Source organism: Tenrec ecaudatus, chromosome 3 (assembly GCF_050624435.1).
Source record: "Tenrec ecaudatus isolate mTenEca1 chromosome 3, mTenEca1.hap1, whole genome shotgun sequence".
NCBI lineage: Eukaryota > Metazoa > Chordata > Mammalia > Afrosoricida > Tenrecidae > Tenrec > Tenrec ecaudatus.
In genome coordinates this window covers 86,157,991-86,230,079 of record NC_134532.1, presented here as the reverse complement: position 1 = coordinate 86,230,079, position 72,089 = coordinate 86,157,991, and positions in this window count along the sequence as shown.

Here is a 72,089-nt window from a genome sequence, read left to right as displayed (position 1 = left end):
GCCTCTTGACTTGATCTACAGAAACCCGATGAGGGAGGAAAGGAAGGAGTCTGAAGTTTACGGAATTGTGTGGATACTGAGTGTATGAGCAAAACAGAGATATTAGGGCTAGGGCTGATGAGAATTTGTGAAGGCGCTGGACTGTATGAAGTGCAGGTAGGTATGTGAACTTCTGAGCTTGAAGCTGGTACCTCTTTAATAAAGCTTGGGTGTTAGCTAAGACTAATGAGCAGAATTTGACCGGATGACTAGAAACATGTTTATTCTGTGAGTTGCTGTTAATTTTTTCATTCTAGTGGATTTCCTTGAATTTACTTTGCAAATGGCTGGGGGTGCTCAAACTTTCAACTGGAATAAATTTTTTTCAGATAAAAAAACTTGCATAGCTTCTCAAAATATGGGATTTAGACATTGATATCCAAAATAGAGGGTGCGAAGGTATGGTAAAGGCGTGAAGTGACTGGTTTGCAAGCTTTCAGGGGTATTTTTCATCTTAAATGAGTGAGACAGAGGAAAGAAGGATACTTCATCAGTACCTAGAGCCAAAGGAGCCTTGACTGAGTCCCTATTTTATCTGAAGCTTTGAAACAGACCTAATGTCATCTTGAGCATGCCACATTCACTTTGATCACCCAAGTGCCAGGGGGAAGTCACAGGAGGCAGGAAAAGGCAGTAGCCTGAGCAATCTCACTGGGAAGTCAGGGAGGAGCAGGATAACTTCTGGGAAAAATAAACAGATGAAGTAGAGACAAACCCAGGGAATAAAAATAGACTTAAGGGAATCCCTCTGAAGACCAAGATATGCCAATCGATGAAAGCTATACCATTTTTTTCCTCCTGAATAATAAATTAACAAACAAACAAAACCTCTTGACTCTCTTTATCACAAACCAAATGGGAGAAAGCATGAAGTCAAGAAGCTGAATAGAAAATGTCAAAGGGCAGCTCAAGAAGACACAGCCAATGCACCAAAATGTGCAAGGACGTAGGATTAGAAAGCGACGAAGGAATAACACAGTATGTCTGAAACTGAAGGAGCTCAACTAAACCTCAAGCAGAATTGCATGTGTGAAATATTCGATGGGCAGACTACTGAATGATGCAAGAAATAAGAGAAGATGGAGACAATACTCAGTCATTCTACCAAAAAGACCTTGTTGATTGACAGTCCTCCATTTCAGGGGAAAGCAAGGGAGCAAGAACCACTGGTGCTGAAAGAATACATTGAAAATGCATTAGCCCAAAACTGGGCTTCAGGAATTGATGGAATTCCAATTGAAAGCACTGGAAACAGTCACTAGCCTATGCCAGGAAATTTGGAAGACAGCTAGTTGACCCACTAATGGGGAGAGATCCATGTAACGCAACAGAATGCTCAAACTATAGAGCAGTTTCACTGATATCTCGTACAAATGAAATTTTGCTTAAAATCATCCAGAAGTACATTCCAGCAATACACTGACAGTGAACTGGCAGAAGCTCAAATTGAATTTGGAAGAGGATGTGGAACAAGCAATGTCATTGCTGATGTCAGACAGGTCTTGGCTGAAAGCAAAGAATACCAGAAGATGTCCACTTGTGTTTCACTAACTATGCAGAAGACTGCAACTCTGTGGACCACAATAAAGTGTGGATAAATTTGAGAAGAATAAGGATCCCAGAACTTTGCATTGTGCTCATGCAGAACTTTTACATGTCAAGAAAAACTGGTGCAAAGAGAATTAGAGAATACTGCATGGTTTAAAAGCAGGAAAAGTGTGTATGAGGGATGTGTCCTCTCACCATGTGTTCAATCTGTGTGCTGAACAATCAATAGAGAAGCTGGATTATATGAAGAAGAATGTGGTGTCAGGATTGGAGGAAGGCTTATTAACCTATGATATACAAACGACACAACCTTGATTACTGAGATAGTTTATTGTGCCAGCCTGGCCGATAAACACATGTGGGATTAATTGAAGGGCGGAGAGAGAAATGGCTCAGAGAGCCTCGCCTTTCTTGTCTCTTGCTCTTTGATCATTGGACCAGTGTGCTGCCTGGCTTGTTCTGTGCCTCAATTTGCAACTGTACTACCTGTGGGACACCTAACCTATGGACTGTGCCACTGTAATTTGAGGCCCCTTACAGACCTACCTCACCAGAGAATTGGAATGTACATCTCTGGAGTTGCGGACTAACGGTTGGTGACCTGTCTTGCTGTTTCCTGCCTGTGCTGGGATAGCCTGAATCTCTCTGTAGAGGACTACCTACCGGCCCTCGAGACTTGAAGGACTGCCAATGTCTCACAGCTCTCTCACAGGAGTGAGTTGCACTGAGCCTTTGTACTGCTTTATAATTTAACTGTTCATTTTTTGTATTATATATCTATCTGTATATAATTTACAAGTTCATTTCTTGTGTTATATATCTATCTTTGTAAATATATATAATTATCTGCAATCTGGTTTTATCTCTCTAGAGAACCCTAACACAATTTCTGCGAGTGAAAGGACTTGAAGCCCTTGATGATTATGATAAAGAAGTGAGGCCTTCAGTAAGGATTACAGCTCCATGTAAGGAAGACCAAATTAATCACAAATGGACCAATAGGTAATATCATGATCAACCGAGAAAAGGTTGAAATTGTCAAGGATTTGTCTTCCTTGAATCCACAACCAATGCTCGTGGCAGCAGCAGTCTAGGAATCCGGACACATGGCATTAGGTCAATGTGTTACTCAAGACTTCTTTAGACTATTAAAGAGCGAGGGTTTTGCTTTGAGGACAAAGGTGTCCCTTACCCAAGTATGGTATTCTCCATTGCATCTTAAGAAATAAGGACAATAAATAAGGAAGAATCTAGAAGAATCAATTCAATTGAATTAATTGCAGTGCTAGAGAAGAATATTGTAAGTACCATGGACTGCTAGAAGGACAAACTGATCAGTATTTGAAGAAAAAAGGCTAGAGTTGTTAGAGGTAAAGATGGCAAGATTGTGTCTTATATTCATTGATATGCATTGGACATATTGTCAGAAGTGACCAGTCCCTTTTGTAAAGTGGAAAGACGGTGAAAAAGAGGGAGGCCCTCATTGAGATGGATTGACAGCGTGGCTGCATCAATCTCAGGCATAGGAACAGTTGTGAAGATGGTGCAGGACCGTGCAGTGTTCCATTGTGATGTACATCAGACTACCAAAGGTCAGAGGTGACTAGGTGACAACTAATAACAATTCTGTATTTCTCTTTGAATTCAATCCAAAGATGTGTCTGTCCATTTCTCACCTCTATTTTCTCTTTATGACATATGCTGAATGCAATTTTGATTTTTTTCTCACTATTATAACACTTAATAGATTTTTCTCCTAGGAAAGTTCTCACTCAATTGCTTTCTCTTTTACTCACTGATCTGACGAAGAGAGCGTAGTGGTGAGGTATTAATCAGATTATATGATTCAGGTGTGACCATCAACAGGGTTCATTTTAATTGTGAAAAAAAATATTACAGAAGGTGTGACTGAAGGATGGGAGAGTGAATTTCTCAGATATGGATGGGTTAATAGCTAGAAGAAGCAGAGGGTGTCCTGAGATGTTATCACTGAATGTAATATTTCTAGCCATAATTCCTCTTGTGCTATACTAATGGTCAAGATTAACATGGAATTACATCCTGACCTTAGTTGTGGGTTGAGACTATGTCATATATTTTGTTTCACTTTGCTTATGGTCCGCTGTGCGACAAGACCACACCCAACAAATGCATTCCTTTGTGTATCAAAGCGATTTCAGACACACAGAGAGAAACTCCGGGACCATAGGAAGAGCACATTGCACATCTCTGTTTGCATCAGACTAAGACTCAGACGTTTAAGACCCCAAGACTATGGTCTACCCTCTAAGCCTGAGACATGAAACTGTGAGATGAAGTAATAGGCAGGCTGATTGCCTGGCCCAAAGTGGCAGAAACTATGATATCATAGTATCTACAAGAATCTCTAAGACAATGTTACTTGGCATTGCACAGATAAGGAGTACACTGCATGCCCAGTGTGCCTATTAAGTACATGTGTGATTTTTAGAAAACATTTTGCATCTATTATTAGTTAGCTTTTGTGATTTTCTCCTTCATTAGAGACACTTTCTAGCAAATTAGAGATAACTTATTATTTTATTTTTACAATCAGTATATATGACACTCATGATATGACAACATGAAATAAATATACCATTAATTGAATTTGCCCCACCAAGTGAAATAAATTTATGTAACTCTTTGATGGAATGTTATAAATGCATCCCTAAGGGGATTTTTTCATCAAAAGAGAAGTAATTACCAGCTATAGTAAAAAAGATCAGAATATGGGGGCACATTTGATAACTGCATACAAACTGCCTCATTGCATGTATCATATGAAAAGAATTCCTAGGGAATCATCAGCATAATTCTTGCTCATTGAAAATGTGCTATATTTTGTATCTGTACAAAAATGCAATATGCTATTTTTATTCATAACTAATACCTAAGATTTCTAGTAATCTACAACAGGAATAAAACTATAATTATACATATGCAAGTGTAGTATCAAAGTACCTGGGTTTATTGAGTTCAGAACCCTTGGATATTAAAGGCATCATGAATTCTAATTATTTCTCATTGTTCATTCTTCCTAATTCACTTCCCTCTCTTCCCTCATCACTTTTTCTCTCTCCTTTTATTTTTCCTTTCAGTGAGATTCAATATATTTGTGAAAAATTGTAAAGAGAAAATACTGTCTATGGTAATGTACTATTTGGTGATATTAACAAGAAGGAGTAATAGAGCAAAGTCTGAAAGCTCAGCCTTACCTGTGCACTAAAAGAAAGTTATAATCAGAGGAAGAACTGGGAATGGTGTGATTTGGATATATGAAAAATGAATTGTGTATGAACCAATGAAATAAATAAATTGGTAAAAGAAGTCAGTGTAGTAAGTACACACTTTGTTCTAAATCAGATGGTTATCTGAAAAATAATCATTTTTATTATGGGATTTATGTAGTGAAACTTTGCTTGCATTTTAATGCATGTATGATGATTATTTCTACCCTATTTTATTCTTTAAAAACTACTCTACCACATTCGATCACTTCATCTGTACATTTCATTGTATTTCACTCCAATTTATCCTCAGTTATTAAGCTGCTATTCTACAGGTTATATTTCAGTTTTTTGAACAGGATCCGACTTTGTAAGTCATCAATTATAACCCTTTACCCTAAGCCTTTACACGTTCTGAGGTATATTGTGGATGCAGACAATATATTTACATACATTTGTGACTACTGCTTTGGGGACAGAAGCTCTTATATGTAAGTCTAACTCTAAGTAATTAAATAGATCAATTTATCAGGAGATCCTATAGTTCATGACTTATTTAAGATATATTCTCCAAAATTTTCCATAGATAAAACGTGGCTACTTTTATGGTATGTCTATAGCTTCAAACAGATGTTTTGAAAGATTTTGAATTTCTACTTGACTTCTTACTGGAAAAAATGTATATTGAAAAGATAATGAAAATTCCCATGAGAAAGTTGGGAAAGTAGGTTCTTGTTAATTAATGTAAAGTAAAAGTGAATGCATTTGGTGCATAATCTCTCAAATCTACCAAGAATCAATTTTCAAGCATTATCCAGCACTTTGGAATTATAGAAGAAAAAAAAACAACCTCGTGAAAGTACATTTTATAAACCTGTGGGTCATTACGTACTGGGATAAATCAATACGTATTGCTAAACACCATATCAAAAAAGGAAGTTTTGACATCCTCAGGGGACTGAAATTGTGATCCTTTAAATGTTCCTTTATTTTTGGAACACAAAGAAATCTGAAAGGTCGAAATCAGAGTGGTGGAAAACATGAGGTAAGGATTCCCAACAACATTCTCCTAGGACCATCCTTGTTGCTCTTGAAGAAGTAAGTTCATTGCATTGAAGGCAGGTGCATGGGGTGGAGTCTTCAGCACAACTTCTTTAGACTTTTTCTTCATCAATTCAGTTTTCTATTTTCTTGAAACCTCCTCTTCATAGTTCTTTTGATCCACCTGTGCCTATTAAGCCAATCTATCAAGATGGTACTTAGGGATTCCACCAAAACAGTCCCCCCAAATTTCTTTTTTTTTCCCCCAAATTTCTGAGCTGATCTCTCTGCCTTGAATATAACTGGTTCTGTAGCTCCCCTTAGAAGTTACTACTTTGATTGGACCTTTATTCTGAGGCACCAGAGCAAGTTTAAGACAAGTGTATTACTGAGAGAATTAATGTAGGCATCCCCACACTGCAAAGATGTGTGCAACAATGCGATTTGGAGTATATTCACGTGTGCCTGGTCTGGGACCCCAGCAGCAGTACGTTGTAACTTACTGTCATTTATACACTATACAATGTCGGTATTTTATATATGAAGAAAGAGAAAGGGAACGAAACATCAAGAAGGTTCTCAAAAACCTCACTGCCATCAAAGAGATGCCACTCGTGGTCACCCTATAGGACTCACTTCTGTTGAGTTTTCAAGAGTGATGTAAGAGTTTACCGCAGTAGTAGGTTACTTTATGATATTAATTTTTCACATATGAGCATATGATCATTAAGGATCTATGTTTAAAGTAGCATTAGTAATAGACTATGTATGAGGAAAATATTAAACAATGAAAGAGCAGTGGAGGGAAAAACAAGGTCTTAGTTTTGATCTTAGAATGCATAGGGCAGAAAGAAACATTGCCGACCCTCGCTCCTTGCTAGCATCCCTATGTTTGAGGAGGTCCTTGCAGCAATTGAATTGCTCTATCTCATGTGTCTCCCTCTTTATCATTTACCCTCCAGCTTCGCACACATGCCCAAAGTACTTGAGAGAGTCTTGTCATCCTTACTTCCAAGGAGCCTCCAATATAGAAGATTGACAAAAGATTGTTCATTCTTACATCAATCTATGTTATATTAAATATACTTCATAAAACATCATGATTTAATTCTCTTCATTTTTCCTAATTCATTGTCCAGCTTTTTCGGTCATATGAGGAAATTGAAAACACTATTGCTGAAGGGAAGTTCACCTTCATTTTCAGAGTGACATCTTTGTTTTCTAATTTCATAGATACTTTGCAGCAAAATTGCCCGATTTAATATGCATTTTGATTTATTGACTAGTGTCTCCATGTATATTGATGGTGGGTCTATGTAATATCAAATTATTGATAACTTCAATATTTCTTCGTTTGTCCTAATATTGCTCATTAGTGACCATGGAGGGCTTTTGTGTTCTTTATATTGAGATCTAATCCATACAGATGGTTGTAGTTTTTCCTCTTCATCAATAAGTGCTTCAAGTGCCCTATGCTTTCTTCAAGCAAGAGTCTGTTATATGAAGGCTGATTCAGTATATGTTGTTTTATATGGTATCAGATAAAGTTGACAGAATACAAATTTCAGTATTTGAAAGTATATAATGTTGACATATGCCTTCCTTGAATTTAAACCATGCATTAAATCATGAATTTAAACCATTTTCTGTCCAAAGGGTTGCTTTTGGGTCTATTTACATGTACACAATAAACAATTAAGAATGTCCAAAAGATATTCTCCATAAGATGTTACGATCCTATCATTCAGTGACTACTGCATAGTAAGTAAGCATCAGCAAATCTTTTTCTGATTTCGTTAACAAGATCCATCCTGATATCACTTGTGATATCTCTAATTCCATTTCCTGTTGTGGATTCAATCTGATTTAACTACCAAATGTATTAGCTTGGAAATAAAACAGTAAAATAAAAACATATTTCTGTAATTTCCCTGTTTTATTTACTTTTTAACCAAGTTTGCTAAGCTTGATTTCTTCACTTCATCTTCAAATTTACATTCATCACAATAAAGTAATAAAACCATGGCTCACTGTGTCCAAAGTCCTAATATGCTATTAGCACATGATTAACACTAAGCAAATAATAATGGAAGGAATATAAAGCTGTGACTAACTAAAGAAAGCTGTATTCTAAAAAGTGTGGTTATAATGTGTTACAATTTGAAAATCAATGAATAATTTATTGAAGACTTATACTTATTATTAATGTTCTTTAAGTAATCTTTCCATAAAAATTGTTCTCCAGGTGTTACTTAAGTTTAACAAGTTGCAAATTATTCTGTGTCTAGAATATTTAATATTCCAATAAAAACAAAGTTAAATATTTAGAAATTATTTATGCTGTTACTTAAGCAATTTTACTGAGGTCAAAATGTTTGAGAAATAAAAAAACATATTTAGTACAGTACAACAAAAACATATTCTCCAAATATCCGTGATCTAATCACTCTGAATCTGCCGTCACATGGCACCATGTTTTATTATCATTATATATTGTCTCTCTGTACTTGTAAGAAAATTAAGTGGGTGAAACATGACTTAAATTTCTGTAAATTAGTTTTCATCTCTAGGACAACTCCAGCATTGCCTCCTTTGAGATCACACTCCATGCTATTTTGAGAAATAACCTAATTTACGGAGGGTTTTCCCTTATATTTGAGATGTGTTACATTTACTTTTAACACAATAAATCAGCATATTTCCAGAAAAAATGGCTTTTTTACAGGTAGCCACAAAGTTTCTGCCAAACTTCACCACGTTATCAGAATCTAGTATAAACAGCAATCAATACTATTCTTATAAAACGAGAATATAAATGCTGTTTGAAAATGTTGGAAGTGCTAAATGAACAATTGTGAGACAATCAAAGTAAAGCCAGACACTAGTAGAGCAAACCAACATCCAGGGGTTTGTAAAAGCTTCCGCTTCCCTTTTCTGCATTCCCAAATTTTTATGGAATACCTTCACATTTCTGAACCTTTAGGAATACCTCATTCTGGCCCAAACATATGACTTGCTTTACCAAATTTCTTGTTCAAATGATTTATCAGTGTTTAAAACATTTTGACCCATTTCTCAAAAAGGATCTGAGAACATTGGAATCAAGAATTTTCCTGTTTCCTGTGAAATTACAACCCAGTGATTTTTCTGCATATTGTCCATTTCTTTACTTCCATCCCACACTCAGCCAACACCTCTTATTCAGATACTTTTGGACCAATTTATTTCTTCCAATGTTCTGAGATGTCTTGATTTTTACTAGGAATTTAAACCATCCTTAAAAAACAAAACAAAGTTTCCATTAGGTTAATTCCAACTCATAGTGATCTTATAGAACAGAGCAGTACTTCTCCAAAGAGTTTCATAGACCTTATATCATTATGTAAACAGGCAACCTTCTCTTTGTCCAACAGAGCATCTGGTGGCCCTAAACTGCTTACCTTGAGTATAGTAGTACAGAGCATAACCCACTGCATCACCATGGCTCCTTTAAATATTTTTGGGGATTTAAAGGCTAAGTTTAACAGTCTCAATTATGTTTAGGGTATATTTATTCATTTGAATCAATTCTCAAGATGGTATAGCATATAAAATTTCAAATAATCAAGATAATTTTGTCCTGAATAGCTTATGCTTGTGAAACTATATTTTGTTATCCTCCATTATTTTAAAATGTTTCTATGGAATTTTTATATGTGATATTACCAAAATTAAATTTGTTTTCATATTTCAGGTTGAGTTTTAATGTCAAAAAGTACCTCATAGAAATGTTATAATTTTTCCAGAGTATAAAACAGAATGAATGTTGGAAGATGGAGACCAATTGGACTAGAATTCAAATGTATTTTAGAAAAAGTTTACTTTAAAAGGCACCCATCCACATGTAAATTAAAAAATAATAGCAATTACTGTTTTTACTTTATTGTTTTAAAACTATATTTGTACACTTGATTCCTAATTTTTACTTCCAAGCTCAAATATTGTGTGTGTAGTTTGGTAGCAAAATTTTGCAGATATTAACATCCATATCTTCATGTCTACACATATGGCATGGAAAGGTTTATTTAATATTTAGTTACTCTTTCTTGTAAGAAAACACATAACCAGTACTCCTAAGTCTTGTCAATGGGCCTATAAAGTAAAAATAATACTGTTAAGACATATTGGAGTGGTGGGTAAATATTATCATATCATTTTTATCCATCTTTAAAGCAAGCTCATAACTAATTGAAACAATTTAATATAATAAAATATAGTTATATTTGAAACTAGAATTTACTAGCATTCTAGAGAGCAGGGTCTAATAAAAGAGTGACTTCCTAGTTAATCTGTTCAGCCCGTTCATATCCTAAAGTTAGAGTAGTAACAGAGAGTGGATTCCTAAGGAATAATCAGGATAGATTCTGTGATAGGCTTATTGTGTCAACCTGGCCAATGAAAACATGCGGGTTTCAATGAAGGGCAGAGAGGGAAAGGGCTCTGCGAGCTTTTCCTTTCTTGTCTCTTGCTCTCTGATCATTGGACCAGTTGAGGCTGCCTCAGCTAACAAGGTTCACTTCCTGCAAGACATCACCCTGGGTGCCAGAGAAGCCGCCTGGGACCCCTCCCAGCTATGAGATGTTTACAAGCTCACTGATTTGGCTTTCCGACAGCAATCAGCTTCATTGTGTATGTTTTGTGAGATGGAGGAGGACTTTGTAGATTGGGGTCAGCCATATGGACTAATGTCAGATTTATGGGCTTGGACTGGAATTGGTTGGGATGCTTAATGTACAATTACCCTTTATATAGAACTCCCTCTTATACACATATGAGTTTCTGTGGATTTGTTTCTCTAATGTACCCAGACGACCACAGGTTTTGTCAAAGGACAAAGGATGGCCATGTGAGTTTACTAGGAAGAAGTTTTAAGAAAATGTCAAATCACATGGGTTATTTTTTTAAAAACAGGAAAATTGAGCCAAGGATCATGACCATTCAGCTACTTAGTCTTCCTGAGGTCTGAGACTATGAGAATATGGTACAGAACAGCAGGTAGGCTGGCTTCTTGGCATGTGGAGGCAAAGGCCAAGGGACTGAAAGACCAAGGATCAGAAAGAAGGTGCTGGTGGAAGAGGGAAGTTGCTGAAATAGATGACTGCATTCTTATTGTCTACTGACTCTGATGTTTGGTAATCTATGAAGTCCTTTAACAAACACTCATGAGTATGAGCATTGTGTGTGAGTGCTCTGTGGCCATAGCAACAAATCATGGAACCTACCATCAAAGTAGAGTTCCACGAGAAGGCTCATCAGTGTCAGAATAGGATTAGAATCATGGTCCCTGATGCACGTCAATAAGGAAGCCAGAGGACATCTGATATACCCACACCCATGCCATGACCACATCCTCCCTTACTTAATTTTTCACTATGAGTTTCTCACATTTTTTTCTTAGATATGTATCTTCAGATAACTCTCCAATAAATCTTGTGTTCTCCATTCCTTTTCTCAGGGTGTGTTTTCAGCACTCTTAATCTTTACAAGATCAGAAAGCTCAGTGATGGTGAAGAACAGAGAATCAAGGGCTGCCTAAAGAACAATGGATTAACACATTGGCTCAAGCATAGCAATTGTGAAGATGGCCCAGTACTGGGGTTATTGTTTTTCCCGATGTACATAGTGTCTATAAATTGGAACCCACTCCACAGAACCTAACAACCCCAGAAAGTAAAAAGAAACAAATAGTAAAAGTTTAACAGTCTAAGATATTTCTCCCAAGTAAATCTATCAATTATTAGTGTGACAGTCATATGGTTAAACTGTATTATGATGCAATATTGTTATAAGGGCCCTCTAGTGCTTCCAACTCACAGGGATTCTACCTGCTGAACACAAATCACTGCCTGCTCCTGCTCAACTTTCACAATTGTCATTATATTTGAGTTCATTGTTGCAGCCAGTGTCACTCCATCTTGTTAAGGGTGTTCCTCCTTGTATCTCTTGGTGATGTTTCAGAAACACACAAGACAGTTTTCTATTTTAGCTTCTAAAGAGCTTTCTGGCTGCACTTCTTCCAAGACAGAGTCATTTGTCCTGTTGGCAGCCCATGACTTGCAGTAGTCTTTGCAAGCACTGCAATTCAAAAGGATTGGGTCTTCTTCATCGTTCCTTGTTCAGTGTTAAACTTACACATGGATGTGAGGTCATTGAAAATATCATGGCTTGGTTCAGATGCAGCTTAGTCCTCAGAGTAACATTCTTGAATTCAACGTTTCAAAGGAGTCTTGTACTGCAGATTTACCTAATGAAAAGAGTCTTTTGATGGCTTAATTGCTGCTTCTATGAAGGTTGATTGTGAATCCAACAAGATGACATCCTTGAAAACTTCCAACTTTTCTCCCCTGAGCATACTGTTACCTACAGGTACAGCTTTGAGAATTTTGGTTTTCTTTACATTGAGTTGCAATCCATACTTTGGACTGAATTCCTTTGATCTTCAGCAGCAAGTGCCTCAAGTCTGTCTCACGTTCAGCAAGGAAGTCTTTGTCATCTGCATATTTAAGTTGCTACTTAGCCTTTTTTTACAATCCTCATCCTGTGTTCTTCTTCACACGATCCGGGTCTCCGATTATTTTCTCCCACATACAGACTGCGTAACTGCGGAGGAATACAACCGTGACACATAACTTTCTTGATGTTAAGCCATGCAGAATTACCTTGTGCGGTTCACACAACAGCCTCTTGCTCTACGATTAAGTAGTCTTGAAATACCATACTTCTGAAGGCAATCCATAGTCTGTTGTGGTGCAACGGTTGGATGTATCTGAATAGTCTATGCAACACAAATACACATATTTCTGCTGTTCTTTTGTTTCAACCAAGATTTCTCTGAAATCAGCAATTAAATCCCTTTTTCCATGTCTTCTTTTGAATCTGGCCTGAACCTCTAGAAGGTCACGCTCAATGACTACTGTAACCACTGTTGGATGGTCTTCAGCAATATTTTATCAGTGATATTGTTCTATGATTTGAGCATTCTGTTGTGTCACTCCCCTTTGAAATGGCTACAAATATGAATCTCTTCCAGTATGTTGGCCAAGTAACTGTCTTTAAAAATTCCAGGCATAGTCAAGTGAGTGCTTCTACTACTTCATAAGCATGTAGAAATATTTCAGTTGGTATTCCATCAATTCTAGGAATCTTGTTTCTGGATAATACCTTCAATGCCACTCAGAATTCTTCTCTCAATACCATTGGTTCTTGATTATTTACTATGCCTCAAAATGGTTGAAAGTCCACTAGTTCTTTGTTGTACAATGACTCTGTGTATTCATTCCATCTACTTTTGATGGATCAGTTTTCCATATACACTTTTAATATTGTAACTCGAGTTTTGAATTTTTCTTGAGTTTTTTCAGTATAAGATATGCTGACCATGTTCTTCCTGTTTTATTTTCTAATTGTAGGTCTTTTCACAATTCATTATAATATTTGCTGAGTGGCACTTTGAAATGTTCTGTTCGGGTCTTTAAGTTTTTCATAGCTCCCTCAGTCACACTATGATGAAGAGCATGTTTCAGAGCATCTCTGACATCATTTCGTTCTTTACTTTCCTGTCTTTTCAATGATCATTTGCCTCCTTTGTGTATAATGTTCTGATGCCTTCCTGTAGTTCATCAGATCTTCAGTTATTAATGTTCAATGCAGTAGATCTTTTCTGGAAATATTTTTGGAATTCAGGTAGAATTCACTTGAGTTAATATTTTTTCTCTCTCCTGGTCTTGTTTTAATTATTCAGCTTCAGCTTGAACTTACAGATAAACAACTAAGGAATTTTCCACAGTTTTCAACCTCTGGCCCCATTTTTAACTGCTGTAATCAAGTTTCTCCATCTTTCTTACTACATATAAAGTCTTATTATATCTGTTTATTCCATCTGAAGATCTCATGCTATAGACATATTTTTGTTGTTGATAAATGTTATTTGCTATGAACAAGTTATTGGTCTTGCAAAATTATCTCTTGTGATCGCTAGCTTCATTGGTAACATTTTTCAATTTCTGCATCAGAGGTCCAGGAAGAAAAAAAAAAAATGTTTGGAAACTGATTGCGGTAGCAATTGTAGAATGCTGCCTGGTGTGATTGTCTTATGGAATGATAAGATAAATGTATTAATTCCCAATTAACAACAAATTAAAATAAAATAACTAATTTATTTTAAAATAGTAGTAAGTTTTCTTAGTTAATGCCCTCTTTTTTACCTCTCTAGTTTGTAAAATCCAGTGCCGTGTTTTTCCAGAACTCACAGAGAAAATTCATGATTGAAAGGTTTATTCAAAAAGTTAATAAGTTGCAATGCAAGTAAGGAATGCTCAAGATAATTGTTTATCAGAATACAGTGCAATTTATTTTTCCAGCCTGCTAATAAGTGCCAAAATGGGGATTCCACTGTGCTGTGAGCATTAATCCAAAGCTATTTAGCTCAAATTTCATGGGTTCTTCTCGACAGATCCATGCAGCAAAGGTCTTTTGATGAGCGTTAGAGACTTTGTCCAGAGCCCCAATAAATAGTTCACCATCCTTGGAAGTATCTCTATAAATCTATTCTTAAATCTCAACAATTGCATTGATTGCTTTTACTCACGTGCAGGAAGATATTCATCACAGATGTCATTGTTCTTCAAGATAGATTTTGAAATATCTTTTATGTTTATGACTGTGAGGCCATTCCTCTCAAATCTGTCATCTGAGCGCAGGAAACTCCATGCTTTTCTTATTCAAAATGATAGTCCATTTCAGCTCACTTAAACCTGGGATGTCAATCTTTATACAGTTCATTTTGTTTGTGAAGAATTCTAATTTTCTCAGATTCACATTTCTTAGATTACAGGTTCTAATTATTAATAAATGTTTTCAGGTTTTTCTCATTTTGTGTTATGTACCATCACCTGGTCTCAAAGGCTTTCTTTCATCCATATCATTATGTTCTACTTTACTTTTAGGAGGCAGCTTTTCCTCAGTTACAGTTCGAGTGCTTTCCAAACTGTAGGGCTCACGTATGTCTGACAATGTTGTAGTGAAATTCATGAGACTTAAGAAAAAACTATTATTGGCAAATATTTTTTATTTAATAAATCATTTTATTGGGGATTATACAATTCTTATCACAATCCATACATACATCAATTGAGTAAAGCAGCCTTATACATTCGTTGTCCTCGTCATTCTCAAAATTTGCCTTCCACTTGGGTTCCTGGACTCAGCTCATATTTTATGTATCATACAATTCTGTAGTTCAATCACATTAATAAGAGTTTCAATATCATCTCCACCATCAATTTTAGAAATTATCTTCTTTCTTTTAGTGCATAGCAATATTCTGCTGCTGTCCTCAGATTTTGCAGTGGTTAGTGCCTCTAACGTGGATAACTCAATCCTCATTCATAGTCTGTTCGTAGTCTGTAAGCTCCCCTGACACCTGCCAAGACTTTGCAAGTCTTTGAAAAGATCAGCAACTTGGCTTCCAGAATCACAACACATAGCCACCATAGCACAATGACGTCACAGAGTGTACTATAGGAGTTGCAAATAGTGTTGGAGTAAATATATTTTCTCACTTTACTAATACAAACTGTTCTTTATAGTTGATCTTTGTTTACAGGTATCACAGTTGATAGTTCCCTTGAATGATTAATCTACAATGCAATGCTAACATTGAAATCATATACAATTTTGTATTAATTTTATAATTCCAGATCCTATTTATCATGGAATTTAAAAACAAAAACAAATAAGCCCTTAATCTTTCACACTTACTCTTATTTCTCACTGATCATACCTGATATGAGAAGGAAAGGAGAGGAGGATGGAGGGATGGGCAGAGGTAGGGGAAATAGAGGACATACATTAGAAAATAAAAAATAATAATCTCCATTTCTTTCTCATTTTCCTTTATTATTGGCTACAAATGGTTGCCTGACCTTTCTTATGTTCATAGTTAATCCGTTCCTTAGCCTGTAAATCATGCAATTTTTCTTGTCATGTAATATAACATCTAGTTTTTAAAAGTTTTAGGTGAACATACTCAAATATATTACAAGTAGTTTTGCTTTAAGTAAAAGTTTATTTTTAAATTTATTTATTAAAAAATCATTTTACTGGAGGCTCCTACAACTCTTATCACCATCATCCATCCATCCATCCATCCATCCATCCATCCATCCATCCATCCATCCATTGTCTCAAGCACATTTGTACATGTGTTGCCATCATCATTTTCTAAGCATTTTATTTCTCATGAGCCCTTGGTATCAGCTCCTCATTTCCCCCCTCCCCTTCCCTCCCTCATGAACCCTTGATAATTTAGAAATTATTATTATTATTATTTCATGTCTTGCACTATGCAATGTCTCCCTTTAGCCCCCTGTCTTATGTCCAGCCCCCTGGGAGGGGGTTATAGGTAGGTCATTGTGATCAGTTCCTTCTTTCTCCCACCACTTTCCCCGCCCCCTCCTGGTATGGCTACTCTCAATATTTGTCCCCAGGAGTTTATCTTCCTGTGTTTCCAGGTCTTATCTGTACCCATATACATGCTCTAGTCTAGCCAGATTTGAAAGGTAGTAATTAGGGTCTGATAGTCGTGTGGGGAGAAAGCATTAAAGACCCAGAGGAAAGCTGTATGTTTCATAGGTGCTATACTGCACCCTGACTGGCCCGTCTTCTCCCCACAAACCTTTTTTTTCCCTCCCCACAAACCTTAATGAAGTTTTTATCCTATCAGCTTTTAACTATATTTTCTTGTCACATTTTTCACCACTACCAAATCATTATTTCCAAATGCAAGTCTTTTACACTGTTGGATAAATCCTCACTGTCCATTTCTATTAAAATGTAAGAATAGTGAAAAAGTTTAGTGCCATCAGAACTCTTTATTCATGTGACTGTTTTACAGACATTCAACTTAATCCCTCCCATTCCTTCATTTCCTGGACAACAAAGTCAATCCATCTTGAGATACACTATCTTTATTTTTGCATATTTATTATTTTTGTGTATTGTGTCCTCTGTCTAGAATTCCTTTTTAAACTTGTTTTTCATGTAATTTATTTAATAATCTTTTCATTAAATGATCCATCAGTCAATATATCTATCATCCCAACAAGTGACAGTGAACAGTCACATACTAACAATATAAGCCTTCCCATTTTAGCTGCACTAAATTGTATACTCTGTCAGATAAAGAAGATTAGTCTGATAAAAAAGATTAATATGGCCTCAGATCTGCACCCAATAAAGAGAATAATGAAGCTTTCCCACTTCTATCAGTTCTTAGAATCAGTTCTTAAAATCAGTTCCTATGGGGTGTATTTTTTCTGCCTTCTAGTAGAACCATCACAGTTTCTCACGATATTGATTGTGTGGTTTTAATAGTACCTACTGAATCAAAAGTGGCAATATCATTAGTGCTTTAGAAAGACACACATATTTTCAAAGGTGGAAGATAAAATCTAATATACCATTTTCATAGCAAATCTCTTAAAATAAAGTTTCAGAGTGAACTCTATCAGAGAGATACACAAAGCAATGGAGAATCAGTTGTGACCATTGAGATCGTTAGTTGAAAATTAAGCACACCTATATTTACAGTACACTAGCAGGAAACACAGGTCATTACTCTAAAGAGAGTCTCAGCAAAGTGTTTAATAATGTAAAATGATGGATTATAAAACTTCCTGTTATATGTTGATGTTTATATTTGCCATCATATAAGACGCATGTCACGGTTAAGCAAAACAAAGCCTTGCCAGGTCCTGCAACCTTTCCCGATCAATGGACTGTTTGAGTCTAAGTTTGTGTCTATTGTATCAATTTCGCTAATTCATGGTTCCTCATGTTTTTGATTCTCAATCATCAACATGGTTTCAAAAAATGGGAATATCAATGCTCTCATAAGGAAACTGTTCATAGAATAAAAGGCAATCATTAAAAGAAAAAGATGGAATATTGCATGGCTTAAAATCAGGAAAGGTGTCTATTGGGGCCCTATACTATCACCATACTTACTTAATTTGTTTGCTGAGCAAATAATTCAAGAATCTGGGCTATATGAAGAAAAATGTGGCGTCAGACTGAAAAAAGGCTCATTGGTCTCTGTGGCATGCAAAAGACACAACGATGGAGAAATTGAAGAGAACGTCAAGCACTTGCTGAGAAAGATCAAATATATAACAGTCTTCCCTATTTTAATTCTGTCCCATGAAAACTTTGGGTCTTCCCATAATTTTCTTTTACCAAACCTATTAAAATATCAATCTATTTCATTACTGAGAATATTGGTAGATGATGGGAAAATATATAAAAGTTCCATGAGCTTAATTTTTTCACTGATTTTTTATATTTATTTTTTTATTAATGAATCTTTTCATTGGGGTTCATACAACTCTTATCACAATCCATGCATACATCAATTGAGCAAAGCACCCTTATACATTTGTTGCACTCATCATTCTCAAAATTCACCTTCCACTTGGGTTCATGGGGTCAGATCGGTTTCCCTTTTTTTCCCCTCCCCCTCCCTTCCCGCTCCCCCTTTCCCCCTGGTCCCTTAATAGTTTATAAATAATTATTATATCTTACCTTACACTTCCTGGCATCTCCCCTCATCCACCTTTCCATTGCCCATCACTGATTTTAAGTCTGACTAGTGACCTCTCTTTTTATTCTAACGTAAGTATTTTCAAAATTTTTGTTACTTTCCGATTGAAAAATATTGATTCTGTTCTTCCTTTTATTTTTCAACTTAAAGATCTTTACATATTTCATGGCAAAACTTACCTTCTGAGTCATGCTCAGAGTCTTCTGTTCAACTCTTTAGCCTAATCATTTTTCTGCTTGCATTAGTTGCCTGTTCTAGAGAAACCAAAAAAAAAAAAAAAATCAGGAACTATAAAAAGTAATCATGGGAAGAAAATTGAAAGGCTCAAGCTGAAATAATGAAGACTTCTATGGGTAAATTTAGTGGTGCCTTTCATCAGGGTTAAAAGTATTAAGTTATAACTTGGTGATGCATATTTTAATATATTCTTTTCACAATTATGAAATCTTACTATTCTGATTGATAAATTTATTAGTAGCCTGCTACATGCACCTGCTTAGTCTTTTCAGTTATTTTTCTAAAGTTTGCTTCATAGATCTACGAATCTATGCCTTTTTTAAACCACATTAACACTTAAGTATCATATTTGCATAATTTATCTCCTGTAGTTTGGTAAAGTGTTTGCTCTTGAAGCTGTGAGATTACGGAATTGCATAAGGACTTAAAATAGATGTAACCTCATTCTCAAGTAGAAATTCTACATCTACCAAGAGAAAAGACAAAATTAGCATTTTCTATTGCTCTACATACAGTAAATGAATTTCAATGACACTAACAAGACTTAATACAACAGCCTAATCAACAAAGATTTAAAATTCTCCTTAGTAACAGCTGAATCAGCATCATTAATGATGAGCTTAATGAGGAAACCATATTTGATGATAATGTCTTATATTTATACTTTAAAGTGCAAAGGGGGGAAAAAGAGCTGTATAGTGTTTTTAATGTTTTAAGACATTCGTTATTTTATTTCCAGCTATTTTTTTAAAATCTAGCTATACAAAAGAATTATATGTTCTAGAAAGCACCAATGCTGCTGATCGATGGAAATATATTTCATTATTTGATGATGCAAAACCTGATTTACATTTTAAGTCAATAGTTTAAAATTATGTAGGTAGAATTTAAATAACATTTACTCTTTGTGTCTTTCTCACACATTGCAATTTGAAATGCATGTCATGAAATATTTTCATTGTGGCCCTTATGCTAGTTCATATTTACTGAAAGAAGTTAGAATATCTGCTTTATGTAAGACTCCTAATTACATCAAAAAGCATTCATCTTTTTTGTTTTCGTTGTTTAATTCAAGCCCTTTACATCCCATGCTATCCCCACTTTCTCAGGTCGTTGTATGGCAGTAGCTTGTGTGCTGCTATTGTGTTGGGAGCTCTACTACAAGTATTTCCAATGCTAGCCAAGTCGTCCACGTGGAGAGGTTTCAGCCGAGCTTCCATACCCAGAAAGACCATGAGGGATAAGATTGTGACCTATTTATGAAAGTTTGTCAAAGAAAACAATGAAAATCAATCAAATATTTTCTGAATACAGTGCTGCAACATGAACCACTCAGATTAGAAGGCACTCAAACTACAACTGGTGAAAATATCTTTCTCAAAGTAGAGTCAGCCTCCCCAATGCATTCGAAATAATGACTTTAGAACATACACTAGATGATGTAGTGATACTCAACATTAAAGGTAATAATTTTGATATCCATTATTACTCAGCACATTGAATATGGCAGGTGTCAATTAGTAAAGTAAAATTGAAAGTTGGGAAAAGTGAAAAAAAAATATATATATATATATATAATGTAGCATTGCTGTTGTTATTAGGTACCTTCAAGTTAGTCCTCACAAATATCAACCTAACATCCACTAGAAGGAAACACTGTCTGGTCCAGGGCCATCCTCACAATTGCTCCTATGTTTGAGGCAATTGTCCCAGTCACTGTGTTACTCTACTTCCTTGACTGCTTTCCTTTTTCCAGTGTCCCATTACTTTACTGAGCATGATGTCATTTTTCAGAGCTAGTTTCTCCCCAAACCTGCCCAAAATATGTGAGATGAAGTCTCATCACACTTGCCTCTAAGGAACACTCTGACTATGCTTCTTCCAAGATAGATTTGTTCTTTGGTAGTCCATGGAAATTTCAATATTCTTCACCACCACTGCATTCTAAATGCATCAATTCTTCTATACTTTTTCTTAATTAATGTTCAACTCTCATATGCATATGAGGCAAATGAAAGTGCCAGAACTTGTATCAGGTGCATTTTAGTCTTTAAATTAACACCGTTATTTTTAATACTTTAAAAGATATTGTGCAACTGATATAAATACATTCCAATGTGTCACTTTGGCTGCTGTTTCAATAAGCGTTGACTGCCAGATGGTCAGCAACCACACGAAAAAGGTGTGCATTTCATTATTAAAAAGAAACATACAGATTAAGACAACAATGTGAAAACAACTCACACTGACACTTTTAGAAAAATGCCATAAAACAGGAAATAATAAATGATGGAGAGGATACAGGGAGATCAGAATCTTTTACGTTGCTACTGGAACGGTAGAATTGTTCAACCACTATGGAAATCAGTATGACACGCCCTTAAACAGCTGCAAATACAATTATCTTATGAGTCAGCAATCTCTCTACTTGGCATATATCCTAAAAAATCAATACTAAAACACAAACAGACATATGAACATCTATGTGTACTTCAGCAATTTCCCAAATAGCAAGAACACGGAAATAATCTTCATTATACAGGAATGGATACATATAATGGAATAGTATATCACAAACAAAAAACAAACCAATGAAAACTCTTTTAAACATTCAAAGAGCTGGGCAAAACTGGGGAACTAAATCTATATCACAATATTTAACACCATTATTATAAAAAATGAAAAGAAACATTTCTTTGATGGATACAGGTGCAGAAACATGGAGAGGGAAGGAATAGGATATTAGGAAAGGAGAGAGGAAGGGAAAGAAAGAGAACCATATATCTTGAGGAGTTAAGAGGATATTGTTGATTTGATTTCTTGAGATAGACTGTGAAAATATATACAGTGCGTTTCTTTAAAACTAAACAAAACAATCAAAGAACAAAAAATCCCCATATTCCATATTTCTCAAACTACAATAGTGGTCTGAGTGGCTAAAATTAAATTTTAAAAGAGAGGGAAAAATAATATATTGTTTTTAGATTAGGGCTATCGATGATTAAGTGAAATCTCAAAATCCACTCATATATTTATGGGTTATATATGTTCCTAGTCCACTTTAGATACATTGTTATTATTGCATTGTGAAACAGAATGAATCATCCCCTATGGGCACACAGTAATTCTATTCATAGTGTCATTAATTTAACCAATGTTACAGAATTTTAAATACTGTTCAGAACAGGAAAATTATACATGTTTAGAAAAGGAAAGTATATATTTATAGGACAACTTTTCAGAAAAAAATACAAAGATTACTGGCTTGTGCAGATTTAAAAATTGAGTACTGTGTACTACGCAAAAAAAAAAAACAACAACAAAAAAACAGAGAGAGACCTGGAGATAGGGTAAAACATTCAGTAATGTCATTCGCAAAGGTAAAACCTTGCTTGGTATTAAACTATGCATGTTTTTAAAAGGCACCACGTGGTACTAAAGGGATCAGTTATCAGGCATCAAAGAACAACAACAAAAAAAGGATCATTTTGTGTTCACCTCCCTGATACGACCTCTAAAGACAAAGGGGTCCATAAGCAAATGTAGCGAAGAAAGCTGATGGTACCCAGCTCTTAAAAGATATAGCATCTGGGGTCTTAAAGGCTTGAAGGTAAACAAGTGGCCATCTAGCCCAGAAGCAACAAAGCCCAAATGGAAGAAACACACCAGCCTGTGTCATCACAAGGTGTCAAGGGATCAGGTATTAGGCATCAACAGAACAAAAAATCTTACCACAGTGAATGAGCGGGGGTGCGGAGTGGAGACCCAAAGCCCATTTGTAGGCTACTGGACATCCCCTTACAGAAGAGTCTTGGGGAGGAGATGAGACAGTCAGGGTGCGATGTAGCAATGATGAAAAATACAACTTTCCTCTAGTTCGTAAATGCTTCCCACCCCCTCCCCCCTCCCCCCACTGTCATGATCTGAATCCCCCCTTGCAAGCCTGACTAGACCAGAGGATGGACACTGGTACAGATGGCAACTGGAAACACAGGGAAGCCAGGGCGGATGAACACCTCGGGACTAGTGATGTGAGTGGCGATACTGGGAGGCTTAGGGATAGTGGGTTGGAAAGGGGGAACCTATATCGGGGATCCATGTGTGAGCTTCTCCCTGAGGGACATATAGCAGAAAGGTGGGGGAAGGGAGATGTGAGACAGAACAAGATATGACAAAATAATAAATTATGAATTATGAAGAGTTTATGAGGGAGGGGGGATTGGAGAGGGAGGGGAAAAATGAGGACCTGATTTCAGGGGCTTGGGTGGAGAGCAAAAGTTTTGAGAATGATGAGGGCAACGAATGTACAAATGTGCTTTATGCAATTGATGTATGTATGGATTTTCATAGGAGTTGTATGACCCCCGAATAAAATGATTTAATAAATGAATAAGAAGGGTAATAGATGGATCATAAGTATTATACAGGCACACAATCTTGCTGCATAGGAGATTAGATGATCACATGGTCTGTAATATTTGAACAGATGCCTGGCTTTGTCTTGGTATTTATTCTTATAACAGGGTTTTCACACAATATTTGTCTCTTTAGTGATTGACTAATTTTTCTCAGCATGGCTTTGTCCATGTCAATTCATGTCATGAGGCACTTGTGCTTTCATAACTGGTTTGTTTGGTTTTTTTGTTAGCAGTGGAAGGAGCATGTGTAAGATTTCATTATGTGTATGTACCAGGCTTCCTCCACTCATTCTTCTACAGCATTTGGCAATATTGGGGCTTTTCCAGCTTTTATTATGCGGGTATAGAATTCTGGGGTGTATAACCAGCAGAGTTATTGCTATGCTATTCGTGATTTCTATTACTTGTTCTTTTTTAGGTAGCATCATATCACTTTCAGCTAATATGGTTTGATAGCATGTACAAGAATTCCAGTCTCTCCACACACTCACCAACATTTGTTGTTTTCTGTTTCTTTGTTTTCTTTTAGTTAGGGCTATTGGGATAGGTGTTAGTTGACATTTCATTGTTGTTTTAATTTGGCTAGTGATGGCTAGGGAGCATTTTTCATGTATTTGCTAGTAATTTGCAAGTCATTTTGGTGACCCATCTCTTTTGCTTAATTATTAATTGGATTTTTTTTTCATTTTGAGATGTTGAGCACTGGGGTAGTTAGTTTATTGTGCCAACCTGGCTGATAAACACATGTGGGATTAATTGAAGGGCAGAGGGATAAATGGCTCCCTGAGCCTCGCCTTTCTAGTTCTCAGGTCTCTTGCTCTGTGATGGTCAGACCAGGGTGCAGCTGCCTTAGCAGTTCCTTGCTTCAGCTTGCAAGGCTGACTTCCTGAAAGATGTCCCCAAGGAGAAGCCACATGGACATACTCTGATGTAGCCCTGGGTGCTGGAGCATCCATGTAGAGTTCCCTGCCAGCACTGAGATGCTTACACATTCACTGACTCTGCTTTCCCCTTGCAGTCGGCATCATTGCATCTGTTTTATGAGATGCAAGGAGACTTTGTGGATTGGTGTTGGACATATGGGTTACTGTTGGATTTGTGGGTTTAGGCAGCACTGCGGGGGATTAGACCAGCTATCCCGCATCAAGCTGGGTTCGAACTGAGGCGTGCGGATGAAAAGAAAAGAAAGAGCTATGTACAAAGCATGGTATTGGAGGACTCCAATCTGATGGACTGGAGTCTGGAGTTTATTTGAAGCTTGGTATATATACTCTTCTTACACAAGGGAATTGGTTACAAAACAAACATCAAAGAATTTTAACTTTCCTAAACTCTTATCTATGCAAATGTTACTTAACTAGTCAGTTTCTTAACCTTAGAATAATAAAAGCACTAGGTTCAAAGACAATCACAAGGATATGCAAGATTCAAGAGAGCCTCAAAGAGATCTTAAATAACTGAGTTATACCTCAATGCTTTTAGCAGCAAAGTCACAAACAACAGCCCTTTTGCAACACTTTTGTCTGCAGAGACACAGAGGCACAGGGAACTAGTCACCCATTAGTAAACACATTGATCAGCTGATGCTTCCTACGCAGCACTGGGTTGGGATGTTTTCTTGATGCACAGTTAAACTTTATACAAAAACTCTCTCTTTTATATGAGTTTCTGTGGATTTGTTTCTCTAAAGTACCCAGACTAACACAAGCACTGTGTAGACTTTGATGATTGGTCCCTTGTCTGCTGTGTCATTGCTAGAAATTTATTCCCAGCTCTTTTAACTCTTCTAATGAGCTTAATAGATTTTTATTTTTAATAGATCTTATTTTTAATAGATCCCAAGCATCTATTTTCTTTACTACAGTGTGTGCTTCCTTTATTATAGTTGGTAGTGCGTGTGTGCGTGTGCGTGTGTGTGTGTGTGTGTTCTACAGTGGAGCCTTTGTCCCAATTTCCTTATTAAGGTACTTTATAGCTGTGCATTTGCATTGAGGTTTCTGATCCACATTGAAGTTGCTTTTGCACATGGGGTGAGGTAGGGGCCTCAGAAACCTGCAGTGGCAGATCTATGCTGTCCTACAGGATCACTGTAAGTCAGAACTGACTCCAGAGCAGTGCAATGTTTAGTCAGACCGAGTTACAAAGAGCAAATTGTTTAAGTAACAGTGGCCTACATTTTAAACTAGGATACTTTTAATACTGTGCTTTCATTAATTTGTGGTAAGTTCTTATAAATACTATCTTACAAACCTTCAAATAAAAACATCACAAGTCACCTCTGACACCTAGTGTTCTAGTGGGTTATGTGTTGAGCTGCAATTAAAACTCACCAGCTGCAGCACAGGGGAAGGTGAGGATTCCACTCCCTTAAACATTTGGAAACGTTACAACCTATAGGGACAGTTAGTTCTATTTTGACTCGTAGGTTTTCCATGAATCAGACCTGAGTCAATGACAGGGTTTAATTTTTTAATTATTAAAATCATTTAAAAAACAGGAAATTATCATTCTTCTTACTTATGCGAAACTAAGGTGCGCAAACACACATCTTTTGCATATAGAGTAATTTAGTAAATATCGAGTACCTAGTTCTAGAAATTTAACATTGTATTATGGTACATCAAAGGCATTTATTCTGTGCTATTATTTATAATGGAAGAGTGATAGTAATATTTTATTACTTTCTTTGCCTGGCCATTTTATTTTAAACATACTCAATGGCAAGTATGACAAATGTTTCTATCTACAATATTGGTTCCACATGAGGAGTTTTAGAAAGTCTTGACCACTAAAGAAGACTAATGAGACGGCACTTCCAGTCTAAAGGCTTTGAACAGACACTAAGCAGCTACTACTTACAGTCTGCTGAGAGTTGATCTAATGACTCTTTGAATAAAGGTCCTCACCAGAATACACAAAGAAATATAGAATACTGTAAGGTTTTTTTTCCCAAATGTGAACAAATTAGAAAGGAAATTCATTTTAGATACAAACAGCTCTCTAAAACCTCAGATTTCAGCAAACTTTTATTACTATTCTGGAAGAGAAAGGCTTTTCTTGTACATGCAGGTTAAATGAGCTTGTGGGCTGGGTGATAAGCCTCCATTTGCGCTTAGGCCAACTCTAGACAGAGGACATAAGAGAAAGACAGATGATGAAAGTGGCCTTAATGCACACTGTGAACGTCTCTGGCCCAGGACTCAACTCTGCCTGTGGTCCATGGAACTCTTCTTTTCTTTAATTTCCCAAATACTTTCCTGGGGGCTCTGACATCTCTTATCACAATCCATACATTCATCCAGTGTGTCAAAGACATTTACACATATGCTGCCATCACCATTTTCAAAGTATTCTCTTCCCACTTGAGTGCCTGATATCAGCTCCCCATTTCATCCCCCACACTCCCCGCCCACCATCCCTCATGAACACTTGATAAGTTATATATTATTGTTTTCATATCTTACATCATCCTCCATTGCACCTCACCCACTTTTCCACTGTTTGTCTCCTGGGAGGGGGTTATAGTTGATCCTTGCGATCGATTCCCCCTTTCAACCCCCACCCTCCCCTAATCCTCCTGGTATGTCTCCTTTCATTGCTGGTCCTGAGAGGTTTGTCTATCATGTATTCCCCATGTTGCAGACTTTTCCCTATAGCAGTGTGCATGCTTTGGTCTAATCTGATTGTAAGGTCATGATAGTGGGGTGAAGGAAGCACCAATGAACTAGAGGAATGGTGTGTGTTTTCTCGGTGCTATACTGCACCCTGACTGGCTCATCTCTTCCCTGTGACCCCTGTGTGAGGGATGTCCAATTGTTTACAGATGGGCATTGGTCTCCACTCCATGACCCGCTCCCCCGCCCCCATTCACATTGGGTATGATTTTGTTCTGGAGCTTAGATGCCTGACACCTGATCCCATCGACACTTCATGATCCTACAGGCTGGTGTGCTTCTTTCACATGGGCTTTATTGCTTCTCAGATAGATGGCCACTTGTGTTTATCTTCAAACCTTTAAAATCCCAGACACTATATCTTTAGATAGCCTGGCACCATCAGCTTTCTTCACCAAATTTGCTTATGCACCCATTTTGTCTTCAGCAATCTTTTTTTTAAATTTTTTATTTTAATTTATTGATTTTTAATCATTTTATTAGTGCTCATACAACTCTTATCACAGTCCATACGTTTATCAATTGTGTCAAGCACATTCGTACATTGGGAAGGAGAGCCTCACAGAATGCCGGATAATTAGAACAAAATGCTCTTGTATTGAGGGAATACTCGAGTCAAGACCCAATGAATGGAGCTCTTTTCAATCCAGAAAATCTTTCTCCTATCCAAAGGTACTTCTATGTCCTGCTTCATCACCACAAACACATTATTTATTTATTGTGTCTCCTCTACTTCTCTCTCAGCCTAGTCCGACTCAAGTACATATATTAGATGCTAGCTGGAGACTCTCAGACTCTTAGAGTTAGAAAGAAGAAGAAGGAAGTTGGGATATCAAAGGCCTGTGGGTCCAGAATTATGTGGATAAAGTTACAAAGGAATGTGATAGAATGCCACAGCTCCCAATAGTTGGCAGGCTGTATGGATGCCAATTCCAGAGTTAGATGTGCATTCCGGGCAAGTGGGAAGGCAAAGAGAGGTAAGAAAAGAGAAGTTCCCAGTGTCTAACAAAAAGGCCACATCCCCATGGATGCATCATCAGACTGTGACCTTACTCCTACTCCCATAGAACCGAAAACCAAATTCACTTACACTGAGTCACTGTAGATTCCTAGAAACCCTCAGCTTGACAAAAAAACCTAACCATCACACCCAACATCCTCTGCACCTAGGTATCTTCTGTAATATATCTTATTTGGAATATTTATTCTACAGAAACTTAATAGAAGTAAGAGTGGGAGGGAGGGAGGAACAAAGGAATGAAGGAAGGAAAAAAGGGAGAGAGGAAGAGGGAGGGAGAAAAAGAAAGAAAGGAAGGGATATATTTGTGTGTGTATATATATGTATATATATAATGAATTTGTATAAATTTCTAAGTGGTTGTATTCTAGCATATTATATTACAATTTTGCATGGTAAGCATATTCAACAAGACCTGTTACTCCTCTATAGAGCTTCTCATAAGCCTTGCAATGGGACAAGAGAAGTATTGTTGTTGATTTTTGCCAAGTCAATTACAACTTATGGGGACACCGTGAACAATATGAAAAACTGTTGTAATATCCTGAGTCAATCTCACAATTTTTGCTCTATTTCAACTCATTATTTCATGCAATATGCCAATCCATATCATGTATATGAGCACTGGACCATCTATAATAGGTAAATAATATCAATTTTTGAACTTTCAGGGATTGCCAAGCAAAGGATGATTATAAGACAATAATATTCAACCCTATTCATGAGCTGAGACCATAAAGAATTGAGGAGCTATTTTCTGAGTGTCTCTGCTCATTCTCCTGCTGTGAATCATGTAAGAGGCCAAGTGTTGAGATGTCAGGGTCAAACAATGAATTATTGTGGATCATTAAGTCACATCCGAGAAGATGTTACCCTGCAGAGCTTTCTAGATACCAAGTGGACCTTATATATAAAAGAAATAACTTTTGTTGTATTAAATCACTGAGGTTTAGGATTGTGCATTTCTGTAATATACTTTTTCCTAGCCAGAGTAATATATAAAGTATTTTGTATTTGAAGTATGACCTCACACATAGAGAAATTTGTAACATGAATTTAAATTGTAGAACATTTAGTAAGTTAGATTTAGTTACTCCAGTACTAAATTATGACATCATTAACATAACTTTGTTTTGATTATAGTTTAACCATTTATTTTTCAAAGAAAATATTTGCTTAGTATATGTGATGTGATTTTTGCCTGTTTTCTATTTTTATCTTAACCTAAACATTATTTTATAGTTAAGACAATTAAAGCTCAGAGATAAAACAATTAGCTAAATAGTACATAGTTATAAGCTTTCAGAGTCAAAGATCATATTTGTGGTTTAAATAAATACATTTAAGTAATATATATTGGTAATTGTTTTTAAATTTATTTTTGCTTTTTGTATCCTTCCCTATAATGCTGAACTACATTCTATGCTACACCAAACTTGAAGTAATTTGTGTCCCTGATTAAATCTGTCCAAGGAAATACTTGACTTCTGATTCAAAGATTTTAGTTTTGGGATAGGATTCTCTTCTTACCATCCTCTGTTAAGCAATACCTGAAAGGTTATGATGAAGGGAATACATCACAATATGTTGGTAAGTCAGTTTTGCTTTCTGTCTCATGTTTTCAAAGAATGAACCCAAGACGAACATGTGAAATGAATGAAAATTAAATTCCTGTATGTTAAATCACTGGATTTAGCACTCTGGACACAACATAAACCTGACATACAAATATAATTTTAAGTTCTTCTGACCGAAACCATTCTTCTGCACAGGTATTTATTCTGGGGAGTAGGACAGTGTTCTCACTACTTCAATATCCCTTCTGTGTGTATGTGTAATTTTGGATCTCTTGTCTCTATAGAGTTGTTTGTTTTAAATCAGAAAATTTACTGTTATAAATGAAATCTCAAATAAAATGTTTGAATATTAGATTGTAATTATCTTAATATACTGTTATGGTATATGTTTATATATCATAATTTAAAAGTCCAAGATATACATTTATGTTTAAATAGAAAAAAGATAAATTTAAGACAAAAATATTGAGTTTTGATAGCTTCACCAAATATATGTTTCTTGCAACAAAGCTGAAAAGGGGAATATTTTAATTACTGAGAACAAGGAGAAGGCTATGCTCTATATTTATTGCATTTAATCTTTATAAGCACACTAAGATATAATTACTACTATAATTTTATATACCTAGGGACAAAGCTAAAATGAATTGTATAACTTTCATAAGTTTATAAAGTTTGAATCACTGGCATTTATAAATATATTTTTACAAGAAATTTAGTACACTGTGTTAAGCCTTAGAAATATAATTTTATATTAATACTATTTTAATAACTTTGACATTTTCTATGCAAAGTTCTCAGCTATTTGGACAGTTATCTTTCTCAATAATCTCTTTTTTAATATGGGTCTGATAAAGTTGAAGTCCCAATAACTTTTAATGGATTTCCTTTTAGTGCAAAAAATTTTTTTTCTCACATATATTTTTCTGTTAATTCATTTTATTTGTAAGCTTAAAATTGAAATGTGTATGCACAGATGCTTTTTTTTAAGTTAACAAAAATCCTAACTAAAACTAATTAAAGTAATAAATTATTCAATTTTTATAGGACAAAATCCAGAGGAATATTTTTTCAGAATAAAATGCCTGGAACCATAAAGTCAGTTTGGTAACTTCAGTCTGATACGCAATTATTTTCTTAATCCTTGGTGTTAGGTGCCATCAGCAGGTTCTGACGCTCAGAGACCCGATGCATGAGAGAAGAGACTATACTCCCACAGCCCCATTCACACAACTGTTCCCACACTTGAGCCCATTGTTGCAGCCACTGTGTCAATCCATCTCATAGAAAGCCTTCCCCTTTCCCCTGCTCCACTACTTTACATTAGGTAAATCTGCTGCATTAGACCTGTAGAATATTGAAAAGCAATGATTTACTTTGAAGACTAAGGCACATCAGGCCCAAAACATGGTATTCTCCATTGTATCATAGGTGCGTGAAAATTGGACATTCAATAAAGAAGACTATACATGAACTGATGCCTTCAAATTGTGGTGTTGAATAATAAAGTACCATGGACTATTAAAAGGACAGATTGATTCATACTGGAACATGTAAGGCCAGAGAGGTTCTAAGAGGTCAGAATAGCAAGACTTCATCTTTCATACTTTGGTCATATTGTCAGAGAAACTAGACCCTGTAGAAGGGCCTCATGTTTGGTGAAAAAAGATGAATGGCCTAAACGAGATGCGTTAACACAGTGGCTCCATCAGTGGGCGCAGGCACAGGAATCAGGTCGCAGATGGTGCAATACCAGGTCGTGTTTCCTTCTGCTGTTGACAGAGTCACGCTGGGTTGAAACAGACTCTATGGCACCTAACAAAAACAATTTTGCTGGATTCATAATTTGCACATTCAAATTCTAATCATTAGCAGATTTTTCTTTTACTCTGAGCTGTGCTCCATCAGCAAATAAAGATCTCATCAGCCCCACTCCATTCACATCACAGTGGTGAACTCCACCCTGAGAAAGAAGTTTCTACTCAGTCACAACTCAAGTGCCCTCCAAGTTGAAAGGCTCAACCCTACGATATGATCTCCATCATTTTTCTGCTTCCATCCATTAGGTCTTCAGCTCTGGCAATCTTTTGCAGCGATGCACAGCATTTTCAGCGGCTATGTCCTCTGAAGTGGCCAGCTAATCTCTTCTTCATTGTGTGCTTGTAGTCTGGGGTTTTTTTTGATACTTTGGTTTACTTTGGTTAGCCATGCTGACATTTGCAATACCAGTGACAAAGCTTCCAGCATCACAGCCACACACAAGCCGTCTCCCCCGCCCCCCGCCCAGCAGGACCAACTGAGTGATACTTCCTAAACCTAAGTACATTGATTTTGACTGATATAAAAGAGCTACTGTTCACAACTAGTATTCTGTACTTCTATGCAAAGGTCAAAAAGCTCATTCTTTCTTCTTTAAACCTGGAATAAAACTTCTCATAATGAATAGCTTTTGTGAGATTTTTCAAGAGAAGAAAGTCTTATTTTTTCCCCCTGTGGAGGTAGTCATCATTCCATAGACATATCACACGTGCTTATGAACTTTAAGAAGTATCTGCTTAGAGTATCAAATAAGAAGGCTCTTGTTTGATACTGAATATTTCACATGGTTGCTGGTTTGTTACTTTTGTTACATGCACTCTGATCTCTTCTGCCTCATAACAAAACAACAAGAAGAAACACTCTCAAGATTCTTCTCATGTGCCATAGTGTGTTAGTCTGGGAACTTCAGAGAAACAAATCCATAGAAATTCATGTATAAGAGAGAGTTTTACACATAAAGGTTAAGTGCACATCAAGAAAACATCCCAACCCAGTGCTGCCCAAGCCCACAAGTCCAGCATTAGCCCATATGTCCGTACATCAATGCACAAAATCCTCCTCCATCTCACAAAACAGACATAATGATGCCGACTGCAGGAGGAAAGCCAAGTCTGTGAATGTATAAGCATCTCAGTGCTGGCAGGGAGCTCCCTGCAGCTGATCCAGCACCCAGGACTGCATTGGGGTAGGTCCTTGTGGCATTTCCTTCGGGATGTCTTGCAAGCTGAAGCAGGGAACCACTAAGGCAGCTGCACCTTGGTCCGACCATCACAAAGCAAGAGACCCTAGAACTAGAAAGTTGAGGCTCACCAAACCATTTATTCCCCCGCTTTTAATTAACCCCACATGTGACTATCAGCCAGGTTAACACAACAAACTAACTCAATACACCCCTTGCCAACCTGGCACCTGTATATCATTTTTAGCCTCACAATTGCAATTACCATAAGTAACACCTACAACTTAATTCTGTAATCCTGTGACTATATTCCCCCACCTATGAAAGTTTGTAAGCCAACCACTTCATACTGTTATTCCCCCAAATTTTAAGTACCCAATTTATATACTTCCTACTTACATCAGCCCAGTTCTCTGAAAAGACAATCATATTTTTCGACATGAAGAGTCTTCATTCCAGTTAGAACCTTGTGAAGTCTGCATCCATAAGCAAAGTCGAATCAAGACAGGCCATCCATGAAGTCAGCAACAATATGCACCAGTTCACAGACTCAAAGATCTCCATCTGGTCGGTTTCTGGTCAACTCAATGTGTGCTGCCTCACTCGGCCTCCACAGTGTGCCCATTGGTCGCCTTGCCTTTAGACTATGGGCTTTCACCAATACTCCACAAGCCTAGCCCCCTCATACTAGGTCATGAACCTTAGACCAGTCAACCCACTCTCTCTTCTCTTTTTCCTAGAAACCAAGTCCCCAGGTGTCAGTGGCCAAACTCAACCTGTCTCTTTATTGCTGAATTTCTCCCACTTCCACTCAACAAGTAGATCCAGGTGGTCACTTAGCAAGTATTTCAGCCTGCGCTCAGTCTCCCTTTAACATTCAGTCCTAGAGAGGAGTTTTCTTCATGATTCCAGATTTTTTTCTACTTTCTGACAAAGACTACTGGTTCCTGAGCACTCCAAAGTACTGGGTGGGACATATTTTTTGAAAGATTTCTTTGTAGGTATGTCCTAAACCCATTCAAAGATTAAATCTTAATGGCTGAGCAAGTGGACTTACAAACTTTCTGTTTTCCTACTTCCCATATTTTACCAAGAAAACAACCAAGTAAATAGTGTGGTTTCATCTGACCTCTGGCTAGACAAAGAAGAAAAACTACCATGAGGGAGAGGTCAGACAGACATCTACTCTCCATCTTGATTTGTTTTTCCAGTACTCTACACCCAAGGTACCATAATGTGTTAGTCTAGGTACTTTAGAGTAACAAATCCACAGCAATTCATGTATAAGAGAGAATTTTATGTAAAGGTTAAGTGTGCATCAAGAAAACACCTCAACCCTGTGCTGCCCAAGCTCGCAAGTCCAACATTAACACATTAACCCATATGTCCAACATCAGTCCACAAAGTCCTCCTCCATCTCACAAAACAGACATAATGATGCTGACTGCAGGAAGAAAGCTGAGTCAGTGAATGTGTAAGCATCTCAATGCTGGCAGGGGTCTCCACATGGCTGCTCCAGCACCCAGTGCTTCACTGGGGTAGGTCCATGTGGCTTCTCCTTGGGGATATCTTGCAGGAAGTCAGGCTTGCAAGCTGAAGCAGGGCACCACTAAGGATGCTGCACCTTGGTCCAACCATCACAAAGCAAGAGACCCTAGAACTAGAAAGGTGAGGCTCACCAAGCCATTTATCCCTCCACCTTTCAATTAACCCAACATGTGTTTATGAGCCAGGTTGGCACAGTAAACAAACTCATGGATTCTTCTTTGATCTTCTTTTTTCAATGTCCAATTTTCCAATATAAAGTAAGCAATTGAGTCAGGGAAATACTAGTCCTCTAAATAACATCCTTGCTTTTCAACACTTCGAAGAGATCTTGGGCAACTATTTTACTCAATTCCAAGGCAGTTTTGATTTCTTGACTGTTGTTTCCATGAGCAGAGGTTGTGGATTCAAGCTTGACAACATCAATCATTATTTCTCAATTATTGCCTATTGCTCCAGTTGTGATGATTTTAATTCTTAACAATAAGTACTAATCCATATTCGAGGCTACAGTACTTGATCACTTACAGTAAACAAGTTTGTATTATCTACATATCACAGGTTGTTAATAAACCTTCCTCAAATCCTGATGCCACATTCTTCTTCATATAAGTCAGCTTGTATAGGCTCAGCATACAGACTGAATAAATATGGTGAGAGGATACAATGCTGATCCATATCTTTCCTGATTTTAAAACTTGCCATATCCCCTTCTCTGTTTCTATGACTGCTTCTAGATTCATGTGTAGGTTCCACGGGAGCACAGTGTAGTGTTGAGGAAATCACATTCTTCTCCAGGCTACCCTTAGTTTTTTATGCTCCACAGAATCATATATCTTTCCAAAGTCAATAAAACAGTACAAGCAACTTTCTGGTATTGCCTAACTCCAGCCAAGATTTACTTAACATCAGCAATGATAACCCCTGTTCTTTGTGCTCTTCTGAATTCATTCGGCCAAATATGCCAAATTTCTTAGAATTTGTCAAATTTGGCCAAATTTAGCCAAATATCTTTGAATTGTCAAATCAGGGCTTCTAGTGCTTTATCAATGTGTAGAACATTTCAATTGATATTCCATGAATTCCTGGCATGTTATTTTCATTATTATTGTTACTATGACTATTTTGGCTAATATTTTCAGTGCAGCTTGGATTTTATCCTTCAGCACCATTGGTTCTTAATCCTATGCCACCTCTTGCAACTGTTAAATATTGGGTAAAGTGATTTTGTGTATCTTTCCCATCTTCTTTTGATGCTTTCTGCATCATTCAACATTTTTCTCATAGAATCTTTCAAGATTGCAACTTGAGGCTCAAATTATTTCTTCAGTTCTTTCAGTTTTAGATATGTTGAACATGTTCTTCCTTTATGGTTTTTATACTCTAAGTCTTTGCATATTTTTATTATAATATATTATTGTATCAAGTTGCCTTTGGAAATCTGTTCATTGACTTCATCATTGGTTCCATTTGCCTAAATCACTCTAAAGTTCAAAGCAAGTTTCAGAGTCTCTTCTGATATCTACGTTTACCCTTTCTGTCTTGCCTGTTTTTTAAGGACCTTATTTGGTATACTCCTTCATGACGTTCTTGATGTAATCCCAGTTAATCAGATTTTTTGTCATCAGCGTTCAATGCCTCAAAGTTGTTCTTAGTATGTTTTCAAAATGTATGTGGGATAGAATCAAGGTCATATTTTGGCCCTTGTTGACTTCTTTCAATTTTTTTTTCCAGGTTTAACCTCAATTTCCACATGAGCAATATGTGGTCTGATTCATGTCCTGTCCCTTGCTTCATTTTTGCTCCTGCTCTCGAGCAACTCCGTGATTGCTTCCCACATATGTAGTCAATTTAAGTTTTTTGTAATCCTCGTGGAGAGATGTGTGTTTGTCGTCACCACTTTATGGTTATAAAAAGGTACGTATACTAAAAAATAATATTTGGTCTTGAAAAATTATGCATGCCATATGATATCCAGATATATTTCTAGCATCAAAGCCATATTTTCCAACTTCCATCCCTTCCTCATTTTTTGCAAATTTTGAATTACATTTAAACACAATTATTGATGCATTTTGATTGCATGTTTTATCAATTTCAGACTGAAGCCATTGGTAGAATTTTTCAATTTCATAATTAACTTTTGTGGTTGTTGCATAAATTTGAATAATAATTTTATTGGCTGGACTTTCTTGTAATTGGATACATATTATCCTATCAAAGACAGCATTGTCCTTCAAGATATGATCTTGAAATGTCCTTTTTGACCATGGATATGTTGCCATTTTTCTTAAATTTGTGATTCTTGGATTTATAAACTATAAGGTTCCCTGATTCAAAATGGCCAATACCTTTCCACTAGAGCTCACCAATGCTTTGAATATCAGTCTTTATGCCTTCCATTTCATTTTCATGATTTCCAATTTTCTTAGATTATTCTTAGTTCCACTTATTATTAGACACTTGCAGCTTTTTTTAATCGTTAGCATCTAATCACATCAGTAAATGAGGGTCCCAACGCTTTTGATCCCTCAGACTTTTCTCCATCCCTATTCTCATTGGGGATAGACACTATTTAGTAAAGTCACTCTGTAGGACAGAATGAACACTGCACAAAAAATACACCATCCTCACAATTGTTACATTTAAGTCCACTGTCACAGCCACTGTAGCAATCTATCTTGTTAATGGCCTTTTTCTTTTTCACTATTTCTCTACTTTGCCCAGCCTAATTTCCTTTCCCATGGAATGATCTCTTGTGATAACATGTCTAAAACAGAGAAGACAAGATGTAGACATCTTTGTTTCTGAAGAGTTTTCTGGCTGTACTTCTTCCAAGACAGACTTGTTTCTTCTTTTGACAGTCCTTTAATATTCTTAATCAGCAACAGAATTCAAATACATTGATTTTCTTTGATATTTGTTATTCAAAGTCCAACTTCCGTGCACCTCTGAGGTAGTTGAAAACAATGTGTCCTTTTAGTTCTTAATGCTCAACCCATCAGTGTTGCTGTGAATCAAAACAAGACCAGATCCTCGACTTTATCTGTTTCCACATTTATAATGATGTTACTATTAGTCCAGTTGTGAAGTTTTGGATTTTCTTTACATAGAGTCTTAATCCATATTAGAAGCTACAATCCTTGATCTTCATCAGGAATCGCTTCAAGTTCTCCCTTTCAGCAAACAATCTTTGTCATTCTCATTTCAAAGATATTAATAAGTTATGCTCCACTCCTGGCATAGTGTTTTTCTTTGTATAATTCAGCTTCTCCTATTATTTACTCAGCATATGGATTGAATAAATCTAGTGAGAAGAAACAGCCCTGATTCATACTTTCTTTATTTTAAACTGTGTAATAATACCTATTCTGATCCCACAACGGCCTCCTGATCCATGCGCAAGTTCCACATGCAAACAATGAAGAGTTCTGGGATTCTCTGCGTACCCAAGGCTGTCAATGGTTTGTTATGCTCCATATAGTCCGAAGTTTTCCAATGGTCTCAGGCAATCCTTATGAAAAAGTCCTTCAACCCCCAAAGGGGTTACTGCAACCCAAGGTTTGAGAACCACTGCTCTTCAGAATTCTACTTGACTTTCTGCTAAATGTGCCACTGAACTGTGACTACTAACATGCCTCAGCCAAACCGTACTATTTTAAATTGCTTCACATGATTGTAAAAGCTAGATAATGAATAAGGAAGATGTCTGAATAATTTGCATATTTAATTACAAAAAGTCTGTATTGGAAGTATACTCCAAATGATAGCAAGATCTATCTGTCTGTCCGTCTGTCTGTCCGTCCGTCTGTCTGTCTGTCTGTTTATCTGCCTGTCTGTCTGTATATCTGTCTATCTATCTCTCTATCTATCTATCTATCTATCTATCTATCTATCTGTCTGTCTCTCTGTCAATCTATCTATTTATTATTGAGAGTTAATACATATCATATCCTTCCATAATTCAAGCATGTCAATCAGCATTGCGCAATTATTACCACAATCAATTTCCAAATATTATTTTCTTTTCCTGGATTCCTTGACCTCATCTCCTTTTTACCATCTCCCACCACTGTACACCCCCACCCAAACCCTTAGTTATTTTCTGTCCCTATAGGTCCATCAATCCTGGGTTTCATATACTGAAAAACAGAAATATGTATAACACAATTTTAAGATGGTGACCCCAATGACATAGCCCCTCTGAGATAAACCTTAATATGAACAAACGAAAATGCCGAAAATGTTGAAAATGAAATTAGGTCTAGCATGCATCTGAGGTGGATCAACTGACAAAGTTTCAACTGTTCGAGTCAGATTTATCCCTTTGATCTTCTATACTCATCTCTCCAATGCACTTGTTTAGTAACCACTCTCCTATCTCTCAATTATGGATAGAGGTAGAACACCAGAGGGCTATTTCGTATGTCATTCCCACCAATGTCTCTTGGACTCCCACTGTCATCCATAGACTTCTGTAAAGAAGATTCTCACAGTATAGGCTCTAATACTTATCTCTCCGGTTTATTCAATTTACAATCCTTTGGTGACTGATGGTGGTGTGCTCCTTCCATGTGGACTTAGTTGACATCACACTTAGATGTCTGCTATTTGGAGACAAACCTTAAGACCCAAAACACCATTTTACCTGATAGCCAGCACTACCTAATTTATTCACCACGCTTTTCTACAACATTCATATATCCTGTGTTCCCTTCCTTAGGGTGAGCATTGAATAGAGTCATGATGTACGAACTAATTGTTCTTAAATTGGAAGTAGGATTTAGTGAGAGTCCAAAATCCCATTTCTGGATCTATTTTGTTGTTGTTGTTTGTTTGTTTTGTTTTTAATCTGACTTTGGCTCCCTTTTAAAATCTCCTTGTAGACTTATGGGAGAGACTCAATAGATCCTCCCCCACTAAGGCATAAAGATTGTCTGTAATCTTTGTTTTTGATTAGCCCCTGGTCTTAGTTTTTTAAAGACCTGTTGAGAGAGGGACATGGGGCCAATGTTGGCTAGCTAACTCCAAATCATAGTACCTAAATTATTCACTTGTACAGAATCAATTTTGTGCCTGAGCACTATTTACACAAGCGTGGGGGTTAATTGTCAGAGAAATTTACAATAATAATCACTGAGAATGTCAGTCACATATTTGCCAGACTACTTCCCTTATTGCAACATATTACAATACATTGTATTACAATAAGTTGATGTAGCAAGACAATGTTTGTTCGCCTACCAATAGTTCAACAATCTTGGGACAGGGGCCTTCCACTTCCACAGACATGAATTTTCCTACTTAAGTCCTCAGGTTTCCATTGTTGCTGAGGTACAGTGCAGCTCATCCAGTGAAGTTTCTTCATCGGATCTCACCGATGCAGCTCTGGAGTATGCTGTGTGTCGAAGATCTCAGACCTTACTGATGCAACCTCTGGAGTATGCCATGCGTGTTGAAGATCTAGAGACAATGCCCCGCCCAAGCCAATGTGGCTCATTCAGTGCATACTATCAAAGACAATCCCCCAATAGGGTCCCCAAAAGCATTTTCAATCATGCTTCCTCACAACTGGAGGTCGGTCCTCCTTTTTCTCCTACCCACAGATATGTATTTATGTTCTCTCAGATGTGTTTACTCCATTTTCCCTCTCCTGCCTTGTTTATCCCATCATTATCCCTCATCCCTCTGAAGGGCTGTCTACCTGCCCAGAGTGACCTCATCATAGATTTACATAGCAGCCACTCAGTAGACAACATCCCCTTTCCTCCCTTGACCATTTGATCCCAGCAGACATCAGGTGCCCTCCAGTCAAGTGACCTTCCAACTTTCCTAGGGCAGGTGATGCCTCGTTCATTGGCACCAGTCAGGCTCTCTACCAGGCTGTCAGGATGGCAAGATTTCAGCTCATGTATTTGTTATTAGGAGGGACTACCCTTAGGAGAAGAATATCATGTGTGGAAGAGGATCAATAAAAAAAATTAAGGGTCTTAATTTAATTTACACAGTGGCTACAACAACAGGCGTAGACATAGGAAAGGCGTAGGAAAGGGCAGGATTTTTGAATACATGGTGCTGCTATCCATCACTCATCTGTCAGTTTGTCTCACTGTGGGTAGCTTGCAGATGGCTGCAAACCTAGACGCTATGTCCATAGTATTTTAAAAACCTATTAGACCACCCTTGGGGAAAAGCTTTTGCTGAATTCCAGATTAATGACAGATTTGGAAGAAGGAATATGATCTCTGTTTTTTGAGGATTTAACCCAAGAAATCCTTATTAATTGTAGTGGAATATTTTCTGAAAAAGTACCACATTAAGAGCCCTTCAGGTTGGAAGCCACTCAAAATAAAATGGGAAACCAAAGGTAGGGTCATTTGCTGGAAAATATGACCTTGGTGATTGAAATTAAGATGGCCATCACATGTTGGAATTTTTCAAGGACTACAAACCTTCATTGCAAATGATTTTTGCAAGTGTAGCAAGTGAAGGTTGCAAACCTTCATTGCAAGCTTTTGCAACTACATACATGAGAAATGGATACTATACATGAGAATTTTGCCTGATGGAAAACATAAGAATCAAACTGACTAAAAATGTGGTAAAGAAAATAATACTAGGGGAGGAAGTTATGTTCACCAACCCAAATAAGACCAGGTGATAACAGTGGAACAGACTACCAACCCCTCGCATGGAAGCTGAAGCAGAAGAATGAGAACAAGTAGATGAGGGTCAAAGTGCATTTTTGAGTAGATCCCACCTGCACTTCCAGAACATACAAGAACACATGGGACATATTACACAGAAATGCAGAAGACCTAACATGTTCTGGGATGGCAACAAGAGCAATGAAGAGCACAGGAAAGAAAATTTCAAAGGTCAGCCCATAAAGTCAAATTATATTATAATGAAAATTGCAAAGATATGGAATGAGAAAGTCAAAAAAGGAAAGCATGCACAACCTATCTCATGCTGAAAGAACTGAAGAAAAAAGACACGTTTCCAGGGGCAATATTGACAAATGCAATGCACATAGTACTTAATTATGCAAGAAGTGTATATTTAAAAAGATATATATTATATTAAGAGATATCATATATATATATATATATATATATATATATATATATATATATATATATATATATATATATATATATATATATATGAAAGGAATACCGTGAGTCCGTGTACGAGAAAGAATTGGTTGAGGTTCAATGATTTAAGAGGATCAAGAACTGATGGAATTGAAGGGAAAAAAATCCAAGCAATACTGACAACATTAGCAAAAGATAAGGTTTTAGGAATTGATGGAAGACCAACTGAAATATCTCAATAAGCTGATGCAGCACAGGTAGCACTCAAAAATCTATTCCAAGAAGTTTGGAAGGTAGTTACCTGGCTAATGGACCGGAAGAGATCCATATTTGTACCCATTCCAAATAAATGTGGCCCACGGAGTGTAAATTTCCCTGTGTAAGCAGCTATTTCACAAAGCTTGGGGTAAAATCTATTGACTATAGCCAAGTTTAAAGAATGATAAATTCAGAGAGATTATAACACTACATAATGTTGGTGGGCTTGTACATATGTACAACCATTGTGGAAAGTGATTTGATGCTACCTAAAACAATTGGGAATAGAAATAACATCCAACCCAGCAATGCTTTTGCTGAAGATAAATGGCAAATAAATAAGAGAACATGAACAGACATGCTCTCCCATGTTCAATGCAGCAGAGTTCACAATAGCAAGGAGCTGGAAACAGCTATTAATGTTCAGTTTTATATTTTCTCTTAGATTCTATTGGAGCTGTATGATACCTGAAGCATATGCCATAAAAACCATGAAAGGAAATAGAGCTTACTAGAGAAGAGCACTGCACTGGGAAACTCCTGAGTGAAAGGATATTGAGCTATGATACTGAACTGATAACACTGAGAGAGATAGGGGCAAGCAAGAAGTAGAAACAAATTTCAAAGTCCCAATGGCAGTTTATATATAGTAGGAAGCAAAACATAGGGTAGTGTTCCAGTAGGTACAGTTTTCAGGAAAACTGGCTACCTCTGAGCAGGAGAGCACCAACAATACTGGGTGTACATACAGAAGAAGCAGCCTCAGTTTGAGCTCATGCAGGCAGACACTTGTGCAGAGCAAGCGGCACTGCGGGATTGACAATAAATGAACATGAATAATGTGGGCAGGTGGAATATGTCCTCTTTGGGAAAATGCTACATGGGGTGACCACAGAACTGGTGGGATACTTGTTTATCTCATGTATGTTACTGTTATTTAATCTTTGGCCTTTATACATAATCTATTGTTTACTGTTTAGCTTCTATCAATAATAATAACAACCATTTTTAAATGTCAACACTTTCTAAAATGCCTTTGGGTTTATGTGACCCAATTGGGCCAATGGAGTCTTCATCCTTACTACCTCATGATCATGTGGATTGTAGAGGAACATCCTAAATTGAGACCCATGTGCCCATTACCTTAATTTAGAGATTTTCTTGTTGTAACTGACCCTCTACTTTTCCAAGCATGATGCTATTTTGGGAGAGATTAGTCTTTCCTTAAAAGTTGGCCAAAGCAAAAAAGCCCACATGGAAGAAGCACACCGGCCAGTGCGATCACGAGGTGCCAAGGGAACAGGTATAAGGCATCATGCAAAAAAAAAAAAAGATATAAGTCTGTGTATGTATGTGTATATATGTATATGTATATATATACCATATTAAATGAAGGGGGAAGTGCAGAGTGGAGACCCAAGGCCCAAGTGTTGGCCAATGGAGATCCCCTCATAGACGGGTTTAGGAGAGGAGATGGGTTAATTAGGGTGCGAGGTAGTACCGATGAAGAGCACAGCTTTTCCCCAGATCCTGTATGCTTCCTCCCCCCAACTACCATGATCCGAATTCTACCTTGCAGGGCTGGATAGGACAGAGGCTGTACACTGGTACATATGAGGGCTGGAGGTACAGGGAATCCAGGGTGGATGATACCTTCAGGACCAAGGGTGTGAGGGACGATGCCGGGAGAGTGGAGGGTGAGTGGGTTGGAAAGGGGGAATTGATTACAAGGATCCACATGTGACCTCTTCCCTGGGAGAGGGACAGCAGAGAAGGGGGGGAAGGGAGACTCCAGATAGGGCAAGATATGACAAAATAACGATGTATAAATTACCAAGGGCACATGAGGGAGGGGGGAGCGGGGAGGGAGGGAAAAAAAAAGAGGACCTGATGCAAAGGGCTTAAGTGGAGAGCAAATGCTTTGAGAATGATTGGGGCAGGGAACGTATGGATGTGCTTTATAAAATTGATGTATGTATATGTATGAACTGTGATAAGAATTGTATGAGCCCCAATAAATTGTTAAATAAATAAAATAAAATGTAAAAGCCAAAAAAAAAAAGTTGGCCAAAGTAAATAAACCCCAATCCTACTATACTCACCAATAAGGAGTTTACTGATTTTATTTTTTCTAAAACTGGTCATGTTACTTTTGACAATCTAATGTGTATTTTGAGAAGGTTTCGTTGGTGTAGTAGTTTTGCTTTGGGCTGCTAAATGCTGAGTCAGCAGTCCAAAATGACCAGTCATAACTCCTCAGGAGAAAGTCAATATTTTCTACATCCATAAAGATTTAACATCTCAGAAACTCACAGGGATAATTCTACTCTGTCATATAGCATCACAATGAGTCAGCGTGTGCTCTATCCCAGTAAGTTTGCTTTTTGGAAGGTATATTTAAAATTATTTGCCAATACCATAATCTAAATTCATCAATGCTTTTTTATGTTTTGTTTTTACCTTTTATCAATTCAAAGGAACACCTATTGATTCATGTATAAATTCTGTATAAACAGATTGATATCTGGAATTTTAATGCTTTAGAGCATTTTCCATAACTTTATCACAATAATTACTGATAGAAAAATGGTAAGATCAGGCTAGCACTGACAACATAGATGGACAATTTAGAAAATATCATAATTTCAGTAACTAAAGTACAATTTTAGTACTTTATTTAGTCTGTTCAGATAAATAATAATAATAGAAATTTAAACTTAAATGTATCTAGAAGGTTGTCTTTTAAATTATACTTATAAAATTGCAAAATTGGATAATTGGAAATAAATTTAAACATAGATTTAAAATAAAAAATAAATATCCCTTAGTTTAATTGTAAATTTTAAGTTAATTAATAAATATCAACTAATTACCAGATTTGCATTGACATGTGTATCATGTAGACAAATATGTCATCAATCCTTGATGCTATGAATTCAGAAACTGATAGTTTATCTTCTTCCTATAAACTGGGATTTGGTGTATTTTGTTTCTTAAATGAAGATAATATCATATAAGCATAACAAATCATCGGAAAAATACATTTTATATAGAGATAAGTTCAAATGTAATTTAATATTTCAAAAATTTGGGGGTTTAACTTAAACTTCATTTTATCTCAGTTAAATGAGGTTGCAAGGTTCATTCTTTTAAAAATATTTTTGTGCTGAGATATCATTTTTTGAAAAATGCACTTCAGTGGGAAAAAAAGATGTTATATTCAGTCAAACCTAATAATAGTTATGCCTAACATGGCATTAATGTAACAGATGTCATTTCACTTATAATTATATTAGACAAATAGATTGCTCAATAAAATTGTCAAAATATGAAGATAAACTTTTATCAAATTGGGCTTTATAGAATTGGGCTGAGTCAACAAATTAGTGTAAGAATACTTCACAAAATGGCCACAAATATTTTAAAATGCATAAATTATATATGCACTAAGTAATTTTAGTAAAATATTAATTTGCTCTATGGCTTAGGAAAATATTGTATGTATTAAGTTAGATTGCTGCTAGTTTAACATTTTTTATTTGAAGATATTGATTATTGGGTAGTATTTATAATTTTTCAAAAGATATCATATATGTAAGTGTATTTTATTTATTAATTATATGCTAAGGAAGTGGACTCAGCAAGCTGTCATGTTAGGTAGACACTGTAAACGTATATACAAACTCTCTACAATAAAGATACAAGAGACCAGAGAAAAGACATAGATATGAATCTTTAAACCCTGAGCTGCAGAACAAAGATAGAGTAGTGGATTAAATAACAGCTAGGAGAAGAAATTGAAAATAAGTGGTCAGAGAAGAAATAGATGAGGTAATCGTCTTTGGTCAGTTGCAGTGTGCCCATAACCAGCTCTGCATGCTCAGGGCCAGCACTAGCACACACATCCACAGCTGACAAGGCGGTGGAATCCTCCGTTGTTTTTAACTCCCTCCTGATGACAAGCATCATCAGTGGCTGGTTACAACCGCGGCACCACCATCACCTGCTCTGCTTAAAGCCATAGCTGCATCTTTGTGATCAGGACCCTTGTGCACCATTGCCACGTCTAGAAGCCAGTGAAGTCCACATTATCTGGATAGCAGAAGCCACAATATAGAAAAGGGACTGTCAGTGGGCTTTGGGTGGACAAGAATTATTCCCATAACCACGGCCTCGTCCCTAACTGCTCTCAGGTTTAAGTGAGATCCTTGTTGAGAAAAAGTACCCTGATATTAGCGACCATATAAGTCTCTGGCATTAAAGCTGAATCAAATTCCTGATATTACCAGACATCTCATATGCAGTTGGATATCTGAGGATCTAACTCCCTGCTTCCATGAACTACTTGATTGACAAAAGGTGCCAATCTATACTTTGTATACGTGCATCTATAATATTTCTCTTTCTCTCTTTAACTCCTGCCCTTGCTAAGGTTTCTTTTTTCCTTTATTTTCTTTCTTTCTTTTTTAATACATTCCCTATATTTTCATATATTTATTTGCTTTCTGTTTTTATTTCTTTTCTTATAGCTTTCTTCTTTCCCTTACTTATGCCAAGAAAACATTTTTACTCATAAGGTTTCTTGTTGTTGATTTATTTCTTGTGTGAGGTTCTACTTCGCATCCTTTGTGTTGTTTATTGCATTGTTCTTCCTCTTGCCCTATGGTTTTTACATTCTCTACATTTGTTTCATTGTTCTTTCCTTTGTTTCCTGCTTTAATTATTCAATTATTTTCCTTCTTGCTGTGTTTGACTCCTTTCTGAATTTTGCTTTTCTTTGTTTGATTTAATTGTTCGTGTGTGTGTGGGGGGGTATTGCTTACTTTTCTTTTTGCTATCTTTTTATTGTTATTTTCTCATCAAACTGGAAAGGATAATCATGTCTACACTGCGGAGCCCCACATAAACCTCCTGTAGCTACACATACCAGGAAAGATCCACTAACCACTGCTATGTCACTTGATCATCAATTATTAGCACAGAAAACCAGTCAGACTTTCCCTCAAATGTGCTTAGTGCACAAGAAATTGAACTGAGAATGCATTAAAAGTCTCTATTACACACAGTAAGGGTCAGGTGGTGTCTGATAAGGACTCACAGGTAAACAATTAACAATTAAATACAGATAAAGTACCAAATGTCTCAGAGACAACAGATAAAGTAGTGACATGCCTCAGAGACAAGAAAACAAAACAAAAAATCTCATTTCACAGAAAGAAATTAATGGCTCAATCAAGTGACCAACATATAGATCATGAAGATTTTTCTCAGAAATAAAGATCATTTAAAGTTCTTCAGGAGATGGTGAGGAGGTTTCAAGAAATCTGCAGGAGAAGGCAAAAAATCCGGATAACAAATATAAAAACACACTGACCAAATAAATGAAAAGATAGAAGCAATGAAACAGCAATAAAACCAAATAGAGGCTATAATCAATCTGCCAAGGGAACAATGTTTTAAAAAGAACAAAGAGGAGGTTCTGACAAGATGGTGCCCAGGTAAGGAGCCCACACTGGGAGCTCTGTGGCAATCAGCGTCCAGGAGGATGAGTGTAGGGATTCAGGTAAGTGAAAAGGTTCCCACGACATCCCAGAATACATATTTGGTCTGTAAGGTAACCTTACCCACATCTCACCTTAGCCTTCCTAAGCCTATCGCTGCACCCAGAGGTAACCAGCAGCCATATTGAGTCCCACAACGGAGATTGGACCCCTCCACAGCGACGGTCCTGCCCGACCCCCTGCAGCACTTTCCACAGCGTTCTGCTTGCGCATCCCCAGGCTCCTTTCTCCCCACCTGGTAGTGGGCGCGGCCAAACCCTGTCTGCAGTCCGCCTACAGTAAGTTTAATAACCTGCGGCTGCAGAAGCTCCCCCGTCATTGCCTGGCACCACCCCCATCCCTGCAGCAGTGGCTACTCCTTTCTTCCCACCAACTTTAACAGCAGCAGCCTGTACCACACATGCAGGCTGTGCCTGGCCCATGGCAGCCGCAGTTACCCCCACCAGTTCCCAGCACCCCCACCCTGTGTAGGCTTTTTCCCAACACCTGCATCAGTGGCTGTGGGGTTGCCACTACCTCCTCTTGGCATCCGCCTTATGGCAGCAAAGCCTCCCCACCATTGACTTCTATTTGGTGACTTTTTTTTAGAAAGGCTGCAAATCTTGGGCTGACAGCCCAGGCTAGACCTTCAGCCAGTCTGTAGGCCTGCACCAACTCAGTCGAGGGGCTTGCAAACAGTTACCACCCTCACCTCATTCTCTGAGGCCCTCACTGTACCCTGCCTGCATAAAAGTCCAACTTCTGACCACTGTAGGAGGCCACAGGCAGTTCTTGAAAATATCCTAACCGTTAGCTCAGGGCCCCCAGATCTCCCAGAAACATGGCACTCATTCTCCCAAGATGACACACAAAAAGTAACATAACAACAACAAGGAAGAAACACAACAATAAAGAAACACAACAGTAGCATTAGCATAGTTAATGACACTCATAAAATAATTAGATGTGGAACTACCACAAAAAGGAATTTTCAGAAATCTGCTTGCAGTAATACAGTAGATGAGGGAAGCAACACAGAGTAAGGACACATGATAGAGGAGATGAAGTCCACAACAGAGGGGGTGGAGTTTATGCACCAAATGGAAATACAGGAGCTAATAGATTAGGTAACAAAAGCTAAACACCATATTATGGATCTCACAAACAGACTACAGAGGCAGGGAATCATACTAGTGATCTCAAGGATAATCAGGCAGACAGTAACAGAGGGCAAAACAGTCCAACAAGATCAGCAAAGAGACAGAGGAAATCTGAGATCAATGACAGAGGCTGTTAATAGGAACAATATTTGGATAATTTGTCTACTCAAACAATACACAACAAAGTAGTCAACAGATAAATTAGTGTGGGAGTTTCTGGAAGCAAACTTTCCCACCTTAAGGAATGAGAATCAGACACTACTCATACAGGAAGCAGAGAGGATACCAATTGGACCAGACCCAAGGAAAAACTCTCCAAGTCATGTAATACTTAAATTTTCCAACTTTGAAGAAAAAGAAAAAAATTAAGAGCAGCAAGATAAAAAATGCTGTCACATAAAATGGTGCTAAGCTAAAAATATATTCAGACCTATCAGTACAAACAATGACGAGGAGGAGAAAGTGGAGTAAAGTCCTCTGAAAGGTAGAAAAAAAACCAAAATGCCTGCCCAATAATTCTCTACCCTGCCAAATTATCTATTAAGGTAGATAGGGAGATAAGGGTCTTTCAGGACAAGGGAAAAATGCAGGGAATATGCCTTAAGACACCCAACCCTGCAGAAGATCCTTGCTGACTCACAATGATCAGTAGACCAACACCCACCAAATCCAGGATGAGACCGCCATATAGCCTAACTTCACCCAGTAGTAAATGTGGCCATCACATACCAAGATAACATGGCCTCAGAGGGGAAAGAAGGCAAGTATGAAGCTCCCCACACAAACACAGCACACTGATATGAAGGGAGATAGAAAAACATCCAACACAGAAGGCATGAGATGACAGCAATAAATCTGTGGATTTATTGTGATAAAAATTCTGAAAGTCAATTCATACATTAAAAGAAAAAGACTAGCAGGTTGGCTGAGAAACCCCATCAAACTGTTGCCTGCAAAAGATGCATCTTAAGCTCGCAGAAAGAAACATTTCTCAGAATTAAGGTTGCCAGAAAATATTCCATGCAAACGGCAACTTTATAAAAGCAAACATTGTACTTCTAATGTCTGACAAACTTGACCTCAAGGTGCAAACCATAACAAAAGACAAGGAGGGGCACAATATAATGCTAAAAGGATCAGTAAAGGAACCAGTGAGCATAATAAATATGCATGTGACAAACATATGAGAAAATCCCCCTGATCATTATTTATTACAGAAATGCAAATTAAAACAACCATGAGATACCATCTAACACTCTTGAGGTTAGCCCAACTCTGAAAATTTAGAGCAGCAAATGTTGGAGGGGATATGGCGATATAAGAACTCTCCTCCACTGCTGGTGACCATGTAGATACATACAGGCTCTGTAGAAAGTGATCTAGCAACATTTCAAGCAAATTGAGATTGACATACCTTTGAACTATCCCTCTTCTGGGCATATACCCAGAAGAGGTGAGAAATAAACCATTACTATTCTTTTGTGCTCCAGTGTTTACAGTAGCACACTTCACAATCTTAAAGAATTAGAAACAACCTAAATGTCCTTTGATAGAAGTGGAATAGTTAACTCTGGAACATATGTAAAATGGAGTACTATGTATCACTAAAAAGCACTGATGATCCCATGAAGAATGTCGTTTCATGGGAAGAGTTGGGAGAAATTATCCTCAGCCAAGTCAACCAATTATGAAAGGACAAGTGCAACATGAGTCCCGTGGGGTAAGTATAATCAGCACAATGCATATAGAAAAAAGTCACTGATTTCACAATTTATGGCATGGAAGCAAGCTCGAGGAGAGAGCAATGCTACAGATGATCCCCGAGGGTTTTGGAGGGGGGAAGGAGGCAGGGGAAGAGAGTGGTTAGCAAACAACACCATAAACAAGGGAATAATTAGGAAATTAAAATCAATAACTAGGGGGGATGTAGGGATCCTAGGGGTTTTGGAGCAATAGCAATGTAGCTGAGAGGAAATACTAAGAGGCAGAAGTAGGGCAGAAATGATGTTTGGGCAGGAGGAAGGTAAAAGGAAACAGAAATGACCTAGAAAGCAAAGCTATGGACTGAGGTATAAGCATAGGAGTACACATATGTAGATACGTTAATTCATAAAAATAGAAGTATTGACATATACATTTTTTTTTTGCATGGAGGTTAACGTTTATTATTGGCTAGCAGGGGTTTGAACGACGGGAACAGGGCAATTGTTTAGGAAGCAATGAGTTAATTGTGGTGGTAAATCTGGCAATGATACTACTGGTAGCTTGATGTAATTGATGTCACTGAATTGTGCACATGGAAATGCTGAATTGCCAAACGTTATGTTAGCAATGTTTTTACAACAATTTTTAAAAACCCCTCAACATGTCAAAAGAGAATGCTCTTCCAAGGCTGTGTGGGCAGGGAGACATATACATTTTATGGCAATACACTGAAGTAGTGGACAAACTTTAGGCCTCTAGTCATACCCTCCCTCAATACAAGAACACTTGGTTCTAACAAACTGGCATTCTGTGATGTCCACCCTCCCGGTGCAACCACTGAAGACAAAATGGGTGCATAAGCAGAAGTGGTGAAGAAAGTGGATGGTCTCTAGCTATTAAACAACATAGAGTCTGGGGTTTTAAAGGCTTGAAGTTAAACAAGCAGCCATCTAGCAGAGTAGTACCAAACCCACACGGAAAAAGCACACCAGCCAGTGTCATCACAAGGTGTTGTTCAGACCCGGTAATAGGCATCAGAAGACCCATAACAAACAAATAAACACAAATCCGTACTGCTGAGAATGAGGAGGTTGGAGCAGAGACCCAAAGCCCATCTATAGAAAATGGAACATGCCCCCAGAAGGGAAGGGATGAGTCAACCAGGGCACAGTAAAGTAGTGATGAAACACAATATTTCTCTGGTTCCATGAGGTTTCTAGCCCTTATCCCCCACTATCATGACCCCAACGCTGCCTTTCATTTTGAACTAAGACTGGAGAATGTAGACAGGCACAGATAAGAGCTAACAGCTCAGGACACAGGGAATCCAGGAACAGGAATGGGAGCAGGGATACCAGAAAAGTAGAGGGCAGGTGGGGAGATGGGGGGAGGAACATGGGGGCCGATCTCAATGATGGACACATAACCACCCACACCCCTACCAGGAGCCAACCGAAACCAGGGAGGAAGGGAGACAGTGGTCAATGTAAGATATGAAAATAATGATTTATAATTTATCAAGTGGTTAACTCTTCTTCAAGAGACGAGTTCATTGGGCAGAGAATCAACCACAATAAAAATAATAGAGTATGAGAAGCAAATGCTCAGAAATTCATTGTAGTGATAATTGCAAGACTCTTTTTAAAAGTGATTGAATGATTGAATTGTATGATATCTGAAAACCGAAACCAAACTCTTTGCCATCCAGCCAACACTGAGTAGTTGTGATCCCTTTTGGGTTTGGCATACTGTAACTATTTACAGTATTAGAAAACCCAGTCTTTCTCACCCAGAGCTGCTGATGGTTTTCAACAGAGTGCAAGCCAACATATAACTACTACACCGATAGGGCTTCTCATAATACATAAAGTATATGCCAATAAAACTATTGTATTAAAAAATAAAATGTAACACATAAAGATCTATATTCTAGGTGCTTGTGTGATAAAACGGATTGGTAGTAAAGTCTCTGATTATTAATGTAGCGTTATTCATTTTTCTCTTCACTTATGCAAGAGTTTGTTTAATGTATTTTGAGACTCTTTCATTGGGTGCAGAAATTTTATTAAGGTTATTTCCACTATTCGATTGTTGTTATTGTGGTTGTTGGGTCCATCGAATTGACTCTAACCAGTTAGAAGAAATATATATAACTGTATTTGTTATATAGTTGTATATACATATTTTTCTCAAAGAAATATAAGCATAGTTATATGTGACTATTTATATATGATATGAATATAGTATATAAAATACAAATATATGTATAATTGCATAAATTCATAGTATATGTGATGAATACATTCATATATCATTAATATATTCAATATAAATATATAAGTAGCCATATATACATATAGCTACTTACATATTTTTCTCTGAATTATATGGTTCAAATAAAATTATAAGTAGTTCTCTGATTTAAGGGCAGAAAATATAAACTCTATTTCTTCATGAGAGAAGCTAAAACTTATATTGTAAAGACATCTCAGTATGCAGAGTCACATGCGCCATTCACTTCCTTTGTGTTCTCCCTTTAAAAAATTGTATCAAAATCCATCTGTTTGCCAAATTGAATATTTAAAAAGTGATTGTATGTCACCTTTTACCCCAAATTTTGAGAGTATATTTTCTACCTTATGCTTTTTCTTGATTCATTCCTCCTGGAGATTGCCAGCTATCATGCCATGAAAAAATCTCTGGAGTTAACATATATTGTAGAATTCAATTGTCTTGCCAACGAAACTTGGAATCAAATAATTCCGATAAGTCAAGCCTTCGGAAATGGCACTTATGGTAAAAATAGTAACTGGAATTTCATGAAATGATACACGAGAGCCACATAATTTAACTCCTCAAGGAATCCTAATCTTTCAATACCATGTGACATTATTTGTGTTTATTTTGATTGCGAATATTGAGCTTTTTAAAAACATAGCAATAAAAACACTAGTGAAGGTTTTCAATATTGTTAGCAATCTATCATGCAAAACATTAAGAGAACAAATTCACTTTTCAAAAAGTGGGTTCTACTACCACTGATCACATTTTACAGTTTTCAAATACAGTTTATTGTCAAAGATTAGCTCTCCAAATTACTCTAAATTACATTTCCTTTGTGGACCAATCATATCACATTGGATGACTTATTCAAATCAATTAAAAAAATTAATGCAAATCAGTGATGAAAATATTGTTGTTTGGACAGGAAGAAAATTGATAAGCAGGTGAGAAAGAAAAATTTAACAAAATGACAAAAGTGCTGTTTGACAAGGTTAACTACTGTGGTCCTAAATCCAGACTCTACTTTTTTAGAGAATCTGATATTGAGACTTAACTACAGCATTTATTAAAGGAGAGAAAAAATGAAACATACTCTATTAATTTTATTTTAAAAATATATCGGTTTTTAGTGTATTCTTTGATTATTACAATACTTTTGTGGTATGAATTACAAAAAGGAGAACCTGAAATTCAAAACTGTTAGAATGTTCGTCCAAGAACTTTGATGTTGTAGACAAAATGCAGAAATTACAAAAGGGAGAAAAGGAATGATTTACTGTGTCAAAACCCTCACACATACAGAGGCAAGCTTACACAGATACTCTAAACAACAAAATCCCACAACCTGCTACAAACTGAGAGATAGATGCAGAGCACATCTTTGGTGTTTTGTTGCTGTTAGTTGACACTGAACGCCTCTAGGGATGACATTGCCTGTTCTCCACCATCATCACCCGTGGGCTTGAGCTCATTGTGTCACTTGAGAGCCACCGTGTCAATTGATCTCCCTGAGCATCTTGTTTTTATTTTGTTTTTTGGGGGCTTTTTTTGTTTGCTAACTCCAACATTTTTATATTTTGATAAGAGGTTTTATTGGATAAAACGTTATCAATTGCAAAACATCACCTCCCTGTCTGACAACATTTTGCATAAAAAAACCTTCTATTCTATTTAACCTAATAGGTGAGCCAACACATCGTGTACCAGGAAAAGAAAAATAATAATAATAAATCCTTTATCGCATTTTCTGTTTTGAGTTCTTGACACCACTTTCTTAAAATATCACACTTAAATCATAAACTTCTTTTTCTTTTTTTTTTTCAATTGTATCTCTGGAACTGGCTGAAAAGTCCATTGTCCCATTTCTACACATGTGAACTGAGGAGGATATCAAGGAATTCAAGAGGGAAGAAAATGTTTTGAAACTGATTTTGGTAGCAATTATACAACACTGCTTGCTCTGATTGAACTATGGAACAGCATGATGTCTGACTTTCTCCCAATAAAATGTTATTTTGCGGAAAAAAGATTTCTATACTGTGCACCAAGAAATAAAAAATGTTTCAGAGAACCATCAATTCAATTTATAATTATTTAAAAGAAATCTAATTTCCAACCATTTTCATGTGTGTGTGAAGAGGGTACAGATTTGGAAGAGTAAGTTAGCGGGAGCAGAAGGAAGCAGTTACTTCAGTGGCTGTGGTCAAGAGCCTTAGAATAGACTCCTTGCCTAAAGACCACACACACACACACACACACACACACACACACACACACACACACCAACATGGGCAGAGAGAAAGGAACTGATTACTATAAACTGAACAGGGCACAAGAAGTTGATACTAAATGAAATCGTACATCACTAAACACCATTATGTGAAGACGTAGATGAAAACCAATAGAATGAAAAAGAGGATTTAATATGAAGTATTTCAAACACACACACACACAGACACATAACCAGAAAATAATGACAGCGCATCCGCACTGGGTTGTCACAACTGAGTCAACTAAACAGCAACTGGCTGTGGAAAGGGTCATGATGTCTTTCTCAAAAGACTGGACTCCCCTGATAACAGGTTTCAAAGTATCTGAGACAGGGTCTTGAATTATAAACACATAATCTATTATACACACACTGGTACATAGATGATAACTATATGAAAGATATGTTCATACTGATTCCAAAGAAAAACTACAGATCAAACAATGAAATAATTACTTCTATAACACTTTCTAAAGTTAAATTACAGAAATGTAGACAATGGTGTAAAAATATCAAGCATTCTAATACACAGTGCTTCAACTGTAAATTGGTGAGAGCTTTTTAGATAATTTTCTGTGTGCTCATTTTATAGATGTATCTAAAAAGTTATTGGATATGCACTGTGTCCAATCATTAATTCACTGAGGGCCTTCCTTTGCTTCAATGTTCCTCTGATTTACCAACTGTATCTTCTCCAGGGTCTGGTCTCTATGGACAAGATGTCTAAACTATTGAAGAGGAAGTCTAGTCACCCTTGCCCCTAAGGAGCACCCAGGCAATGCTTGTTGCAAGACAGACTTGTTGAACCATTGTACTATCAATATTCTTCTCCCCCAGCCATAATTCAAATACATCTTTTCATCTTAGGTTTTCCTTATGTAATGTCCAACATTTACATGCACATGAAGCAATTGAAAGCAGTATGGCTTGGATCAGGCAAACCATAGTCCTCAAAGCTAACATCCCTGTTTTTTGTATTTGTTTCTAAATATTTTTAAGTGGTCTTGCATAGCAGATTTACCCAATGCAGCACACATCTTTCAGTGTCTCGAATTCTGCTTCTTTGAGCATTGGTTGTTGATCTAAGTAAGATACAATTCTTGACCACTTGATTTTTTTCTCCATTTATCCTAATGTTAACCTATTGCTCCAGTTATGAGGATTTTAGTTTTCTTTATATGTCTTAATTAATGTTCTAACTCCCATTGTCTAATATCCATTGCAATAGCTACACAAAACTCACAGATGAGATTCATGACTTAAACTTTTATAAAGAAGTTAGCAAGTTGTAATGCAAGTGGGGAATATTTAGGGCTGAGTTCTTTTATCAGGGAATGTTACAAAGTCCTAGCAAATCTGCTAATAAATACCTGAAGGGTATTCTACCCTTCTATAAGTCTCAACATGAAGACAGTTAGATTCAATTATGTGGGTGAGCAAACTTAGTTCCCTGAATTGAGTAGCCAGAGTCACCCCACTCTATTAAGCCTCATATCAAAGACATTCAGCTCAACTTTGTGTATCAGCAAGCCCAGCTTCTTGAATTATGTAATTGCCTATCTGCACCCTACTCCTGTAAGCTTCAACCTAAAGAACCTCCGCTCCCCTTCCATGAGTCGGCAAGTCAAAAGTCCCCAATTAAGTCCCCAGAGGTACCCCATGCTAACAATACAGCCTCCTGCACAAGCACATGCTCCATGATTAGGGAACTCCAGCGCTCTGGTCCATGCTTTGGTTGTTGGTTCTGCTGCTACCTCGCTGATGTTGTAATTTTCATATGAATCCAGGAGTTTCATTGTTGGGTCCAGAAGACACACTCTACTCTTGGCTCTTTCTGGTAATTGGATGTCTTGCTTCTCAGAGGGCTCATTTTCCACACACTGGATTGTACTCCAGGGAATCTTGGTTTGCAATTACTTGCACATGAATTCTGTCACTACCACTCCATCTTCTTACCAGACCCAATGGGGAGAAGATAACCAGGGAAGGTTGGTGACTTTGGCTATAGGAGCCCCATTGATTAATTCACTGGTCCTGCAAAAAGTGTTTTCTAGATAAAGCATATTGCTCCCCATAGATGTCTTTTTAACCATATCCCTTATCAGTATTCTATTCTACCTGTTAGAATTAAGTTAAAAAAAGAAGAGGATGAAGAAGCAGGATTGACAGGGTGGAAAGCAGCAGAATTACATGCTTGCTAACTAGTGTCTCACAGTGACAAAAGTTGATGTCGCTTCTCACTCAGTAGTACAAAGATGTCTGAACTTAGCACCACTTTACTTGAGAAGTAAGTGAATTGTCAGTTTCAGGAGTGGAGGGAAAAAGTGGATGTGGTTAGAAAGAAGTTAACAATTAAACATAGGTGTAGATTTCCTAGAGTCATATGTAAAGAAAGCCTGTATTCCTAAACAGGTGCCATGTTCAGTGTCCAATGGATTATTATCTTCTCACCTCTGCAGTTCATGTAAACATAACACTGGTGTGATTTGTGGTTTGTTCCAAAGTTTAAAGAAACTAGTGTAGTTAGGAATAGGTGGTCCATGGAACTGTTCAGAGACTAGCATTCCAGCCTCTAGAAAATCCACATGTATTTCCCACAAGAAGCCCACCTACCATAAAATAATACAGGGACAGAAAACTTCTCATGAAATATCATTAACAATTGCAATTATAATTTTTTCCAATTGGTAGAAACATGTAACATTTTTCACCAACCCCTGTGAATTTTCTCCTTCTTGATCTTAATAGAACTTGGAGAAAGATTTTATGTGTCTATCTATGTGTATGTGTGTGAGTATATATGTATTTTTATCTAACTGATACTTGCTAGTAAATTCTTGAAAGTAAGAGAAAATGAAATATTGCAATAGCTTGGAATTCTTAAATTAATTAATTATTGATACCACCGATACTTAGTTTGTCATACAGTGCTAGCTTCACTGGCTGAGGTCACACAACTCAAAATGAGAAGAAACAGCTTTAGATATAAATTAACAATCAGAACTGAAAATGTGCAAAATACGAACCTAAGAATATTGGAATCCATCAAAAATTAAAAAGACTACACAAAGATAAAAATTATAGACCTTAATGAGCTGAAATGATCCAGGATTGGCCATTTTGAGTCAGGAAATCATTTGATTTACTGTTATTTGAATGACATATTAAAGAGGAATGGAGTTACATTCATTCTTTCTCTTTTTAAATCATTTTACTGTGGGCTCGTAACTCTTATCACAATCCATATATACATCCATTGCGTCAAGCATGTTTTTACACTTGTTGCCATAATCATTCTCAAAACATTTCCTTTCTACTCGAGCCCTTGATATCAGCTCCTCATTTCCCCTCTCCCTTCCCACCCCCCTCCCTCATGAACCTCTGATAATTTATAAATTATTGCTATTTTGTCATATATTACACATTCTGATGTCTCCCTTCACCCACTTTTATGTTGTCCGTCCCCCAGGGAGGAGGCTATATGTAGATTCTTGTAATCAGTTCCCCTTTACTACCCTACCTTTCCTCTACCCTCCCTGTATCGCCACTCTCACCACTGGTCTTGAAGGGGTCATCTGTCCTGGATTCCATGTGTTTCCAGTTTCTGTCTGTACCAATGTACATCCTCTGGTCTAGTCGGATTTGTTAGTTAGAAGTGGGATCATGATAGTTCGGGGAGGAAGCATTAAGCACTAGAGGTGTCGAAGGGATCAGGGATCAGGCATCAAAGAACATTCATTCTTAACAAGGAAATATCAAGCCCTGTCTTGAAGTCCAATGCTATCTGTGAATGGACAATATGTATATGTCTACACACAAGGAAATGAATGTAATCAATTGAAAAATCATTCTAAGCTACACCCACCATTAAAACCAATGAGGCAGAATTTTAAAAATCCTACTCATGTTTTCAATCCAAAATGGATCAAAGATGAAATCAAGATGCATTGATTATTAAAGTTTGAAATTCAAGAGATCAAACTAAAGAGAAGAGTGGTCGTAAAATAACAGACTTGGTGATAGAAATGAAGCTGAAGATTGCCTGATCGTATTTTGTAAAACCAATGACTTTTATTCAATTCAAATATCATTTTTCAACAACAAAATTGCGACTACAGAAAAGGGCTTCTCCAGAAATAGTACACAGAAATCAAACGGGCTACACCTCTGGTATAGCTGATAAAGGAGCAGCTAAAACGCAGGCCAGGGCGAAAGCTTCCACAGACCATGGATTGGTGTCATCTAAATCTGGAATGAAAGCAAGTCCCCCAGAGGAAGCCTACTATTTTTAATATTAAAATGAAATAAATTAAATAATGAATACATTTTGATTGCATCTCAAGTAAAAAAATTATCCAATGAAAACTAGTAACAGAAAATCTGATGTGAGTGAACATCGACAACATCATACATGGAAAAAGTAAAATGTCACAAAAAAGGCAGGAAAGAAAGAAAATATCAAAGTGGACGTCAGAAAAGACTCTGAAACGTGCTTTTAATCCTAGCTACGGCCCATGGAAGAAGTGATGAAGTCAAAGAGCTTCGATAACTAGTTGACAGGGTAGCTCACGAAGAGAACGCACTGACACGTCGATGCCACAAAAGTTGGAAGGTAACCGCTTGGCCCGCTGGCTGGAAGAGATCCACAATTGCAATTATCACAGAGTGGTGGTCACACAGAATGCACGAACGATACAACAACATCAGTTATATCACCTGCAAGTATAGTTTTGCTGAAGAGCATCCACCAACAGTTGCAACACTACTGCATTGAGAGGGAACTGGCAAAGCTTCACGTTAGATTCAGAAGAGTACATGGGACCATGAGGATCATTACTGATCTCAGACAGATCGTAATTGAAAGCAAGGATATCAGAAATATGTTTACATGTGTTTTACTGACTAGTCAAAAGAATTTGACTGTTGGGACCATAACAAGTTATGGATAGACTTGAGAAGAATGGATATTCCAGAACACTTCACTGGGCTAGAGTAAAATCTGCACATAGGTAAAGAAGCAGTTATTGAGAACTGAACAAGGTAATAGTGCATGGTTTAAAAATTAGGAATAATGTATGTCAGGGTTGTATCTTCTTACCACACTTATTCAATCTAAATGCTAAGAAAATCACCAGAGAAACAAAAATACATGAAGGAGTTCACAGTATCAGGATTTGAGTAAGGCTTATGACCACCTGCAATTTGCAGGTAAAACATCCTTCCTTGCTAAAAGTGAATATTATTGAAATGCTTGATGATTAAGATCAAGTTTGAAACATTCAGTATGGATTACAACTCAATGTAAAGAAAATCTAAACCCATTCAACTGGGCAAGTAGATAGCACAGTGATGAGAAAAGAGTTAAATTATCAGGGGTTTTGTCTTGCTTGGATCCATAAAGCGGTTATGTTAGTAGCGGTTACGATATCAAAGGACACATTGTTGGGGAGACTTTGTCTCACATTCTTTGGACATATTTTCAGAAGAAACTAAATATAAAATACTTGGTAAACTATAAGGGCAGCATAAAAGAGAAAGGCCCCAACAAGATTGATTGTGTCAGTGTCTGTATCAATAGGCTTAAACATATAAGAACAAGAGTGATGATCCAGGAGTTGGAGCCAACTTGACAGTACCTAATGACAACAATAATATTTATTAATAATCAGAAATGAAATGATATTTATGACTTTACTCCTGAGATACATAAATATTGATCAGAATGATTAATAATCAACATAGCACAGCTGAAAGTATTGACTAGGAAAAAAAGTAATTTTCATGTCAATCATATAATCTATACTTAAAAAAATATGATTAATCATCTGTGACATAATTTTTACTGAAAAGAACTACAATAATCATAAGGGAGTCTAGGAACCAGAATGTTGCTGTTATTGTTGGGCGCCATCAAATTGGTTCTGAGCCAGAGCAGCCCCAGGCAAAACAGAAGGAAACACGGCATGAAGCTGAGCCATCCTCACATTGTTCCTATGCCCGAGTCCATTGGGGCAGCCACTGTGCTTATCCGTACTACAGAGGGGCTTCCTGACTTTGGATGCCCCTCCACGTTACCAAGCATGATGTCCTTCTCCAGGGTTTGTCTCTACTGATAATAAGCCCAAAGTGTATTAGACAAAGTCTTGTAATCCTTGCTTCTAAGAAGCATTTTGGACTTACTTCTACAACAGATTTGTTTGTCCTTTTAGCAGTCCACGGTACTTTCAATATTCTTCCCCAACACCATAATTCAAATGAATTGATTCTTCTTTGGTCTTCCTAATTCAATGTCCAACTTTCCCATGCATACAAGGCAATGGCAAATACCATGGCTTGGGTCACGCACATTTTTCCCTCAAAATAATAACCTTGTTTTTTCAAAAGTCTAAAGAGATGTACCAAATGCACAGTGTTCTTTGATCTCTTGACTGCTTCCATGAGACTTATTTGCATTTCCAAACAAGACAAAACCCTTGACAACTTCAAACTTTTCTTTATTCATCATGCTATTACCCATTGGTACAGTTGTGAAGCTTTTGGTTTTCTTTATGCTGGCTCATAATTCCCATTCAAGGCTGAAATCCTTGGTTTCATCTGCTAGTGCTTCAAGTCCTTCTCACTTTAATCAATGAAGGTTTTGTCATCTGCATTTCTCAGGTTGTTAATGAGCCTTCCCCCCAACCTGGATGCCATTCTTCTTCATATAATCCAGCTTCTCTGATGATTTTCTCAGCAAACAGATTGAACAAGTATGGTGAGAAGATAGAATCCTGAAACACAGCCTTCCTGATTTTAATATCTGGACGATTCCCTTGTTCTATTCTCACAACTACTTCTTGACACTCATATATGTTCTGCACAAGCACAATGAAGGGTTCTGAAATTCCCATGCTTCTCAAGCTGATCCATAGTTTATTATGCTCCACAAAATTGAATGCCTTTATATAGTCAATACAACAAAAGTAAACATCTTCCTGGCATCCCCTGTTTTGAGCCAAGATCGATCTGACATCAGCATTGATATTCCTTGTTCCAGATCCTCCTCTGAACGCAGCCTGGACCTCTGGCAGCTCCCTCTCAATGCACTGCTACAACTCTGGTGGGAGGGCCTTCAGCAAACTTCACTTGCAGATGCTATCAGTGATATCATTGTATGGTTTGAGCATTCTGCCGAGTCACCTTTCTCTGAGATGGGCACAAATATGGCTCTCTTCATGCAGTTGATCATGTATTCCAACTGCCCTCACAGAGACGAAGGACTGCTTGCAGTGCTTGATCAGCTTGTTGAAATATTTCAATTGCTTTTTCATCAATTCCTGGAGCATTCTTTTTGGCTAATGCTTTTATTGCCCTTTGAACTTCTAACTTCAGCAACATTGGTTATTGCATATGCTCCCTCCTAAAAGGGTGGACTTTTGACTCGTTCTTTTTGGAATAAATACTCTCTATGTGCTTTCCAATTTCTTTTGATGCTTCTTACTTCATTTAATATTTTGTCTATACCATCTTTCAAGATTTCAAGCCAGGACTTGAATTTTATCTTGCATTCCTCAAATTTAAGATGTACAGAGTATGTTCTTCCATTTGCGTTTGCTAATTCTAGGTCTTTGCATCTTTGGCTTTGTCTTCTTGACTCATCCTTTAGAATTGTCTATTCAGTGAGTTAGAAACAAAATCGCCATACTTTAAATATTGACTATGAAACCTCCAGTCTTAGTGCTATTTTTCACCCTTTGAAATTTGGTCTAAGGTCAAGGATAAAGACATCACTGTCCTTGCTAATTGTACTTCTATTTGTATGGGATTGAGTAACTAATTGAATATAATATGGGAATGGTACCACCATCAGACCCCACTTCAGAAGTAAAAGCAATTGAGAATAAATGGGTTGAACAATTTATTTAAATTTTATTTATTTATTTGCACTTGCCAAAAGCTCAGGTTTACTTATCTGTTACACTTACAGATACAGATTTTTTTTTACATATGTTGCCATCATTATTTTCTTTCCTTTTTAAATTTATAAAAATCCTTTTATTAGGGGCTCATACAACTCTTATCACAATTTATACATACATCAAATGTATAAAGAACATCTGTACAGTCATTGTGCTCATCAATCTCAAAACATTTGCCCTCAACTTAAGCTCCTGGCATCAGGTCCTCATTTTTACTTCTCCCTCCCCTCTCCCCTCTCCCTCATGAGCCCTTGATAATTTATAAATTATTATTTTGTCATGTTTTGCCCTGTCCGGCATCTCCCTTCACCCCCTTTTCTTTTGTCCTTCCCCCAGGGAGGAGGTCACATGTAGATCCTTGTAATTGGTTCTCTCTTTCCAACCCACTCTCCCTCTACCCTCCCAGTATCATCACTCACATCACTGGTCCTGAAGGGATAATCCATCCTGGATTCCCTGTGTTTCCAGTTCCTCTCTGTACCAGTGTACATCCTTTGGTGAAGCCAGACTTTCAAGGCTGAATTCAGATCATGACACTTAGGGGTGGGGGCAGTCTTATAGCATTTAGGAACTGACAAAAGGGCTTTGGGTCTCCACTCTACACTTCCCCCTTCATTCACTTTGGTAAAATTTTTTTGTTCTGATGATTCCTTATACCTGATCCCTTCGACACCTCGTGATTGCACAGGCTGGCGTGCTTCTTACATGTGGGCTTTGTTGCTTCTGAGCTAGATGGCCAATTGTTTACCTTCAAGCCTTTAAGACCCTAGACGCTATACCTTTTGATAGCCGGGCACCATCAGCTACCTTCACCACATTTGCTTATGCACCCATTTCTGCATCTGTGAAACTGATATTTGATTTGGTGGAAGTAGACATAAAATACAAATCTATATACTTCCATTTTGGCACTAATTTCTTCAAGTACAAGAATATTGAGTCACAGAAAGAAATGAAATATTGGCTTAAAATAGCAATTTAGTTTGTATGACATGTAAGCAATATGTTTATGTTGAATTTCTATGTTTAATATTTATTATACTTTATAGGATAACCGATTTTGGTGGCTTTTTTGGACATTGTTGCTATTTTGTTATTGTTGCTGCTCTCAAAATAATGTTTCTCTCTCCCCCTCAATGTTTCTCTTAATATTATGTGTAAATAAAATGTATTTTAAAAGTACAAGCCTGTTTTAGTCAAAAATACTTTCATTTCCAGTAATTCATCAATGTAAATCAAGGTCATCTCATACTATATGGATTTAAAAAAACACATAGATAAATAAAAAAGTAATGAAGATGGGGAGCCAGATTAATTGTCTATATTAAAATAAAATCATTTTGTGGAACAGACATGGATTTAGATATTTTAAGACATTTCTGAACATATTCATTTTTAAAAGTAAAATCAAAAACAAATTTAACGAAACACAAACAGAATGGCTGAAAATCAATTCAGCAATTAAAGTGTTGGTATTTTGTTAGCTCTTTGTAAAATGACATTTTGGTTAGTCTCTCTATAATCATTTCAGCAGTCAGAAAAGAAAAATTTAATATTTTTAAAGCAAACAAAATAGTTCATCACATTGCTTCCCCCAAAGAGTTATGGTGTTTCAGACAGTAAATTAAGAGAGTGCAGGGTCCTTGTGGTTATTTCTTTCAACATGCAAACAATTTTCCTTTTTAAATGAGTTTAGCTAATGTGCCTTTGAGATGATTCATAGTTCACTGACAGCTGTTTACCTTCAAGCCCACCTCAGATAATTTACCCTTCTCTCTAGTCACATTTGAATTCTACATAAACATGCTCAGTCAATTCTCCTGGTAACAAGTTAAAGGTTAGATTGTCTTTTGGCAACGGATTTCCAACCAGGTGGAAAACAGGAAAAGAATTTACAGATATCTATAGGAGAAAAATTAAAGACACCAAAATTTAATTGATCTCCAGGTGTGACTGTTTTTATTAACTAAACTGTAATTATGTGTTACAAATGATATATTATAAGTATGCCTGCAATGATGAAATTTCACTTTTGCTTTTTTTCTCTGTGTTTCTAAACTTTGGTATCCTTATTTTATTTAGTAAAATATGACAAAGTGCTAATGGCTGTCCTAATAGATAAATTTTTTAATTCTACATGTGGATGCAAGTCTAAAAGAGTTTGATGACAAGTTTTGCCAAAATAGTAACCCCACCCCCTAAAAAAAGCCATTTTATTAGGAGCTAATCCAAACATCATATCATTCTACACTTCAATATATCAAGCAGAGTTGTACAATTGCTACCACAATCAGTTTGGAAATATTTTCTTCTTTCCTGAGCTCTTTGATATCCCTCATAAGCCGTCCCCCGACCTCTCCTGCCATACTCCAGAAACCCTCATTCTAGTTATTATCTCTATACATCACCTATCCTGAGTTTCATAAACTGAAAAACACTTAGCAAAGATTCAAAATATTACAGAGACAAACTCAATATGAACACACAAACACATACTGAAAATATTAAAAACCAGCTCAAACACAAAGTATATCAAAAGTGAGATCAAGGTTTTAACCCTTTATGTCAGATTTATCATTTTTATCCACTATCGTTGTCTCTACATACTCTCTGTCTGATAACCAGGTTAATATCATCCCTCAATTATGATTAGAGGGAAATCACCAGAGGTTTATTCCATGTCTAGGTTCTGCATATGGATTTTGGGATTCCAATGTCATCGATAATCCAATGTCATCCATAATTCCAATGTCATCCGTAATCCAATGTCATCCATACACCAGAATCTCACAATTTAAGTTCTGATACTATTCTCTCCTTCAGATTTGGATCACTGGTGTTGGTGAACTTTCTTCTGTGAAGGCTTAATTTGTGTCTCATCTAGGTGGCTGGTTGTTTGGAAACAAGTCTTGAAGACCCCAGACATTTTGGTTCTGATAGCCAGGAACCATCTAATTTCTTCACCACACTTTGCTACAGCATCTGTTTTTCCATCATAAGTGCGAATATACAATATGCCCCTGTGTTAAGAACTAATCTTTCTTGACTTGAACTAGGATTTTGAGCGCCAAATCCATTTCTGAATCTGCTTGTTTGTTTTATGAGTTTCTGGCTCATCCCAGGCACATCCTTGTTATTTGTGGTAGAGAATTTTATCAATAATCTCCCTGGAACATAAGGACCTCCTATTATAGTGTCATTTAATAGCTATGGTATAAATTTTAAAACATTATTGAGAAATGGAGAATGAATAAGTATAGACCAACTACAAATCACAAGATATGGATTTATTACAGAATAAATCATTATATGAGTGGACCCTATTTGTGTTACTTTTTCTTTAACCTGATGAAAATGTTGTGGTGTAGAAAATATTAACATTATGACATATATTTGATTTTGTGTTACAATAATAGAGTAAATATATTTCACAGATTTACACTTTCACTGAGTTCTTAGAGTATATTGAATAGTCAAGTATTCTAATTTCTCAAACAATTAATGATAAAAAGAAGACAAGTTTTGTTTTCTAATTATAGGTACAAATACTATGATCCTAAGATATATATGTCCTGTGATTTGATCTGCTACAAAATTAGTAAATGTTTGGTCCAAAAGCTGTACACATATAAATTTTAAATTTTAAATCATACTATCTTTGTGTTTTATTTTACTCTAGTACAGATCTCCAAGGGATAATTGTTTTATCTTATTTCTCTCAGGTCTAAAAAATATATTTGTTATTATTGCTTTTCAGTGCCATCAAATCAGTTCCAGCCCATAGCAACTCTATGCACCACAGAATGAAACACTGCCTGGCCCGGCACTAAGGTCACAATGGTGCCTGTGCTGACGCCCATTGTTGTAGCCACTGTGTCAACCCATCGCCTTGAGGCCCTTCCTCTTGTCCACTGCCCATCTACATTTCCAAACATGCTGTCCTTCTCCAGGGACCCATCGCCCCTGACAGCAGACACAAGAAACTAAGAGGAATTCTTGTCAAGAGGGCCTCTAACGAGCATTTATGCAATTACTTATTTATAATTGCTACGTCAGATATACACTCTTCAAATATCCTCAAAGAGGACGTGATTTTTGAGGGCTCCTACTTTCCCTTCTCTCTTTTGTTTGATGAGGTTGTTGGGAGGTCAGAATAGGCTGAGGAATGTGGAGAGTGTAGCACTAGAGAAGACAAATAGTGATTAGATTTTATTTGAACCATCGTGAACATTTTGTCACAAGAGTAAATTGACCAGTACAATTAAAAGAAAATTTTGTTTGTTTTTTAATATGCTGTGTAACTCAGATAAGTAGGTGTAACTCAGAGTTTTGGGGGTTTTTATTATATGTGTGGAACTATGAAAGGCATGATTATCAGAGAAAGAAAACAATCTAAACATGTTGAAGGACATATTACCATGTGCAGAATAGAGTAATGTCGAGGCTAACATCTTAGGATCATGTTATAAAGGTGATTAGCCTGACTTGGCATTCAAAGACTGTGGTTTAAATCTATGCTTAGGACAGAGTCATTATGCTTGTACAGCTTTGAAAAAAATCTAATAAGCAGTCATTGTTTAAACTAAAGGGTAAAAGAATATTAGTTTGGAGATACTAATAACCTGAGCTTTTTCTCATTACAGATCGGTGTGAGACATGCTGTTTAATAAGTTTTAGCATATTTTCCTCTGTGAAAATGAGCCTATTGAGGATTATTTTGTAGGTGGTCTGTGAGGATTAAATTAACTATCAATAACTCCTAGTGCTGTGTATCATTTTATAGTGGAATTTCTTCCTTGCTAATTTTTATAGTTCTTAATGTTGTTGGCTTCTGTAAAGTTGGTTCATGAATCATGAAGACCCATCTGTTGGAGAGATCAATTACTTCTTAGGATTTTCTTGCCTGCATTCATAATGTAAGCAGATCGCCAGCACTCTTATTTCCTCCTTGCTGCATGGGTTCAAATCACCACCCTTTATGTTAGCAGTAGTGTCCCAGTGGGTTTTTGCCAGTTAGGATATCATAAAGAAGTATATATTTGAAAACATTCAAGGATATGAAAGAAGGCTTCTAAATAGATGTGGTATAAAATGATTATTTCACCCAACAATATATATTTTTAAATCCTATAGAAATTGTTTTTCCACCAAACCTCTCTGCTCTTACATAAACACACTACCAGGGCTCTTGTTCATTTTATGCTATTGTTCTTCTCTATATATAACCTTGATATTTTGCATATTCCTTCTAGATCTATCTATCTATCTATCTATCTATCTATCTATCTACCTATCTATCTTTTCATATTGATCAATGTAGACTCTCCTAGCCTCTTCTAAATCTCTTTTCTTCATTTTAACTCAGCCTTTATTATGAAGTCTGTAAGAAAGGGGGCTACTTTTTGTAGAAATGTATTTCAAATTTTAATGCTTCAACAGATAATTATGGGTAATTGTCAGGGTAGACCAGTCCCTAACACATCACCACAGGTCCGATAGGTGCAATTGTACAGTAATGATAAGTAAAGATTATAGTGAAATCATAAGAGCATGAGAGATAGCAGAGACTGAAATAATGGAGTCAGACACATCTCATGGTATCATGCTCACCTCAGTCTTACTTGGTGGTCCACCTAGAGAGAGAGAGAGTTTTATTTCTAAACAAGGCTTTTATATTGGGGGGGATGTCCAAGACACCTAGTTATAGGTAGAGATATAAGTCACAGGAAAGGGTTGTGCTATAGGTAATACAGTAATGGGAGGGGGTGATCTAGAGGTATCCATGCAAGAGGAAGAGGAGATATTGGGGAGACACAAGTGACAAGATGGGTGGATCCTAGATTCAGGGAGGCAGCTTAATTTTGGAGGTCACTGAGCCAGTTTGACCTGTTCTCTGGCTCACTATAGAAACCATTATAATCCCACCTACAGGAACCAAACCCATGAGTGCAAGCATTAGGGAGGAGTAGTCCATTGTCATTAACAGCAGGGAGTGGGCTCTACCTGTTGTAAGCCCAGACAGTCGTCTGGCAAGTGACTGCCTTCAGGGGGGTAATTTGACAATCATTTACCATTAGTTGAAAACAGTGTCCTTGGTCTAACATATATTTGGGGGTGATGACTTGGGAGAAATCTTTCTGTTTCCCACATGCAATCATAAGATGGGAGAATTTACATAAACCTCCTGATACAGCTGGAATGCATTAATAAAAAAGAAAGATCAATTATTCAAATATAAAACCCTGATAATCAATATTTTACAAATCTCGAGAAAATGTATATGAGATTCCTGCTTTCTGAAACTAAATAAGACACAGGCAAACAGTTCCAGTTAAAGGCATTTAAAAGTACTGCAATTAAATCCTCAAACAACACTATGATCTTAACTTTATGATAGGTTTCTTAAAATATATGTTTGGCTTAGTAGAAAAATCTTTTTAATTTCCTTAGCTTTGTAAATTAAATTTGAGTTTTCTATGAAATAATTATTATCACTTGGAAGAGTGCTTTTCAAAATAATGTACTTATGAAACATCTGGATGTCTTGCAATGATGAAAATTGTGATTCAACAGGTTTGTAGTGAGACAGGAGCCCTGGTAACATATGGTTATACATTGGGCTGCTAATAGAAAGGCTGGCATTTTGAAGCCACCAGGTTCTCCTTGGGAGAAAGCTGGAGTTGTCTACTTCTGAAAAGTTACAGTCTCAGAAACCCACAGAGACAGTTACATCTTGTACTCTAAGGTCAACAAGAGTCAGAATTGATTTGATGGCAGTGAGTCTTTTGAGTCTGAGGCGTGTAATAAAGATTCTGTCATTGTGGGAAAACTCCAGGTGAGCGGGAGAAGCCCGGTACACTGTATGCCAGATAGTTGGTCATATTTTGAGTAGCAAAGACTTGGGGTCTATTCCAACATTCAAAAATACAGTAAATTAATAAGGAAATGCCCTGATTGTCTAATGTTTTATCTGCATTTTATTTATAAACACCTAAGGTGGCACTCTTATTAATGACCACAGCTTAATGTGAAAAAAAGAAACAGATTTAGTTTATTTATTTTTTTTGTCAACTCATGGCATCTGAACATTCCAGTACATGACCTCTATAAGGTCTCACAGGAGTTTAAATATAGAATGATAGAACGAAGTCCTGGAAAAGGAAACAAAGAAGACTTTCCAGATTCTGAATCATCCGTGTAGAGTATTAGCAGCACAGTGATCATATATGCATGATGTAATTTAGAGAAAGGTGAGAGAAGAGAGAGAGAGCAAGCGTCATTAATAATTCAGACAGTGTATGACTATCAGGAAACATATCATCTGGGGTCTCAAGAGCTTGTCTCAGAACAAGCAGTCATCTAAGTTCACAAGGCAGAACTGGACACCAGCTTGTGTGATCCAAGGCCTGTAAATAAGAAGACTCAAGTCCAGAGGAGGGAATGTTACCAGTACCTAAATTGCAAACACTTAATTTGCAGAAGGCTGTGGATGATAAATGGAAATTCTAAATCCATTTGCAGGGTCCCTGTGTGGATTGATTGCCAAGTGAATTCCAAACATCTATTGACTCGGAATATAAACAGCCCTATTAACAGACAAAGAGGACTGTAAAGTGGATTTTAGTAGCTGTATTTGGGCTAGATTATAGCACAATGTCATTAGATATCCCTTTGGACTCATTTTGATATTATTCTGTTTTTAATGTTGTCTGCTTTCTTACAGATTGAGGTATTTCTCTGTGTTATATGGTCTTCATTGTTGGAATATTTGTTCGTTTGTTTGTTTTCCCAAACCATTTTATTGATAGCTAATATTTTTCTATAAAGGAAAGGCACATGAGTGGATTTATGAAGACAGTACCTGGATTCATTGTTGCCTATGGCAATGGAAGAGGAGGTAGAGAAATGGAGAGTCAACAACAGTGTTTGCAAAAAGAAAGAAATATTCCAAAATTGATTGAGGTTATGTTTTCACCACCCTTCTTAATATGGTTAAGCTATTTAATTGCATGGTATGCTAATTATAACTCAACAAAACTATTTTCAAACACCTTTATTAAAGCTACCTATTATATGTATGTTTATGCTAAAATAAATCTTACCTATTATGTTCAAATCATTGTGAATTTGAATGTTAGGGTATTTTTGAAGGAATCTATACATTTTTGAAATAAGTTTATGTTTTATATTTGAGTGAAAGTTATAATGATGAGAATTTTAGATGTAGTTTTTTGTTTTGGGATTTTTAAGTATTATTAATATAGACAATATTCAAAATATTTAATTAAATGTCATTTTATTTGGGGCTCATACACTCTTATCACAAGCCATGCATACATCACTTGCATAAAGTACATTTGTACATTCGTTACCCTCATCATTCTCAAAATATTCACTCTCCACTTAAACCCTTACACTGTTGGACATCTCCCTTCTCCCACTTTCCTGTTGTTCATCCCCCATGGAAGAGGTCACATGTAGATCCTTGTAATTGATTACCCCTTTCAACCTCACACTCTCTTCACCCTTCCAGTATCTCCACTCACACCACTGGCCCTGAAGGTATAATCCGTCATCCGTCCTGGATTCCCTGTGTTTCCAGTTCCTATCTGTACCAGTGTACATCCTCTGGTCTAGTCAGATTTGTAAGGTAGAATTGGGATCATGATAGTGGGGAGCGGGGGTGAGGAAGTATTTAAGAACTAGAGGAAAGTTGCATGTTTCATCATTGCTACACTGCACCAAGACAGGCTCTTCTCCTCCCTGCCACCCTTTCTTAAGCAGGGCATATCCAGTTGCCTATAGATAGGCTTTGGTTCCCCAATCTGCACTCCCCATCATTGACAATGATATGATTTTTTGTTTTCTGATTCTTGATACCTGATCCTTTCAACACCTAATGGTCACACAGGCTGGTGTGTTTCTTCCAAGTGGGCTTTGTTGCTTCTGAGCTAGATGGTCGTTTGTTTACCTTCAAGCCTTTAAGACCTCAGACGCTAAGAAATATCTTAATCCCTCTCTTCCATATTTTATTTTTTTGTAAATTAAAAGTGTAATGAGATACCTCATTTGATAGTTAATCTGATATATTTACATTTCACTTAAATTTAATTAAATGCCAGAATCATTCATGGTCTTCTTTGAATTATGAAATTGGTTAAGAATATTGAATATACCATATACTGTCAGAAGAAAAATATATCTAATTTTTCTTAAAGAAGTCAGGCCCAAATCCTCTGTAAAAGGAATTATAATTTGGACATGTTATCAGCAGGACTTTGAACTGGCCCTGCTATAAATAAGTTAAACCAAAACCATTTGGGTAATGTGTTATGATAACCAGACTCGTGAAAGTTATGGATTAAAGGACTGGCATGGAAAAATTGGAAGAGGTATAGTGACCCCTTTCTTGAGCCTGGTACCTAGCACTGGATTATTAGCAAGACAGAGGTGAGCATCACATTTAGGGTGCACTGCTGGTTACCATAATTGAGTCAGATATCAATGTTTCTGACTCTGCTGAAATTCTATAGGCAAGTTATTTGATAGCTATGTAATGATTATACTGCTCATTTTTCTATAAAGGAGATGACGGTCATAGCTGGGCTTACACCTATAGAAAGTCTGTCTCAGAAGTTCACAAGGTCACTCCTACTTTGTCCTGTACAGTGGCTATGAGTTGGCAAAGAATTCATAGCAGTTAGATTGGCTTCTGAGTTTGGTTCCAGATTTTCTTCTCCAGCCATAATTGAACTGGAAGCACCTGGTTCTAAATATCATCATTCAATTAGAGGAATCAGAACTCTTTGAAAATAACTATGTCTACGATACAACAGGAAA